General features: G+C 40.3%; 2 protein-coding genes across 7 annotated transcripts; both read left to right on the forward strand.

Annotated features, from left to right (window-relative positions):
• Positions 1-1,314: 1,314 nt before the first annotated feature.
• Positions 1,315-8,530, forward strand: LOC135319204 (putative ankyrin repeat domain-containing protein 19). The gene is made up of 6 exons (XM_064478466.1): positions 1,315-1,611; positions 2,287-2,401; positions 2,564-2,737; positions 6,062-6,168; positions 7,481-7,618; positions 8,134-8,530. Exons 1-6 carry the CDS (start codon positions 1,397-1,399, stop codon positions 8,213-8,215), a joined length of 831 nt encoding a protein of 276 aa, XP_064334536.1. The 5' UTR covers positions 1,315-1,396; the 3' UTR covers positions 8,216-8,530.
• A 525-nt stretch (positions 8,531-9,055) lies between these two features.
• On the forward strand, positions 9,056-54,950 carry LOC135319203 (putative coiled-coil domain-containing protein 144B). Of its 6 annotated transcripts, none has more exons than XM_064478460.1 (26): positions 9,056-9,151; positions 11,236-11,388; positions 12,003-12,054; positions 12,434-12,503; positions 15,173-15,233; positions 15,318-15,505; positions 16,767-16,896; positions 17,300-17,361; positions 19,873-19,966; positions 22,391-22,419; positions 22,609-22,681; positions 24,501-24,755; positions 26,358-26,431; positions 27,661-28,311; positions 30,409-30,560; positions 31,054-31,224; positions 33,595-33,628; positions 33,913-34,054; positions 36,212-36,422; positions 37,610-37,793; positions 38,652-38,789; positions 40,242-40,754; positions 42,197-42,349; positions 48,734-49,096; positions 49,671-49,866; positions 51,459-54,950. In XM_064478460.1, exons 2-24 carry the CDS (start codon positions 11,358-11,360, stop codon positions 48,839-48,841), a joined length of 3,576 nt encoding a protein of 1,191 aa, XP_064334530.1. In that variant the 5' UTR covers positions 9,056-9,151; positions 11,236-11,357; the 3' UTR covers positions 48,842-49,096; positions 49,671-49,866; positions 51,459-54,950. The 6 variants fall into 6 exon arrangements, with proteins under 6 accessions (XP_064334530.1, XP_064334533.1, XP_064334532.1 ...); XM_064478463.1 differs by having other exon boundaries at positions 31,057-31,224; XM_064478462.1 differs by having other exon boundaries at positions 26,361-26,431.
• Positions 54,951-71,563: the final 16,613 nt, after the last annotated feature.

A 71,563-nucleotide genomic window follows, 5' to 3' on the forward strand; every position in this document is an offset into this window, starting at 1 on the left:
TGGGTGGTGGGTGACCCTGTCGTGAGCAGTTGCAGTGAGTGGACACGCTTGCTTGGTTGGAAAATGAGAGAAATCAGAGGAAGCGAATGGGAACAGCTCCTTTGCAGGGGCAGGAGGCGTGTGTGCCTGAGAGCAGAGAGATGGGGCCGCAGCTGGAGGGTGAACGCATCATTGTTTCTGAAGATGAGGGAAATAACAGTGTATGCTAATAGAAAAGATAGGTTAAAAGGGTAAATTAGTAACACCACATTCACTTAGGTCAGGGGAGTTGCAGGTGAGGGCAGGTGTGGGCACAGAAATGCCCCTGAGAGAGTCAGCTTCAAAACACTTGCCAGGTCCAGTCCACTCAAAACCAGCTCCCAGGAGTGTCAGCCACTTAGGAACTCTACCGCCCCCTGCAGTTTTGATCCTGGCAGGGCCAGAAGCCATAATTAGCCAGCTGAGGGAGGAAGGATGGAGTTAGGCAGGAAGAGGAGGCCTGCCCTGCCTTCCACCCCTCCTGCAAGTGGTCAGCCAGCAGCATGGCCTCACTGAGTAACTGACGTGGTGTTTCCATAGTTACTTGATTAAAAAGTTCTCAAATGTTATACCATGCTCCCAAATAAACCTTGGATTGATTCAAGATTTAATTGGTGGAAATAAAAGCAAAAAATAAAATAAAGTGAAGAAAGCGTGTAAACATAAGGCTGAGCCACAGAGCAGGGTCAGCAGGCATGCGGAAACACGTTTTCATTTCGTCTGGAGAGGTGTATTGGTTTCTGAAGTTTGTACTTAATGATACATATTGCCACAGTGTCTGAAACCATGAAAACAGCTTTCTGCTGTTTGCATCTGCTAAATTCCCTGGAGACTGGCTGGGGCCCAGAGGGATGGGGAAAGGAATAAACTGAGGGATAAGGAGATTTAGAGATTTTTGGTGGGGAGCTCTCTGGGGGACTAGGCCTTCAGCATCCTGTGGTTCCACCCCACTCTAACCACAGTTGCATACAAACATGCCTTTCTCAGGGGCAAACCTCACTTCTGGAAATGTCCCAAAACACTCAGCCACCTAGCACCAACATTTGAAGGGAATCCAAAGTGGCCCACAGGCAATTGCAGAGATTTGAAATGCGTTAGGCTCCCACATGCACACTGGGCACACTGGGCACACTGGGCCTCCGGGCCTCTGTGCGCACTCACGGGGACACTGGCTCTGGAGGGACAGTTGAGGGACAGTTGAGGGTCAGTGCTGTTGCTAGGCTACGACTGTTCCGGACTAAACATTCCAAGCCGTTGAGCTTTGCAGCCAAGGTGTGGCAGCGAGACCTCTGTGGCTTTTCTGTAGCGCCAGCGCTGAGATCGGGAGGCGGCAAGAGGCCAGGAGGGAAGTGAGCGGTGTTGGAAGGCGATAAGCCAGATGAAGAAGAGACTCGCTAACTTAGTGAGCTGGGTGGGCTTCAGCACCCATCAGAGAGCACGCAGGGATCGTGAGAAGCCCGTGCCTGGGTATCATGTCGATGTGAGAGAGCTGAAGAAGTTCCACAGAGCCGCATATTTAGGTGACAGGTGTACAGTGGAGGAGCTGCTGACATATAAGAGAAATGTCGTAGACAGCAGAGACAGGAAGAACAGGTAACAGCGGTGAGGCGGGGCGGGGCGGGCCTGGGAGGAGCTGCCAACTATGGTTGTAAGACATGAATTTTAAATTGCCTTCCCATGTCAGAGATGTTGAAGTGTGAGACAATGAGCATGTTAGAATCATAGAAGTACAGTGTTCTTTCTCATCCTTGCAGCAGTAAAGTAGATATACGATCATTTTACTTAATTGAAATGTTGTCTTTGTAAAATAGTAACGGTAACAGTTATAATATTACCTAACAATTATTGAGCTATTATTTTGTGCAAGGAACTGCCAGACATTTTGTATAGCTTTTCATTTAAGCATCACAGTGGGGTCCTGTAAGATAGCTACTACTTCATGCCCATTTTGTTGATGAGGAAATTGAGGCACAGACAGGCTAAGTGAGAGCTAATAAGTGACAGTGTTAAAGTAGAAGTGAGACCCAAGTTGAGCTGAATCTCAACGGCATGCCCTTTCTATTCAAACAGGTAGTTCTTCCATTAATGTGGTGAGTAGTAAGAGCTAATAAATATTGTTCTTTCCCCATAGAAAGAACTAAGATAAGACTAAATGTTAGTTTTAAAGGGGTATGAATAGCATGCTGTTGAATGTTTACAATTACATGAGTAACTGTATCTTCGAAGTAGTACGCTCTAATTTCCTAAAAAGTCCTCTCATGTTCGCAGGACTGCCCTACACTTAGCCTGCGCCAGCGGCCAGTCACCAGTGGTGGATCTCCTTACACAGTGGTGGTGTGATCTGAATGCTCGTGACAAGGAAGGCAAGACAGCTCTCATCAAGGTGTGTAGCAGCCAACCGTGTCCATGTGAGATGGATTTGATTTAATTACTTAGAATAAAAATGAATTTATCTGTTTTAAATATAACGAATTGCTGGGACTTGAGGAATGTTAACTTGGAATGCCTAGCACTTACAGTCTGTTTCTTGGTGTGATACCAACAGGCTGTACAATGCCGGAAAGAAGTGTGTGTCACTATCCTGCTGAAACGGGGTGCTGACCCAAATCTTGCGGACGACTGTCAGAACACTGCTCTGCATTACGCCGTCTTGGCTGGAAATACATCAATTGCAGCAGAGCTGCTCCGCTATGATGCAAATATTGAGGCGATAAACAAGGTATAGCTCAACTGACTTTATTTACAAGATATTTGAAATACAGGGTCTTTTCTAGCTACAGGTGTTTTATTTATAGTAATATGTATACTGAATACAATACATCAGGCCCTGTTATCATGGAGCCAACTCCAAAGCCAAGGCCAGAGGCTAGAGGTAGTGCCCGCAGAAAGGGCAGAGCTCTGTCTCCCAGCCACACTTGTACCCCAGAAGGAACAGCTTCCCATTAGGAAGTGCCTGGGAGTGGGTGGTAGGCTCAGAGCCTACAGAAGATGAAGGCTTGCGGGGAGTGAAGTGATGGCAAGGGCGGGCTGCCTGCCTGGGGATGGGTGGGAGGAGGAAGGAACCCAGTACCCAGCAGGGGGAGCTGGGTGACTGCACCTGGGCAGGGGAGGCAGCAAGCCACAGGCCCTGAGCACCCCAGGATCCCAGGTTCTAGAACCTGGGCAAGTGAGGTCAGGTCATGTTTGACAGCCAGCAGGGGCATTCATTTGTGCTGGTGGCCACATGGCCCTCCGTGTACACCTTCACCTTGGGGTCTTCCATGCTCAGCCTGGTGTAGCTCCCCTGTGGGGCTGTGGCTGTAGGTGGGGAGCAAGTGATGGCGAGACTGGTCCTCCTGCTTTTTCTCCTGGCTCTCCCCTGAAGATTTTGATTGAATAAATGTACTCAGGTCTAGACGCAGGTATTTCAAAATACTTCCCCGAGATTCTGATACAACCCTTGGTTAAGAACTATTGAATGGATACGTGTAATGCATGTAAATTCACAGATCTCAAAAATAAGACATCTCTGGAAGAGCGGGGGTTTGATAGATGCTGCTTCTTTCAGTGCTCTCCTTTGCAGCCATGTTAGCCTGACTTTTACCCGTCTCTTCCTTTGTGACTGAGGAGTTTATTGGCAATATTACTGGCAGTATCTATTGCCTTGAAGAATAGCTCCTTTTCCTTTCTAACCACTGATCATTCAGTGGCACTCAGACAGTCTTAGAAACTTGCTTGTGGTGAGTGATTCAATAAGTAGAGTCGGATCCTTTAAAGATTTTGCACCTTTTGTTCCCATCCAGGTCATTAGGTCAGCAGGGTTTTTCTGATTGCAGTAATAGGAAATCATGAGCCTTCTTTTGGTTAAAGCTGTGTGACGGACTCTTGCAACCTATCTGTTAGATTCACTGAGCCCTAGCATAATCAAGATGACAGTTTTTTTTAAATTAAAGTCTAATTGATTTACAGTGTTGTGATAGTTGCTGGTGTACAGCAAAGTGATTCAGTTATACATATATATATATTCTTATTCAGTTATATATATATATTCTTATTCAGTTATATATATTCTTATTCAGTTATATATACATTCTTAGATAGATATGTATGTACACACACACACACACATTCTTTTCCATTATGGTTTATTACAGGATATTGAGTATAGTTCCCTGTGGTATATACAGTAGGACCTTGTTGTTGATTTATTTTATATGTAGTAATTTGTATCTGCTAGTCCAAAACTGCTAATTTATTCCTCTCCCACCCCCTTTCCCCTTTGGTAACCATCAGTTTGTTTTCTATGTCTGTGAGTCTATTTCTGTTTTGTAAATAAGTTCATTTGTATCGTATTTTAGAATCCACATATTAAGTGATATCCTATGGGATTTCTCTTTCACTTTCTGACTTACCTCACTCAGTATGATAATGTCTAGGTCCTTCCATGTTGCTGCAAATGGCATTCTTTCATTCTTTTTTATGGCTGAGTTGTATTGCATTATATATAAGTATACCGTGCAAGATGGCAGTTTTAAACATCAAGACCCATGACATTAGTAACAAATTGGAATTGTTCTAATAATTTAGTTTCAGCCATCTCATGAATTAATTATCCATTTGATTAACAATTGGGGAGAATTAGATACAGGTAGGTTGTAGTTGTAGTAGGCATTGGAAAAATTCTTGAAGCAGGTGTTATGAGCCTTTCTAAAAATGTATTTATCTTACAATATTTTTTTTAATTGAGGTATAGTTGATGTACTATATTATATGTTACAGGTATATAGCTGAGTGTTTCACAAATTTTTAAGGGCTATGCTCCACTTATGGTTATTATAAACTATTGGCTCTTCTCCCCAGGTTGTGCAATACATCCTTGTACCTTATTTTATGCCTGATTGTTTATACCTCTTAATCCTTAATCCTAATTATCCATTTGATTAACAATCAGGAAGAATTCGATACAGATAGATTGTAGTTTTAGTAGGCATTGGAAAAATTCTTGAAGTGGGTATTATGAGTCTTAATCACAATTTTTATTACATGTTAGGGCCCAGTGTTTTTGTGTGTAAGACATATGATTCTAAAGAAAGGCAAGGTTTTATATACAAATACTTGATTTATACCCAACTGTTTGGAAACACAGCAAACATAAAAACACAAGTGGGCTATAGACTAAACATGCCTGGGTATGTTCAGTTTGTCTCCACACATTGAGTCAACATTTAAAATTTAGGAGACTTGTGCAGAAATCTACACTTCAGAACTTCTCCTAAAGAATCAAATCTGGTCCCCCTTGAGCCCAGGCCTATGTGGTCTGCTGTGCAGAGGTGGTCCCTTCTCGGTGGGGCGTGTGTTCTCCAGTTTGCTGTCCTCACTTGTGACCTTCCCTTACTCAGGCCACCTGTGTTGCCTCTGTAAGCATTTGAATTTCCAATTCCTGTTGTATATTTTGATAAATATTTCAAGATTTTAAAGACAGTCTATATTAATTTATAGTCTACTTCATATTTTATAATAATCCCTTAAGAGTGGGATGGAATTTTTCTAATTAGAATTTTTAAGTTGGTTTCAGAAAAACTTTTTCTTTACATGCAAATAATCATATTCCCACTGGAATGTCTGCAAGCTTTATGAGATTAGTCATAGTTGTAATTGGATAGGTTATGCATGTTGCAGACAGTATGGTATCTTTCTCCTCAGCGTGGCTCCTTAGAAATGTAGTTGATTCAGTAGCTAAATGGTTCTCTCTGGAGCAGTGTTTAGAGTGTCGGGAGTAGTAGTTGAGCAGTAAGGTAACTAGAGAATGCCTGACACACGCTGCAATAGAAGCGAAGGTTCTTGGAACCAGCAAATGTCTGAAGTGAGTTTCAGAGAATGAAACTTTGGAAGAGGTCCAGGAGGAACCTTTTAAAGAGAAGGAGCACAGAGGGGTGAGGAGGAAGGGGCTACTTTTTATTTACTTTATAGTGTATGTTTAAGTTCAGAGACTTAAGTTTTTAAATTCAGTTTTGAAATTTATATGTAATTTTGTACATTGTCAACTGTTTTTACTATTTTACAGTATAACTTGACACCATTTTTACTCGCCGTCAGGAAGAACAAAGAAGAAATGGTCAAATTTTTGATAGCGAACGGGGCAAATGTACATGCAGTCGACAAGCTGCAAAGGTACAATAGTTTGTTCTCTCTCTCTCTCTCTTTTTCTAATCTTAATGTTGTTCTAGAGTAGTAACAGCCAATCAGAAAGGTTAACCTAATAAGAAGAGGATTAACTTAGAATCAACACATCATCAGTTAGGTAGAAAAGCAATTATTCTGCCTGGTGTGACAAAGAACAGTATGCAGCAGGATTCATCTTCCTTTATGATAGCGACTGATGTCATTTGCATCCTGATTGTTTTGGTCATACGATCTTACAATAGTTCAGGGGTTTCATTTTAGTTTTATTAGTATGGACTCTAATTTTAATTTACCTTATGAGACAGTGTTGAGTTTCTTCATTCTTTTATAATTTGTTTTAACCTCTTCTTGGTACATATTTTTTTCTTAAAAGACGCATATTAAACAAAGAGGAGTTTGTTTTGTCTTTTGGATGACTCTGCTTTAAATTACTTTCTTTGAAGGATACTGATGTTATTAGGTTATCACTGAGTGAGTATCACTACGAGAGTAACTATTACCAGATACTGTGGGCTCATCAGTTTTTATCCTTTTTCATTTCTAGTACATTTTGATGTTTTTATTTTTAATTGATGATGGTAGGAGGAAGAGAAATAGCTTTAATTATTGAATAAACATTCCCTTTAAAGAAGACAAGTCATTGGTGGATGATAAAGAGGAAAGAGCTGGGCTTTAGAGTCAGACGAGGTTGAATTCCCAGCTCTCCTGCTGGTCAGGTGTGTCATGTCCCTGGGGGACATGACTTATTACCAACCAATATGTTTCCTGACACGTAAAGGAGGGTCGTAGTACATCCTTCAAGGGTGGTTGTGCCTAAGAAAGACCATACGTAGACTATTCAGGTTAGTGCTGGGCACATGCTTCTCAGCGTGATTAACTGCAGCCATGACTCTTTTTATTGACATTTTTATTCATATTACTGTTTTCAGCCTGCAAAGAGCTTCTCCTTACCTGACCTCTAGCTGATTTTAAAGTATTGTATTTCAGACGGGGGAAGAAATGGGGAATCCTTTATTTAAATCTTTACCTACTTCAGATAATGACCTCAGCATCCTTTCTTGTCCTTCAGAGGACTTTAAATTAGCAACTTCTACTATGTGCTACCCAAGTAGGACAGGAGGCTTCTTTTTTGTCCCTCCGTTTTGGCCTTGGAGGTAATTTGCAAAGATGAGCACTCGAGCATGTACATGGTCAGTTCTCCAGGGGTGGGCAGGATATTAACTTGGTAAAATAGATCAAACTAACTGTTTAAGTTAAGCTAACTAAGTTCCTAAGAGTGAAGTTGTCTCTTTTATTTTAGATCAGCACTGATGCTTGCTGTACGTCATGACTCACCGGACGTAGTCAAGCTGCTTCTTCAGAGACGTGTTAATGCCGATCTGCTAGATGTACACGGACAGTCTGCTGAACGATATGCGTGTTCTAATGGTTTTAAACAGTAAGTGTTTACATTAAAGTACCAGTTATCTCTAAACTGAGGTTGGAAATGATCTAACTGTGACTTGTTATGTGACAGGTGAGAATTCCTAGTTGGGAGCAGGCACTTTGGGGATGGCAGTGAGACCCTCCACATCATCAGCTGGAAACCAGCAAAAAGCCAGACTAGTGAGATGGAGCAGTGGGCACAGGGTTCTTTATCTCAGAGTTTGTAAGATGTTTATCCTTAGGGTCCTGCTGTTCTCCATTTCATTCCAGTGTAGCCCCAATGCATGGGGTACAAATAATGTCACATATCTGATTTTTCTAACTAGTTGTTTGGGTCTTGAAATGTTTAGTAGAGCAGAAAATCCTGCATTTTCCTTTGGGGACTTTCTTGTATAATCTTCCTCTTGAATTTTCCAAGAACCTGAGGAATTCCCTAAGGCCACAGTGACAATCCTCTCCCACAAGGCATCGGGGCAGGGCGAGGGCATTCTAATCGTTCTCTTGTTTCCCTTGATTCTGTTGCTGCAGCGTTGGTACTAAAACTGGTTTTAACAGGATCTCCTCGGCAGCTGGGTCTGGGGTCTGGATGTTGCTCTCTAAAGACCTTTAACAAAATTTTAAAAGAAGAAAAGGAAAAAGAAACTGGTCCTGCAGTCGGGTCATGATTGACCTCTGCTCCCGGGATGCCTGTGCTGATCCAGTTTCCGCGGTCTTCGTGGCGATGGACACGTAAACTTCAGAGTGACAGCTTGTTTAGTTCTCATACATATGCTTGTATGAGGTCATATATTTATAAATAAGTTTAACTACAAGTTAGATAGTAGCTGAGGTGCCCTGAAGTATAAACCACGAAGAACAGCTAATCACCGTAATTTGTAACATTTTCTGAAAACTGCCACATTTAAATGTTACACCTATGAAAAAAACACACCTTGGGTTTTATTTGGGATTCTCCAATAGTTCCAGCATTAAAGTTCAAGAACAAATTATTCCATTCTTCCAGTATTTCTCTGAGCATCTGGGGGATACATTATCTCATTAAATCTTCATAATACTCTTATGAGTATTAATAACTAACTGCCTTACAGTAAGATCCCAGTTTTATAAAGGAAGACTTTGAGCTGAAGAGAAGCACCTTGTCCAGGAACAAATAGCTGTTGGTTATAGAGCTGGGACTTCTGAGTTCGAGATACTTTCCGTATGTCAGGCTCGCTCTAGTTAACTTGCTGAGCTGTAGTGCCCTCAGTTCATGACTACTTCACCTTACTTTTTTTTCTTTTTTAATTATACATCTTAAATTTAAAAGTGTAGATTGTACAAATTTGAATATATGGGACAATTGAAGTTTTGATACTGCCTGTGATATTGTCTGAAATAACCTAAGAATTTAATATACTTGGTAATTGTTTTTCATATTACTATTCAAGTAGTAATACTTATTTATCACATTTTTTTATACATAGCCTTTCCCAGCTGATTGTCGACTACAGAGACGGAAAGATTCCAGATACTCCCCCTCAAAATAGCGACCCAGGACAGAGTTCTGGTAATAAGTTACTCTTGTTGGGCCCACCGTAGATAAAGAAAGTAAGGTTGAGGAAGTTTTGATAATGAAAGAGCAGTGAAAAAGGCCATTGTGTAAATTTTGTGTATGTTTTCATTTTTTTAATTAATTTTTTCTTAATGGTCTAGTATTCAGAATTATGTAAGAAGTTAATTGTAGGTAATTTAAAATCTGAGACAATATTGTCTGAAAAGAAATTCATTTATTTAATCATGGCCCCTGAAGTCCCATATTATATCTTTGTGTAAGTAAGAAAAATAGGTTTTTAACTTTGTTGGACATTTCCTGTAACAGTATAACAAGTCGGCCTTGTTACAGAGCTGGCTCTTTAATTCTTACAGCAAATGGATTACATTGGGTAAATGAATGCTAGTTATTGCATAGTGATTAGTCTCACTAAAAAGTGATTGTCTTTGAAACTGGGAGCTCAGCAATACCTTCCTGGTGCTGTAAACAAATGGCCAACAATTAGAACTGCACAGCTGGGCCAGTGTGCAGCATACTAGTAAGAGGTTGTTTTTTAAAGGTACCTAGTGATAGGGCAGAAGTCAGGAAAGCAGTGCCTTGTTGAGAAGCACTGGTTACTTTTCACATCATTACACCAACAAGGGCTCTCTCTCACCAATTTCATTCCTCAGAAGTGCAAACAGAATGAGATATATTGCCTTCATGAGAGTCAGATGTTTTCTTCTTTTTGGGGGATACTTGTCATGAAACTATATTTTGTTAGAACAAGATTTTCTATTGCCATTAGTTAAAGGATTGTCATAATAAATACTCAGCACAACTCAGGACTCAACAAATTGTAAAAAAAAAAAAAAGCACAGAAGTGCTTCACTTAAAAAAAAAAAAAAAAAAAGACTGTGTTGCCTAGATGTGACCCCTAGCGTGCTGTTCAGTCTGAACTGTATGAGGGCACCTTTAACTTAGTACACCTTGATCAAGCAAAGAAATTCTGTTGTAGGAAATACAAAGATGGAAAAGACAGAGTTTTGGTCTTCAAGGTGCTCATAACACAATAGAGTTGTCCCTGGTTAATGTCTGTATATTTTTTAAACAGGATTTTCAAAGAAAACATTCCTATCTGTGAATTCATCCACTTAACAGATGACTATCAAGTGTCTTTTAGGTACTAAGCAGCACTGTGACGTTACAGAATGCAAACAGGTCAAAAGCACAGTTCCTGGCCTCCAGGAGCTTGTTGCTGTCATCCTCATTTTTATGATTGGCTTTACTTTATTCTGTGCTTACTGTGTCCCAGAGCCTACTAGGACTTTGTAACTGTCTTTATGTATGTTTTATTGGTACTTAATAGGTACCAAATACTTTTAAGTCCATGGTAAGGCAAGAAGTTTTTTAAAAATGGGTAGGATGTTAGGTAAGCCACGCAGAGCGAGTAGAAGTTTGCCAGGGAAGGAGGCAGAAGGGCAGTGTTTGGTGGGTGGAACATCTTTGAAGATTACATTTGGCAGAAAGGACAGCGGTGCAAAGGCTAAGATGTGCCAGTGAACTTTGCAGGATCTGTGAGTTTCATTTTGTTGGTGCAGAAAGGATGCTGTAGGAATGGTTGGGAACGAGGTGACTACCTAGCTCAGGCATGCTTCTGAAAGCTTTTCTAGTACTATAGAAAGGAGTAGGTCTGCTGTAGACCTTGGGAAATTTGTCAGAATGCTTTTAGCTGCCAATAATAATAGGAGCCCTAAGTAACAGTGGCTACAGCAACAGGAGTCAGGATTGTTTAGAAGGTTCGGTGATGTCATCAGGATCCCAGATGCTGTCCCTCCTTCAGCTGTGAGGCTGCTGGTGTTTGATGTTGCCCTTCCTGGTCTGCTGATTAGCAGCAGCTCCAAGCATCATCTTCTCACATGACAATATCCGCAGGCGAGGAGGGCTGCTTCTCTCTGCATGTTTTCTGTTAACTAGGAAGAAAACAGAGGCGCTTCCGGTAGACTTCCCCTAGCATCTTATGGGCTGGGCTACATCACATGCTCATTCCTAAAGCAGCCACTGGGGAAAGAAATGCAGTTACTGTGATGACCTTAAAACAATCATTTCTCTTTTTGCAGCTAAGGAGAGTTTACCTTCTTCGCATGCTGGGGCAGAAAATATCCAAGAAAAGTTGCAATTGCCCAGCAAGGACAATGAAGAAGAAGTGGCTGTCGATTTGGGAACCAGCAATGGCAGCTGCATGGATTCAGTGAAGAATGTTGAGCAGAAGAGTAAGAAGATTCGATTTGAGTCTTAGGGTTTCCTGTTATGACATAAAGCGGGGATGCACAAGCTTTTTCTATAAAGGGCCAGAGAGTCAATATTTTAGGCCATGTGATGTCTGTCACGTCCACTCATGTCTGCCATTGCAGTGTGAAAGCAGCCCCAGACCGTATGTGAGCGAATAGGGATGACCGTGCCCAGATAACACGAGGTTGACAAAGCCAAATGGCAGGGTGGGTTTGTCCCATGGGTATCATCCAGAAATACCATGCTATGTAAGCTTGACATTGTCAGTTTATGATACTGATTCTACTAATGGTTATCATTCTTTTGTGAGTCTCTTAAAGTTTGGTTGGTATTTTGGTCCTTGTAAACAGCAGTTCACTTTAAAATATCAAATTTGGATAAACACCCTTTTTTTTTTTTGATAAATATAAAGGAGGGGAAGTGGTTTTTATGCATTAATTACCTACCAGGAGTATAATCAGTATTCACTCAAGTGTGTAGTCTCCAGGTGTGGTCCCAAAGGAATGCTTTTTAACAAAACATTGGTTTTATACTTTTAATATTCTGTATTTTTCTGTTGCTCATATAAACTGTATTTTACTTTCTTCTTTAATAGAGAGTTTAGTGATTAAGGTTGCACCGAGGTTTGAAGACATCTCTGTAAGCCGGTAGGATTTTATGGATTTTTAAAAATTACATGTTGACTAAGGGAACACAGAGAAAAGAAACAAGGCTTGTTGAGTGTCCTACTCTGCGTTTGACACTGTTTTATGTACTTGGCATTTGTTACCTCATACAGTCACCACAACAGCTTTGCAGAGTAGCTGTGCTGTTATAGCTTACTTCTAGTTAATTAGGCAACTGTAATTTAAGGAGGTTGACTAGTTGACCCATGATTCCATGGTTAACAAGTAGTTGACCTGTGACTTAACCATCAGGCAGCCTGGCTCCCAAATCTGCTTTCTTATCCCTCAGCATAGACTTTTGTGACTTGTTTGTTTAAAGAAATGAACTCACTCATTTTTGATGTGTATTTTTGCTCCAAAGTATTTCACCGAAACATGATGTTGATGATTCACGGCCTCCATCAGATGATGACTTAGATCTTGCTCCCAAGGTAAAGTGTTCTCTTGTGAAATTAATTTTTCTGCTCTGAATTTAGTTTTGTGTAGTATTTACTCTTAAAACTTAGCAGTGTTCTGCCTATCATTGTTTTATGTTTGTATGAGAAAGTTGGTCAGAGTAAACCATTTTATAAAAATGTGGCAGGGTTTTTTTCTTTCTTTCTTTCTTTCTTTTTTTTTTTTTTTACTTTGGTAAATACTGAAGATGAGGCTGAAGCAAAATGGACTAGAAAATAGATCACGACCGGAAAATTGTACTGTGAAAAGGCTTCCCACAACAGAGGAAGTGTGAAGCTTGGCCAAGGATAAGGATTCTTTGACTTAAACCACACTGACGGCACTTGTATAATACTCGTGCCTCAGGGACATCTTCAGTGCACACAGCCACTTACTGTGATAATCATGGCCTCTTCCTGAGGCCTTTCAGTTCCAAAACTACGTAGCATGTATCTTTTTCCCCCCCTTGGACACTTTTTATTTTGATATCAGAGAGTTGTGTGGAAAGAGAGTTTTTTTTTTTTTTTTAACTTTATTTCTATCTCTGGTTCTGCATTAAGACTAAAATAATAGTTGACATTCTAGAAATTTAGAAATTAAAATTCTGTTCCTCAAAATCCATATTATAAAGAAATTCCTCTGTGTTTTCTAAATTATCCCATTATGAGTATATTCAAAACTCTGCATCTAACTGAAGAATACATGTTTTCCCTAAAATAACAGCCAGCTTTAAAAGTAGACTCTTAATATCAACCATATGATGGAACCTATTTCAGAATTCTTTTGTATTACAGTTTTAAAAAGTATGTCCAGTCCTCATGTCCCATTCTAAAATTTCAAGTTTCAGACATTTTGTAGTATAGTTATTTACATATTTATCTTATAGCCCCTGCATCAGTATACACCGCTAGAGATTAGGGAACGTAATTGTGCATTTCCTGGAGCACCTAGAGTAAGGTCTTAAATGTAAGAAGCATTTTAGTATTTTTTGAATGTGAATGCATGAAGAGACATGGAATTCTGCATCATGCTGCAGGTAATATAACATGCACACTCTATCATAATGAAATCTATTTGATGATACAGGTAATATAATATGCGTACTATGTCATAGTGAAATCTATTTGAATTCTAAAAATATGACAAATTTCTATTCCCTTTGTTTAGGTTGTAAAAGTTCAGTTGTTATGAGAGGAAATATGTCATAAATGCCGAGGAAATAGATAAGAAGTATATGATAATTAGGAAAAGGTTACAGTCTGTTTTTCAGTATCCATCAACTGTGAGCTTAGAATTTGAGATGAAAACTTTTTAACCTTCTTTTAGCCCCCTCTGATGTTCCATTAAAGATATCTTTTCAAGCTATATATTATCCTTAGAATCCTGATTACCAGTTCTTTGTCTAGGTGGAAAGCTGATGTGTTAGGAACTTTCTAAAATCTATTTTTCTCTCTCTCTAGTAATAATTGGCAGAGTTCAGGTAGTGAGAGATGACCATGTTCAATTGAGTGACTTACAGTGACAAGATTTAACTCTTACTTATAGTAGTATTTACAAACAAACGGTTGTAGAGTAATACAGGTCAGTGTTATTGGGGATATACTATGAACAAAGGCCTTTGTTTTATATATATGGTTTGTACATCATATATTTTGATATTTTATAAAGTTTGCTGAAGAATAATATATATACTTGCATATATAACTTACATATTTTTATATATATAATAAAAAGGTAAAACAGAGGCTTTCACTCATCGTATATCCCTAACAATACTGATACATCCCTGATCTATTATATATAAATGCTGAAATATATATATTTCTCCACATGCCTTGTTATACTTACATTTTCCTTTTTTTCTTGCCCTAAGTTTGTACTGGACTAGTCATGTCTCATTTTTTCTTTTCTTCCTCCTCCCCACTTTTTTTTTTTTTTAATGGTTTGCCCCAAACCTAATATTTCTTTGCAGAAAACACTTCTTCAGTGTCTGTTCTTTCAGTCCATCTCACTCTGCCTCTGTGAGCATATTTAGTGACAGCTTTCTGTTTACTCTGTGTGTGGCTTTCACTCATGAGTCATTGCCCCTCAGAATTACTTTTGTTTTTATTCCTCTTTCTTAGAAGTAGCTGAATTTGAACAATCATTTGTCTTCAGCTTTTTGGCGAATGGAATAGAAGTAGCTTATCCTGTTTGCTGTTCTAACTCATCCAAATAAGATACTGCTAAAAAGTAAACTCTCATATTTCCCCCATGAGAGATCATTCACACATATATAAGTCATGCAAGCACATTTCAAAATATAACAATTATTTTAAATTTCTTAATGTTAGTTTTTTCAATAGGACTCTAAACTATCAGGGATAAGTTTTTGTTCTAGATCATTTTGGTCAAGAATGTCATTTAATGGATACCATAGTGTTTGTATAATAATCAATGAGGGGTAAAGAAAGTAACATTTTGGGACCCCTGAGGTCATCTCTCATAATCCTCACCCCATGAGAAGATGTAGGTTGGTAAATGACAGGCCCAGGACTTGAATCCATATCTGAATGACTCCGAAGCCAGTGCTCTTTGTGTTAGATCATCTAGGAATGCGGAATGTTATAATTACTTTATTCAATTTTGTATTTCTTGTTCTTAAAGCTGTTATTTTCTTCTCTAGAAAGTCCGGCATCCAAGATTCGCAAAGCTAATTCAGGCCTGGGGAGAACCCGTGATAAACAGTAAGTTATTTGAAGACTGTCTTTTTGTGTTTTCACTGGTGAGAAATTATAGATAATTTCATCTACCATACCTTGTCGCTACAGCAGAGGCAAAAGATGGTGTTTTGAAACCAGGAACTAGCACCTTCTTTGAGGACAATAATTCTAATAATGAAAATGAAGATGCAGTTAGAACCTTTTCCCAACCATCAAGTGAAGTTTCAGGCTTTTCTCATCCTGCCTCCCCAGCACCGGAACCTCTCACGTCTTCAGCAGTCCTTGGTGTTACAGAGGTAAGTCGTTTTGTTTTTAACTTTTCCTTCCTGTGCTTTTTCACTTACCGTCCCCCTGATTCTCATGGGGATGAAAAGGATCCTACAGAGGAATGGAAGTGCTCAAGATCACAATAGAAATCAGTGTGATAACAAGAGAGGTACACGTGCAGGACTGAGATTTGTAAAGGTTGGTGGCATAAACAGTTCTCAAATATGCCATTAAGAAAAGAAAGAATAAGAAAGCAACTGGAAAGAACAGCTGGATGAATATGAAGATGGGCAGGGGTACAAAGGGGAAGGATTCATCTAATAAGGACAAGATGAATGAGTGTCAAAATGAGAGAGATTATTATACAAACACAGCAGAAATAGTGGGGTTAAGTGAGAGCAGGAACTCTATAGTACAAATTATGATAGAAATTACCTCAAATTCAAATTAAGAGAGGGAAAAGTCAGGTCATGGAAAAAAGTGCTCAGACTCTTCTGAAGGACATATAGCTGATTTTATGAACAACAGAAAGAAAATTTGATCCTCACCTTTTTTCTTTTTGGTTATAGAAGTTTGTTTTTTAATTCAAATATAGTTGATGTACAGTATTGTATGAGTTACAAGTGTGCAGTAAAGTGATTTGGTTAGACATATATATGCATATACCTAATTCTTTTTCTTTCTTTTCCATTGTAGTTGTTTGTGAGATATTGAATATAGTTCCCTATGGAAGTTAGTTTTAACTTGAAGTTATTTCTTTTTTTAGAAGTCCTCACATTTAAATTGATGAAGTGATGTCTTATATTTAATCTAGCAAATTTTGTCTCTCCATTCCATCCCCAGTAACTGTTCTAGTTTTCCATGTGACTTATCATGCTGTTTCACACCTCGACCTTTGGCTCAGGCTGCCCTTTTTAGAACCATCTTCACGTCTGCTCTCTGCACTGGGTCTGTCTTTTAAGACACAGTCTGGTCTTCCCAGCATTCCCTGAGCTATTGACATGCAGCAAGTCTCTTCTCTCCTTTGTGCCCTTACTGTATCTGTTCACTGCAGGTGTAGAGCTGCTGAATGATACTTGTCTGTGTTGATTCATTTTCATGTGTCTCTATCTCCCCTAGAATATAGAGCAGAATCTGTCTTTTATGTATATTGCCAGCTTCTCCCAAGATAATGCCTATGATCTGATGGATACAGTAAATATATGTTCTCTCCCTGACTGAATGACCAAGTGTAGGAATATGATGTTTTCTGAAGTTGGGTTTTTGTTACATTTTGTTTTGTTTTTATAGGAAGAAGCAACAAAGCCGAAAACTGGGGGAAAAGAGAATGGCACTCGGACTATTAACAGTGTTCTAAAGGAGCAAGCAGATCATAGCAAATTGATTCCTGTTGATGGAGCACACAAAAGGGACAGAGGTGGTAAGTCAGTGAGCATCTATGGATTTTCTTCTCTGCTTAAAAGCTAATGTGGTTGGAGGGGGGAGGGTATAGCTCAGTGGGAGAGCGCATGCCCAGCATGCACGAGGTCCTGGGTTCAATTCCCAGTACCGCCATTTAAAAAAAAAGCTAGTGTAAAAAATGTAAAGTGTGTAGATCCAAATATGATGTCCATTTCTTCTCAAGTGTTTTTCTTTTGCCGTCTTCTTTCATAAATATCCCAACTATGACCAAGTTTTCTTCCAGAAAATGCTTCAACCCTCTGAAATTCTTTTCTGCCACTTTAATTTATTGACATATTCATGAATCGAGATAGACATATATATATATTTAACTTACTAGCAGTATGTGTTCTCATTAATGTATCTGTGACTGCATTTTGTAGACGCAACTTCAGCATTGGGATTAGAAGAAAAGGAAGATGTCGAATCACCCTTGGATTCTGAGGTGCTGCCTTCTAGTATTATTTTCAAATATAAGCATTGCGTGATGTTAAAACATAAATGGAGGGATGTTTTGACTTCACTTTCTCACTTTTGCATTTTCCCAGCCAAATTTTTTCCTCATTTTAACCCACACTTAGTAAATTCATTCCATGCTACATGTCATGCCACTGCAGAGTGCACTTCTGTTAATTTTCCAGACTCACCTAATGAAACCGGTGTATGTAGTGCAAAAGCCAAGGCTTGGAAGTCACAGGGAATCGGTTTGTGTTCTGAAGTTACCTTTTCTAAAAACTAAAGAAAATAAATCTTGGTCAGCCTGTGACCAGATGTTTGTTTCTTCGTGATAAGTGAATGTGTAAAACTCTTAGTGAGATTCAGAGAGAAAGAGGTTGTACAAAAAAAAGAAAACAAAAAAAACCCCACAAAAAAACGGTGTTTTTGTTTGTTTAACCACTTTGTTCTTGAAAAGACAGTGCCTGTGAGTTGAAAGTACCATTATATTTGGATTGTCAAGTAGATCTGCAATGAACATTTCAGGATAAGCAAAAGCATGGAGAATAGTAATAAATACGTGGGGTTAAAATACCAGCAGTTTGGTTTAGTGATGTTTTAATGAGGACAGCCCATTTTGGGTAGGGAAAATAGTGTGCACTGAGTACCTTTATGGCGACTGAACGTGAAGGAAGCTAAGTGCAGGGTACTGATGACCTATTCCAAGGTGATAGCCGTGGAAGGAGGTAAGAAGAGCCTGAACTCTTGGATCTCAGCAGCTCCTGCCTAGTGGCACAGCACTGTATCTGAAGTCAGCAGACGTAGCATCCTGGTTCTGACCCACTGTGGGATCTTGGAAAAACTTGTCTGACTTATTTGAATGTCAGTGACCTCATTCAGAAACATGGTACTGATACCTACCTCTCAGGTTATGTGTCATGAACAAAAATGTGGTAACAAGTGTGAAAACACATTGTCAACTGTAAAGGGTGCTATAGAAATGTAAGACAGAATGATCACAGTGGCCACTAGTGACCTAGTGAAATGCTGAGGACACTTTTTTAAAATCTGAAGGACAGTAAAATGGGAAAGTTAGAGCAGGCATGGGGATTTCTCATTTGGGGTATGTTGAGTGTTGGTAGAGTATTATCGGACATCTCCGATAGGTATATAGTGCTTTGGTACTTGAAGGCCTCTGGGGTTTTAGATGTTTTGACCTTAAATAAATTCCTGTTCCTGAACACCAGCTATGCACCAGGCAGTTAGACACTGAATGTCGCAGTTGAGGGGTTAGGCTGTAGTGGCAGGAACAGAAGAACAAGTAAACAGGAACCCTTTATCAGGGACAGTAAGTCCTTCATATAAGGAACGTGGAGAGCGTTAGTTTAGACAACAGTGGGGGAGTTTGTAGTTAGGACGAGGGTGGAGTAAGGGTGGAACTTAGGTAGTCAGAAAAGAGCTGAGTGTGACCAGAGCTGCCAGGTGATGGACAGGAAGGAGCCAGTCACACGAAGGTCCCGGGGAGGGATGTTCTGGACAGAGAGATCAGCGGGTCACATCTGCTCATCACCATACTCCAGCATCTTGGAGTGACCAGGAAGCAGCAAGTGGGTAACCGTCCTTAGAATCACTTTTATTATTGTTGTGTGTAGAAAAGAGAATGTGCATCATAAGGGCCTGGCACATGCGGGTGGTCACTAAGCAGTGTTCTTATTCTTCCCTAAGTAAAGTAAAGCTTATGGTACTTTTTTGAAGAGCTGCATAGCTACATTTAAAATTTTTCTGCTGTTAATTTAAACAAATGTTTTTCTTTCTACTTTGGTACTTTATTCAACTATTTTCCCTATCAATAAAAGTTTTATCAAATAATAGATTCTGCTAAGCCTTTGTTTACTGAAATGTAGCAGTTTCCACAGTGTTCTGTTAATACTCAACATGACAGACTCTAAGGCTTCTTTTCATGCCATGTATGTTATTTCAATACTATTAACAGTATCTGTACTAAGAAACATTTTAAACTTATAGCACACTTACTAAAGAATATATTTAAATATGTATATTTTTAATTTTATTTTTTATTGAAGTGTAGTCAGTTTATAATGTTACTTTCAAGTGTACTGCAAAGCAATTCAGTTATACATATAAAAATACATATTTTTTTAAAACATCCTCTTCTTTTGTCGAGGAATGCAAAATGGAATTAGGTGTTTTGAAGTTAATTCTTTGTTGAAATCTGCATGTCAGTATTTTGTCTGTGAAAATATTTGCTCTAGCTTTCCATGCTCAGTTTACAGAGTCAAAAGCCAACTGAAGATAAAAGATAGACTTGATCTAAAGAGTGTGTATGAAATTTTCTATTTAAGTGTTTGGGTTTCCAGGATATGCTTATTTTGTTTTTAAGTGTAATTGCTTTTAAAGTAGGAAATTAAAATAATAATAATAAGGTAGGAAATGCAGGTATTTTCTTAGAAAGGGATCAGGAAATCTTTATGCAACTCATTATTAATATTAATTTTAACAGAGTATCTCCGAGATTGAACTACCGAACTGTGTCGATCATTTATCTGGAGCTGCAGGTCTAGGAGGAAAAAATTCATTAAATGGACAAATAGAAAGTAAGTACTGTATTTTATTAAAAAAAAAAGTCATTTTACAGAATGTTGATTTAAAACATGGATTTGGATCTATTCTCTCAGCCAAAGAAAATCACCTGTTGAACATATAGTGAGAAAAAAGAGGAGAAGAGGAAGTAAATTGTATATCTTACCAGGTGTCAGCAACAGGTTAAACTAGAATGCTGTTTAAGGAGCTCAGTTGTTAGCTTTCTTTCAAGATGCTCTGTGACCTGAGGACAGGCAGGAAACCAGGAGGAGGGAAGGAGGGAGTGAAGAATGAGAGGTAGAGAGGAGGGGAGTGAATGAAGGAAAAGGAGGGGGCGGTCCCTGGCAGGAGGTGGTAATGTAGAATAGTTCTTTAGGAGAAAGAAGACAAGAGTGTTTGAAATGAGACGGGTATGAAGTGAGCTGCTTCCAGCACCAAAGCTTGTCCGGGAGGCACAGCAGAACGTTCCACTCCCCCGTCCCCCTGACATTTAGGAAGGCAGCGAGGACTGTGGTACCTGATCACGCAGAGCCGGGTGTGGCTGCCGGTGAGCACAGGCATGTGGGGTCAGCTGTCAATGTCTGGACCTTCGTGTCATGCAGCATGTTACTGCTTTATAGGATGGTGTCTCATAGGCCAACAGAAGAGTGGGAAAGAGGAAGAGAGCAGGGTGCGTTCTGGGGAGGTCAGGGGAGCTGGAGCCTGGTAAAGAGTCCACTGAAAAGTCTGCAGCTCCTGATGCAGCTTTTGGGGAAGTGTTACAGTGAGACGTGTGCAGCTGGATTTCAGAGAGATCGGTTAAGTCCGAGTGCTATAGAAGCAGACTTGGTATAGACCGGAGCTTCTCAAATTTTAGTCACCTGGGGACCCAGTGAAAAGTGCACATTCTGAGCAGTGGGTCTGCATTTCTAACAAGCTCTCAGGTGATGCCCTCGTTGCTGGTCTTCAGATCATGCTCAAAGGGTAGACTTGTGTTTAGGGGAATCTGGAAGAAGAGCCACTGGGGAGTTAAAGACAACAGCAACAAGGAAAAGCATGATTTTGTTTTTCTTTCTGAGCACGTTCATAGCCAGAGGGAGGCAAAGAGTTGAAGTAGAAACTAGAGATGTAAGCTACTGCTGCTAAGCAGAGAGGAAAAAGAAGTGGTGGGGATCGTCTGTCAGAAGAATAGAAAAGGGGAAGATTTAAGACCACAGATGTAGAGGTACCTTTGAAGAAGAAAGTGAAAGGAAGGAAGGAGGAAAAAAAGGCAGCAGGTAGGTAATTTTGGAATTGAGGAGGAAACTTGAGAGAACTCCTTTTCGATGGCGTCACTGTATTTGCACTGAAGGTAGGTTAGATCATTGCCACTCCAGAGAATACTGGAAACAGGAGGGGGCCTAGAATTGGGGTAAACCACAGCCTCTCCTCCTATCAGGCTTCAAAGGTAAATGTTGTATTGGTATTTGTTATTCCAATGAGATTAACTTGAATATGAAGCATTGACTGTGCTTTTTGTTTGTTTAAGGATAGCTAATTTTTTGATAAGATAGTTGTTTCACAAAAATCCTTGTAAACATTAGCCTGATTTACCAAACCAAACTACTTTTGGAAACAAAAGAAATTAACAGGGTTCATTCCATAAATGCTGAAGTTGTTGTTTTCAGTGAATACTGCACAGGTTTTGAAATATAAAAGACTTTTAATATTTAATAGTCCTTTGGCAATTAAAATTTTTTTTGATCGCCAGATTTCAATATTGAAAACTCAGTATACATTCTTTCTTGCATGAGTGGATCAAGAAACTTTGATGGCTAGAGGATCCAAGAAATGTAGGCATACCAATAGCCCATGTGGGTATGGGAAAAATATTTTTATGAACTATTATTCTACAAGTGTGTATCCAAGCCGATCAATTCATAACATTTTCTCTGATGAGAAGTGAATTGCACATTCAAATGAACTGCCATCACAACTGTGGACTTCCTAAATTACAGGGCGAATTGAAGAGCATGATAAGTACTTGTAGTCTAATGGTGTCAGTCGCATTAAAGATGTGCTGTGGCATTTTACGGTCAGCTTTCACATTTGTCTTCTTGGAGCCGTGATTTGTTCCTCTGATTAGAGATCGCTTTTCTCCTCCTCAGGCAGCAAGTTCACACTGGTATACGTACACGTTTCTATTTTATAAATAAGTCACTTGAAACATAATCGTACTTTTGAAATCTTAACTGCATGTTTTGTTAAACCTATATTCCCGTTCTTTATTGAGTATCTATAATGGATTCATGTTTCTGTCTTGTTGCTGTCCTAACTGCCCCTGAAAAACAAAACACCGAAACCTAACATGTTCATTTCCAAAGCAAGCATGAGGATTGCACTCAGTACTAACTCTGCGTGAATGGGTAGTTGGCTTTCATATTTACTATAATTGATTATGTGTCCCTTTTTTCTTTTAGATTCTACTGAAAAATATCCTCACTTGAAGGTAAGAACTTTTATACTTTTATCTTGATTTTTTTTTTTAATTTAGTAAGGGTACTGGGAATTTAGCTTAGGACCTCATGCACTGCTAAGCAGGCACTCTACCACTGAGCTAGACCCTCCCCCCTTGAATGATTACTACAGATTGTATCAAATGTACATTATTAATCGGTGTATTTCAAAAACCATTCAGCCTGCAGTTGGAGTGAAAGATTCTGTTCCTAAGAAAACAGGAGAAATGAAGAATTTACAAACATTCAAATCAGGTAAATTCTGCAATACAAATTTAACTCTGAAAAGAAGTACAGTCTTCTTATTGGTAATTCCTTTTATTTCTTCAAATTTAATTGAAAGATGACATAAATAAGGCAGATGTTATTATTGGTATCCATGTTTGAAAAATATATATAAGCATAAGAAATAGATTTTTAAAATGTCAGCTTTGACTTGGATGTTTCTGTTGAGGTTGGGAGACACTAAAGTGCTCAGCTTGGAGTCCCTATACTTTTCAGGGATTCTGAGAGATTGATTATTAGGTTCTAAGATTTTTCCAGAGTTTTAAAATGCTTAATTGAATTTTGACCTTTACGTAGAGTAAAGCTTCCCTTGCTAACATGTCAGTCATATTTCACTTTAATTATTTTATTTAGTGCTATCACATTGATGATATTTATTTATTTCTGTATTTATTAATGAAGGTCCTAGGGATTGAACCCAGAACCTTGTGCATGCTAAGCATGTGCTCTACCACTGAGCTATTTCCCTAGCCCAAAGGTCTTAAGCCAACTGGATGTTTTGATTAGCGCTCTCTCTCTCTCTCTCTCTCTCTCTCTCTCTCTCTCTCTCTCTCTCTCTCTCTCTCTGTGTGTGTGTGTGTGTGTGTGTGTGTGGTGTCTTTGATTATTAAAAATGATGGAAGTAATTAGTCCTACCTTAATGTTTGGTAGATATGATATTTTAAAACAATAATCCTAAAAGCTTTTGGGTTTAGGGTATTTTTTATACTATTAAAAATTATTGAGAATTCTGAAGAACTTTTAAGTGGGTTGTATCTATTGATGTTTAGTATATTAGAAAATAAAACTGAAAGATTTAAAAAACAAGCACACACAAACATTCCGTTAGCCATTAGAGCTATGATGTTATCACATGTCATGTATCTGGAAACCTCCACTGCACACTTAACAGAGAATGAGAATGAAAATGGCATTCAGTACTATTGTGAAAATAGTTTTGACCTCCTGGACTCCCTAGATGGAGGGAACATGGGGCTTCAGGGCTTCTCAGATGACACTTGAGAAGTGCTGTTTTAAACAGGGTTCATGGATGTGAAATAATAAAGGGGCCCTTGTGATGATGTGGGCTTTAAAGTTCACTTCTACATTTCTTGCCTTTTTTTCTTTAACTTGTCTTAAAAAGTTTGAATCTGACAACTTAATTCTTTTTAAAAAAGGAAAACATTTTTGTTAGATATTTCCTGTCTCATGGCACTCTGTACTCTTTGGATCTAGCTTGTACGTAGATTTACCCTATTTTTATATGGAAAAAATTAGTCACTCAAGGCTATCCTTTCTTACATAAATTTATGATGTTTATCCAAGGCTTAAGGTAAGAATTCTGAAGATATTGGTACATTGAGGAAAGACTGTCTCATTGTAATTTATGTAGTACCATTCAGTAAAAGTTTTCTTAAAGCCCACGTCTCTAGGCCTCAATACTGTCATGCATATTTAAACATCCAGTATATGGCTCATTAGACATACATTTTGTTAATGAAAAAATTCATATGTTGAAGAATCATAATTCATAAAGCTCTTACAGAATATAGACTGTTTTATAGAGAGTGATGAGTGAATCCAAATTAGCAGTACTAGAAAATTAAAGGTAGAAAAAAGAGAGACAGTGGTTCCCTATATGAACGGCAATGACATGTAAAGTACAACCAGCTGGGAAGGAGCAGTGTGTTTGGGGGAGAGGAGGGCGTGGGGCTGCGGACGTGGGGCTGCTGCTCTGGGAAGAGAATTCATAAAAGTTAGTCATTTGTATTGTTGTTCACATTCTAATAAGTGGAAACTTTGTTTTCAGGTTCTTCAGACTGGGTTTCTACTAGTTTGAGCCTCAATAATGAGGCTGGTCAAAGAGCCGAGCATTTGAAAGTTGATAAACGTCCGTTGGTATCACGATCAGTGACCGCAAACCAGTCAGCACCCACAGAACTGAGGCAGACGGCCCTGGTAGATAAAGACCGGATGAATATTGGAGCTGTGTCTGTGTCAGAACATGCAGCGCTCCGTGGCCTGTGTGAGTCACAGCTGCCAGAGAACAGAAGCCGCAAAGAAGGTAATAAAGCAGCATAGAGAACTAGCCATAGTCTACCTGTGCGTGGCTTCACCATACTCTGACTTTGCAGAAATCATTTTGTGGCAGGATCTCCTTTGTGTTTACTCCTTTTATGCAACCTACAACCAGACAATACCTTTTGGCATGACATTTATGTTCATTCTCTGACCATAGCAACATATTAAATAGCAAAGAGAATTAGGTGAAAGTAAGTTCGTTCAGAATAGTATTTAGCATGCTCCTGAGAGCAGGTAGGAGGGTGATGTCTAGAGCTTTGTGACTAGTTGGGAAACCTAGGTGGCCATCCAAAGATTCCCTTCTCAAAGTATGGTTTCTTAGCTTTATTTTTATCTAGCTCTGAATTTATAAATATTTGTTATAGCTATATTCAGTGTAACTGAAAAAGCACCTCTGCAACTAAATATCAAAGTATTTCTAGTATATTCTCTGCCTTTTTGTATTTTAGAAGTGGCTTTCCCAGCGGTAGTGGCAGTCATTGGGAATTTGCTACACAGGACCTCCTTCTTAACTGTGTCCACACAGTATATCATCTTGTTTTATTATTTTTAATGGATTGATGGGTCGAAAAGGATATTGGATTTTAAGGAGTGCTTTGTCACTTAAAAATAATATATGGAATATCAATTCTGATTCTTCTAGGATACCCAGTCTGTTGATTAACCACATCTAATATGTATTCTACTTTATATACCAATGAATTTATTGCCTTAATCAGTGATATAATCAGAGCTGTAGTAATAAGTCATACAATATTTTTTCTGCTCCTATAGTTTTATCTTTTCTTTCCTTACCTGCAGAATTAATGTTGTATTTACAAAAGATTCTCAGTTATCTCCTATAGTAGTGACTACAAGCTCTAAACTCAAAGTTTTTCTAATAAATACTGTTTATACACAGATACTTTTAAGAGTTTGTCCTCTACAGCATGGGAGCAAAGAGGATAGACATGTAAAGAAATAGTTTACAGTTCAGCTGGTGAAGACACACTAGAAAAATCTGTGAAGTACCAAGGTAGCTCCAAGGGAAGAGATCCCTGTGTCTGCGTGGAAAGACAGCTGCAATCCAGGAGGACTTCACAGAGCAGGCTGAGTCTTCAAAGAGGAAAAGGAATCTGTCAGAACAATAGAGGGAAACATTTCAGATTAAGGAAAGATAAAGGCATAAAAAGTAACAGTAATTTTGGAAACCATGAATAACATTGCTCTTGAAGCCTGGTATGTTGTTAAAAAGGTACTGTTAGGAGGTAGAGAATAGAGTCTATCGTGACTTTGTATATTCCTACTGTATTTTTAAATTTTGTTTTATTTCTCTTTGTCTTGTTCATGTCTGGTGAATCAATTTGTGAGTGAAACTTTGAGATGTTTGTATGCCTTTAATCTGGTAACATCTAGTATTTCCCAAATAGTTTGTTGAAGTTTTAGATAATTAGAAGTATTTCTTAAAGAAGTAAATATCCAGCTAAAGATTAAGCTTAATTTCAACTGTCAATTGATGAAATGTTTTTTCTGTTTTTATAAAGATGGTGCCTTTTATCTAGCTGTTCTAAGTAGTGAATTTTAACTAAGTATATTCATTTTTCAGCAGACCTAGACTTACAAAGGGCATCTGAGGAAGAGCAAGAAAGACTTGATGCGAGTGAAAATAACCACTCACAGGTATGTAAAAATGTAAATTTAAATTTCTTGTTTAATACTGTTTTCTGTGGTTTAATAACGCAGTTCAAAAGAAATTGCCTTTCAAACTAGACTTTTAGAGTCAATAAATAATTACTTAATATTTAGTTTTTAATAGCATTTTATCTAATTACAAATGTTAAAGTATTGTTAGGATCTATAATAATTTATAGTTAAACTTTATCCTTGGAATTGAGGCAAAAAACCTTCCTGAATATGGTTTACTTCTTCCATCTTTATAACTTCCTCACATGATGAAGGTGATATCAAATATTAAATCATGTGATATAAGCAGTTGAAATTGTAAATAATATAGCAGTGATGGCCACCGAGTTAGTTTCATGTAAGGAACAGTCATTCCCAGTGGTCCAAAATTTGCAGTTTCAAATTGCAAGTCATTAATGCCAGGATGAAAGATTCTTCTGTCTTGTGATCTCTATGTAATCGATTTCAGAATCTACAATCAGGGAGAGAACAGGGGTCATAGAGTCAACCCAGCTGCCTAGTAAGAGAATCAAACCTTCCACGATTGGACCTTTGCTGTTAGGGAAGAAACAAAACCTTTCTAATTTATTTCATTTCAGGGTAGGAAATCAGTAAATATTATTAAAAATTCTTTTATTCACTCTCACTAGTGAATGTTAGAGTATAATATAACTCAGTGGATGCAGAGAATACGTATTGAGATAGATCACTATCATAGTATATCATTTGCATTAAAATTCAGGAATTTGTTCCTCTTTCTGATGTTAATTGATTTTGGCACCTAATAATTTACAGTTTGCTTATTGTCCAGTTACTAGTCCTTTAAAAAAAATCTTTACGTGCACTGCAGGGGCTCACTATTTAAGGTATGAGAGGTGAAATATTTTTTAGTGAGGAAATCTTTGTAATGTTAAAAATCTAATCTCTGATTCTTGGTAGATTTAACATGTGTGAATTGTTTAGTTCAAACAAACAGTGACAAAGTTAGGTTTCTGAGTTCCTATTTTTCTCCTGTTTCAAGGCTAAGGCAAGTTATGTTTCACTTCTCAGTTTGTGACTAGCCAAACATAGATTAAGAAGTTTGTTAAATTTTAATTGTTTTCTAATTTTTCTTTATCCGTACTTGACTACTTAAGGATAAATGTGTTTTACAAGCATGTAGTGTGAAAGAAAAGAAATCTGAAGATCAAATCACGCAGATTAATCTTTCACTTGTGCATCTGCAGAAAATGCCTAGAGAACCAGAAATGAATAAGGAACATGACAGAAAGGACATACCTGTGTCTTCAAAACGTTCTTGTGTGGAGAAGCATGAGGACATGTGGGTCAAACAAGGCAAATTCGACTGGAAAAATAATTCAGAATTTATCACAAAGAAGTCAAATCAGAAAATCAGTAAAATCCATGAAAAAGGCAAAATTACTTTTCATCGTAAGGTAGTGTCACTACATGACAACTGTGAACTACGTGGTGACTTAAAGGAACTACCTTCCAACGTGATAGATAATATATTTGATTTTGAGGAAGTAGATGCACCTGGAGCCTCTGTCTCTATAGGATTCCAGGCAGTCTCTGAACACAAAGAGCCCAGTCTTGAAAATGTTTTTCCATTTTATTCCAAGTCTGAGTCAAGAAAGTATGGTTGCCAGTCATCTTCAAAACTTTATTTAAATGAAAATAAGTTGGATGAAAATGGTAAGCCAGACACTGAACACGTTTTTAACAAAACTGAGGAGAGTTTTTGTAATGATAGAGAAAATGAAGTACGGAACCGAGTTCCATTTAAAGTGAAAGAAGACCAAGAATTTGCTACGAAAAGAAAACCGAAAAGGAACCAAAATACTCACTGGAAATCAGACATTGGACATGCACCTCAGGTAAGTGATCCAAAAAGCCTTTTTGGTTTGTGGCTTGCCCGCTCCAGTGAGAAGAAACACATGATTCAAATAAAAAGTCATGATATGCCTGCTGTTTCAATTACTTGTAAGAAAACCAAACCAATACAAGACCAGCTCCAGAAGCCATCGCTTGCAGATAACTGTGGTGCTGATAAGTCTAAAAACATGGACCCTGAATTAGGAAATGTGAGTTCTTCTCCATCAAATGGTAACAGAACATCCAAAGTATATCTAAAAGAGTTACACACCAAGGTATGCAAAGGTTTAAGAATGAGGTAGGCATGTTACAAGTAGAATTCCTGGGTTTGGAAAAAGAAAATTCAGCTTCAGAAAGAGGTAGAGGTTCCTTTGCTGCTACTCTGTTTTTTCTCTTTATCAATAATCTCCTCCATTCTGATCCATATTTGATCTTATTTTCCACTCTATGAAAATAGCCTATGTATAAAACGGGGTCATCTAAATATGTAATTGTGTAGAAACAGACTATTTCTGCCATCTAAATAACAGGAACTCAGGAAAGTATTTTCCTGGGTTTTGTTCCTTAACCAACCTAAGTCTCTGTGCCAGTCTTTCATATGAAGTGGGAAAGTAATTCAGCTGTGTGCCACGTGACCTGAGCCGGAATAAACGCAAGTGAAATGGCTTAGGAAATATAATAAGCTCAAGGTTGTGGTTTTTTTTTTTTTTTGTATGTTTTTTTGTTTTAATCTGTTGGCTTAAATGTAAGTTGCACTTCCATAGAATGGGAAGGAAGCAGTGACTGAGAGAAGGGATATAAGCACAAGGTCTCACTAAACTGATCCGTGTATTGTGCGTTAGTGAGTGCGGGCTTATCTGTCTTACTGATCACTGGACACTTAGAATTCCATCATGGCCACTTTGAGATATTCTTAAGAAGAAATACATGTGCTCCCACATGTTCTTGAATCACCACTTTCGGGTGTTTCTGTTGAGTCACTTACAGTATATTATTTAATAAAATGTAGTAAGTTTTGACATGTATGATTTTATTATATAGGTAGTATGAACCCTCAGCAAAAAAAAATTCAGTATTTCTCTCCAAAAGAGAAAACTTGAGTTGTGAGATGCACTGAATGATTTTTTTTAGTTCTAGTAATAGATTTTTAAAATGTGTGTGTTCTTTTGTGTGAGGTGCAAAGAATGTTAAGGATAGAGCTCTGAAGGTGTTCTCCTGTAATAGAAAAAGGAGATGAGCCCTGCCCCCAGCTTTGCCAAAGTCACACTTTTAACTTATCTGATCAATTTGATGAATTTATTTGGTAGCTTATTAGATTCAGTGTTAGAGAATTGTATCATCTCTCTTGACACTGTAAAATGCTCAGGAATACTGCTTTAGGGAATTTGGACAAATCAGTTAACCTTTCTTGGTTGTGTTCCCATTATCAGTAAACAGTGGGGCTAAAGTAGATCACTCATTACTCCTATGCCGTCTAGCTATAAAATGGTCATGGTTATTAAATGTGAAATTGGGAAGCATTATTCCTTTTGCAGAATTCCACACTAACTGGCAATTCATCAGTTTCACTCTGCTCCTTTCAGTAAACTTGGGTTTATATATTTTATTAAACACCACTTTTTTGATACCCCAGGATCCAAATGAAAGAAGAATTTTAAAAAGTAGTGGGGAAAGGATAGCTTTAGCACAGAAAGAAGAATGTTTCCTTTCTGTTACTGAAGCACCAAGGTGTGACATCTTCTAAATCTGGCTGGTTAATGTAAAATCTAGGTGGTAAAGACAGAAGAGGACAAATTTTATGCCTTTGTCTTTCTATTTCTCTGTCTCTGCCATTCACATGGGGAAGAGTGGATGTAAGAGCACAACATTCAGAAAGTCCTTTTTGAAATTTTAGAAATTGTTTCTTTTCCTCAAACAGAAAGAAGCAGAATTTACAAACACTTCAATGACTTGAAATGATAAAAATTAAAATAAGCACAAAAATATTTTAATCAATTGAAATCAGGGCAAAGTCTGAGTCAAATGATAAAATGAATGAAAACAAAGTGTTTCTAATGAATAAAGTAATAATTACGCTTTGTATCATACTTTCACTAAAGGTTGAAGTAGAAGAGAACAGGAACAAAAGTGAACTGAAAGGGTCAGAAACCATGTGTGGTGGCAGTTACCATGAAGGATTAACTCGGCAGAGGAAGAGGGGAAAAAGTGATGACCGGCAGTTTCCTGCTCTGCAGAAAGGAGATTCTGATAGGTAAGCCTAGATCAGTATTCAGCAGTAGGTAATTATTATTTTCCTAGATATTGTTCAGCATTTCTTCCCAGGCTCATCTCTCCACTTGCTTCCATGTATTTTGTACTCTTCCTTCCAGGTTCCCAGGACACACCTAAATGCCTTGTGCCTAATCTTTGTGCTCACATTCTAATCTCTTAAGTAGAATAATTTCCTCCTGTCTCTTTTGCTCATGACCTCCTGTTTATTTCCCTGTTCTGTAAAGCCTTCCTTATGCTCACTTTACTTTCATATGTCAGCTCTTGCATATCACATTGTATCATAATTGTTTATCTGTCTTTGAAGCAAGAATTTGTGTTTCCTTGCATACGGTTGGCACTTGTTAACCATTTTGTGAATTAATAAATGACTGAAGATGGGTAAGAGTTGGAGTTTTACAAAAATTGGGGTTTTTTTTAAATTTATCAGTAGAACTATTTTTTAAAAATTGGCTTTTTTATGGATTGTTTTAAAGTAGCTGTCCTGGCTTGCATATGAAGGAAGTAAAGAAGAATGAAAGTGGAAAACGGACATTAAAAGCATCTGTGACTTCACATGTATTGGAGAAGACTGCCTCACTGGCTGGTGGTCTCCTACGCATGAATGAGAACAGCAGCTTAAGTGAAGGAGGTCAAGGTTGTGGCAGGTAAAATCTACAAATTCTTTATTTGTAGGTGAAGACGTATTAGCAGTGATTACCTTCTCTGGAAATAGAACAGCAGCATATAGTGCAAAGGCCAAGGCAAGAGAATTCTCAACTGTGTGGGAGGAACAGTGCCGAAAGGCTAACATGAGGACAAGTGCCTTTGACCGGAAGTAGTTTCAGTACTACGTCCCCAAGGAAGCCGGGCTGTAGTGAGTCGGTGTGAACAGCCCCTCAGAGGACATTCCCTGGGAAGGCAGGAGAGGACTGGGTGATAAGTGAAGGGGAACGTGGGGCTCGTGGGGGTTCCCTTTCTTTTTTTAATGATGAGACGGTAGATTGTAGAGCATGTCTCTTTGCTGTTGGATGCGATTCCATAGAAGACGTGTTTTTCAATTTAACTTTGCATTTCTGATATTAGAAAGTGTATTGATTGTACTATGTTATCTTTAAGATATTGTAGTAAACTATTCATGTATGGTTTTGTTGTAAGGGCTTATTCGTTAGTTTTGAAGCGTAATATTCTTACGCAATTGAATATGCAGATAATGACTTTAAAGTTACACCATTGTCCATAGATTTTTTAAAAACTGTATACTCATAATGAGTATACAGACACTTAGGCCATACTGAATAGGGTTTAATCATTCCTTGATGATTCTAGATTTTATAGTGTCCTTGACAGTATCACCATGAGTGGCTATGGTTTTGTATGCTATTGTAAAATATCAGATTATATTAACTTAATATTTGTTTAGGTTCCAGGAAGAAGGGGAAGATTTTGTTTATATACAATAGAATAATAAACTATTAACAATCTATCAGAGATGATTACTTTTGGATTACTAAGTTCTAAATTTAAAAAGCCATCATGGTCCATAAGGACCTGTCAAATGCATGAACAAACAGCTGAATGGATAATGAATGCCCGCTGATTAATGTCTTTAGCGAAAGCAAATCTTTATTAAAAGTAGATTTCCAGTATTGCCTAGGTCTAAAGTCTTTGTATTTTTAAAAAATAGGTGTTAAGATTCAGAAATTATTATTATTATTATTTTCACTTTTTTTATTGAGTCATAGTCGTTTTGCAGTGTTGTGTCAAATTCCAGTGTAGAGCACAATTTTTCAGTTATACATGAACATACATATATTCATTGTCACATTTTTTTTGCTGTGAGCTTCCATAAGATCTTATATATATTTTGCTGTGCGATACAGTATAATCTTGTTTATCTATTCCACATTTTGAAATCCCAGTCTGTCCCTTCCCACCCTCCACCCCCTTGGCAACCACAAGTTTGCATTCTATGTCTATAAGTCTGTTCCTGTTTTGTATTTATGTTTTGTTTTTGTTTTTAGATTCGACATATGAGTGATCTCATATGGTTTTTTTCTTTCTCTTTCTGGCTTACTTCACTTAGAATGACATTCTCCAGGAGCATCCATGTTGCTGCAAATGGCGTTATGTTGTCGGGTTTTATGGCTGAATAGTATTATTCCATTGTATAAATATACCACCTCTTCTTTATCCAGTCATCTGTTGATGGACATTTAGGCTGTTTCCATGTCTTGGCTATTGTAAATAGTGCTGCTGTGAACATTGGGGTGCAGGTGTCATTTTGAAGTAGGGTTCCTTCTGGACATATGCCCCAGAAATTATTTATAATTATGCCTAGACATAGAATAATAATAGAGATTCATTTACTACATTAGTTAAAAATACTTAAAAATAAATATTACTTTCTTAGCATATTGTGAAATGCAAGTATTGAAGCCAGATTGCCTGGGTTGGAATTCTGGGCAGACATAGGGGCTTCGACAAATGACTTAGCCTTTCTGTGCCTCATTTTCTTCCTGGGTAAAGTACCTAATGTATTACCTACCTCCCAGGATTGTTGTGAGGATTAAAATGTCTTTAAGACATGTAAAGTGCTAATAATAATGCATAGCGGTTACATAGTAAGTCCTCAAAAAAGCTAATACCATGGTTATTAGAAAAGGGTTTCTTTCATATAAGGACTTCAGTAATACTTTCCAAACAGGTTTTATTGCCATAAAAGCCAGTTTTTATTGAAAAAGACAACAAGAAGAAAATCCTGGTGTATTTTTTCCTACCAAATAATACAAGTAATGTTATGTTTTTCCTTTTCCTCTGCTTGTCCCCTTGATTTAAATTTAATACTTTGTCAATAATATAATTGACATACTTTCTTTGTCCTTTAATGTTACTGTTTCCACTGTTTGTTTAATCCCTTTTATTGAAAATTAATTATCAAGGCAAAGATTTTATATAAAAAATAATAGATTTACATATTTCTTGTATTTTCAATATTTAGTATTTGGCTTAAATGAATTGCTTTTTTCTTTTTTCAGGTCTTCAAAGAAAATGTCTACTAAAAAGGACAAGGTATAGTAAAATACTACTTATAAAAATATTTCCCTATGGTAAAAATAATTCATAAATGATAAAAGAGTGGAAAAACAGAAAATCCTCCTTTGTTGTAGAGACATTTACTTAAAAATAATTTAGAAACACTATTGATAAAGTTAGCCTTTTGACAAAAGTCAGTTCTTTCGAGAAGTGTCTGTGTTTTTGCTCTCATAAAAAGATGGATATTTATCACCTCTGTACACTAAGCATATTTTATAACTATGTTGGAGACACTGTGAAATAGCATTATTTATTTGTAGGTCAAAGAGCAGATTAATTCTGTGGACGACCTCGATGACTTAACTCTGTCACCGGAAACAGCTTCTGAGGATCGCAAGTCGCTTTACCCTAATTGTAAGAATACCCTGAGGCTAATCGAAGAACTTGGCCCGGACAGTAAAGGTAGGACCCCTGTATGACTACACAGCCTTTTTAAGTATCTCGTGGTAAAGTGTGCACACCTAGTACTGCCCCAGGGAGCACGGCTACGTTACAGTCCGCTGCGTCTCAGAAACCTGCTTTGTGTCAAAGCAGAATCAGACGTGTTGTGCGCTGCCAGCCAGGGGCTGTGACCGTTCCCACTCCCTGTGCTTTCTGTTGACTCTGCTGCTCCTACACCTTCACCCAAGGTCAGGTTATCACTGCTTCCCTCCTAGAATGCTGAAATCACCTCAGGACTTTCTTCTATGCTGTCCGCCTCCTGGAACGTTGGTCTACACCGCAACCATGATTACTAGATAGTTTTTAAAATTCAGATCTTTGTTACCCCCTTGCTTAAAATCCAGCTACTGCTTCTCACAGCTCCATAGTTAAAGGCCACAGTCCTCTGGCTTCATCTTGTTTCATTTTATTACCCTTCTTTCCACATGAGTTTTAGAATCAGCTTGTCAATGTAAAAAAAAAAAAAAAAAAAGGCTGCTAGTGTCCTGGAAATTAGACGTAGATTATGTTGAATCTGTAGATTAATTTGGGGAGAACTGACTTCTTAACCATACGGAATTTTTAACCCCGAACAAAGTTTATTTCTCCGTTTAGGTCTTCCTTGATTTTCTCAGTAATATTTTAGAGTTTTTAGTGTCTGGGTCTTTCCATCTTTTATGAGCTTACCTGTATTTCTTATTTTTCAGTGCGGTTATAAGTAGTGTATTTTTATTTATTTGTTTGTTTTAAAATAATGTATTTTAAATTTTAGTTTCTAATGAGAGAAATACTGTTGATTTCTGTATACTGACTCTGTGCCCTCCAACCTGACTGAACCCATTTATTAGTTCTAGTAGCCTTTTTATGGATTCTCTCAGATTTTCTACGTAACCAAAGATGGTCAAGCTTTTTCTTCTTTAAACTACTGTCTTACTAAAGACAGTTCACGTTTAAGACTTGCAGCCAATAAATACATTCTCTGTCACAGCTAATCAGCTCTGTCACTGTTGCAACAAGAGTAGCCATAGACAATACACAAGTTAATGGACATGGCTGTATTTCAGTAAAACTTTATTTACCAAAGCAAGCAACCCGGCCCACAGGTTGGAGTTAGCTGACTCGCACCATGTAATCATATTCCCCGCTGATTAGCACAGTCTTACCTCTTCATTTCCCATCTAGATGTCTTTTGGTTTTTCATTTTGCCTGATTGCACTGGCTTCAGTATAGTGCTGAATCGAAGGAGTAAGAGAAGCCATTCCTGTCCGGTTCCTCACCTTCTGGGAAAAGCATTCCGTTTCTCACCATTGCATATGGTGTCAGCTGTAGGGTTAGCACAGATCTTTGTCATAGTGAAGACGTTCCCTTGGTTCCTAGTTTGCTGGAAGTTTTTATCAGGAATCGATATGGAGGTTTGGCAGGTGCCTCTTTTTATCCACTGACATGATCATATGGTTTCTTTTTTAGTTTGTTAATATGATGAATAACATTGATTTTTACGTGTTAAAACAGCCCTGCATTCTTGGGATACAGCCCACTTGGTCGTGATGAATTTTCCTGTATTGTTGGATTTAATTTGCTAATGTTCTGTTTAGAATTTTTACCTCCATTTTCATGACATTGGTTTTCTTTCTTGTAATATCTTTGTCTGGTTTTGGATTCAGGGTAATGTTAGTTTTATAGAATGAGGACATATTTCTTCCTCTTCGTTTTTTGAGGAGAATTTGTGTAGAGTTGGTATTAAATTTTCCTAAAATACTTGGTAGAATTCACCAGTGTAACCATTGGGACTGGGATTTTCTTTGTCATAAGGTCTTTAAATAGGACTTCTGCTTTGGTTTTTAAGATATAGGGCTTTTTAGCTTATTTGTTCTTTCTTAATTGAGCTTTTGTAAATTCTCTCTCTGAAGGAATTTTACCCACTTCATCTGAATTGTCAGATTTACTTGCATAATGTTCATAATGTTACTTTGTCATTCTTTTAATATCTGCAGAGCTTAGAAGAATGTCTTCCATGTTATAGATGCTCAATATCCATTTGTTCAATATATGGATGAATGAATGTGAAAATGCACAGTCCCTTGTACACAAAAATTATTCATATATTTTGTTTCTATTTTTGTTTTCTTCCTAATGCAGATTCTGATAGGTTATTGAAGATTCAGGATCCAGTTCATTCATTCAGATCAATAGAACTGAAAGAATCTGACTCTGCACTACTTAGAGGAAAAATTAAAGAAATGGAAAATAAGGTGAACTGGCTACAAACAGAGCTGTTGAAAACAAGAGAAGAAACATCACAGTTAAAGCTTCAAAATGTGGAGTGGGAACGAGAGCTCTGCAGTATGAGGTACTGAATTTCTTGGTCTTAAAAAATATTTGAACTCTTTATATTTACTTTAATACTGTAGGTATGTAGGAGAAGTCTTAAAATTGCTAACTTACCTTTTGGGATTTTACAGGGGAGAAAATTTCATTAATATTGTGGAATATGAGACTCTTGGAAATAACACAGCCATACACACACACACACACACACACACACACACATACACACACTACATTCTATATTTCTTTAAAAAAAATCTTTGATCCTTATCTCTCAATTGTCCTCCAGAAAGTTTATATTACTTTACATTCCCACTTGCAGAATTATGAAATGACCATTTTTCTCAAGGCAGAAACTGTAAAAAAAATTTATGCAGTTTGATTCTTAACATATGAATGGTTGGACTAAAAAGTAAAGTGGAGAGTTATTACTGGTTAGTTTTTTCAGCATCTCTCTCATACAGAGATAAGATTAGTTCAAAGGTCTATGCTGAAAGCACGGATTACTCTTAATTTCTTAATTACTTAATAGGGATCCTGCCTTGTACCAAAAGGGATTTAAAAATGATTTACTAAATAAATAATATTCAACAAGGTAAGTTCAAAGTGCTGCAAAAGAAGAAACATAAAGTGTAGGGCATCAGGGAGTAGACTCCCCAGCCTCGCCTTGGATTATGCTAATTACCGGGTCTGTGTTCTGGAAAAGTCGTCTGCGGATGTTACCTTCCCCTGGAGATCATGTAGGAGTCCCTGTAATATCTCATGAAGTTGAAATTTTATTTCTCATGAACTTATAAACCTGTTTCTAAATAGCAACTTCTCTTTTAATTAATAACTAAATTCTCTGTCCTAATGAAGGAGTAATTTATGACTATGTGGGGAAAAAAGGGTAATTTTCAATTCAAACCTTACTGAATAATTGCAAAATTTCTTCCCTACACTATTGACCAGAGTTACTCTTGACTGAAACTCAGTAGCATTATGTGTTTTCATTGCTACTTTTCAAATATATATATATACACATAAGTCTATCATTCTGAAGAGATTGAAGTGAGGAATTTAAAATGTGAGACTTAGAAATGAAAAAAAAAAATTGAGAACATAGAAATTCCATTAGGGTAATAAATCAGCATGTGAAGAACCAGATCATAAAACCAACTTTTTATTTTCTAACAAAATAAATTTTAAGGTAAGCATATTTCACTGCAGATTCACATTAGAACAAGAAACAAAGAAGAAGAGAAATGCTTATATATTATATGAAAAAACAAAGGATGACTTGAAAAGAAAAGAGAAACAATACAATGAGCAAGTTTACCTGAAACAACAACTTGAAATCACTGCCCGAGCACTAGAATGCAAAGTGAAGAGCATATGGAATAAAGCAAATCAGGTAAATTTGTCTTTCATGAAAATTTCATATCTCTAACACTGTTTCATCAATATTCTTTATAATATTCTTTTGAATTAATCTGTATTTTCATTTAAAACAAGTAAGAGTTATCTCATCCTAAATATGAACTATGACATTTAGAGCTTAACTTACTAATTTCTTGGTGTTCTTGGCATCTAATAGATGCTCTGTGTCTTTTCTGAATGAAGGAGTGGAAGTCAAATTGAGCTTAATTATTAACATAAGGATTGACGGTTTTGGTCCATTCAACAAAGTAACAAGTCTAATTCAAATCCATGAGTTAATTTTGGCTTTTTGAAGTTAAAATCCAGGCTGAATTGCCTTGAGATTGTGATGGAATTGGTTAAATGCCTTATAAAGAAATTTTCTTTCACTGGGATTTCAAAATTTGTAGATACTGACAGGCATATGCAGAATAGATAAACAAGATTATACTGTATATAGCACAGGGAAATGTACACAAGATCTTGTGGTAGCTCACAACAAAAAAAGTCACAATGAATATATATATGTTCATGTACAACTGAAAAATTGTGCTCTACACTGGAATTTGACACAACATTGTAAAATGACTACAACTCAATTTAAAAAGTGTTAAAAAAAAAAAAACCTTTTTCTTTCATGATACTACATCCCTTGAGTTTTTGCTCTGTGATAAATTTAGCTGTCATATATATTAGAATTTGAGTTACTTATGTGCATTAAAGATCCCTGTGTTTAAAAAGGCTACTTCTTTTTAACAGTTTAAAAAAAATTTTTTTAAAGATTCCCCTCCTAAGCTTTTTTTGACTTTTTTTCATGGTATAAAACCCAAAACCTAATGAAATATGTCTCCAGGTTTTAGAAGAGCAAAATGACGCTCAGAGACAACTTTCTCGAGAGCAGAATGCCAGAGTAATACAAGATGAAATCCTGGCCCATCATCTTTCCCAACAAAAGGAGGCAGAAAAGGCTAATAAGAAAATGAATGCTGAGGTATTTCCTTTAGTCATCTTCAAACGTGTGTGTGTATGAATTTGTATACTTAGATAGTTTAAAAACCAATACTATAGGTACAGAAAGTATAGAGGGTTTTAAAAGCCTATATATGTAAATATATTTTCTGGGGGTTTCATTTCTGGTCCATTGGATAAAGCAATATTGTGAATTCAAATCCATTTGCCTGCAACAGTGACATAGTGACATTCACAATGGCCTCATTCAAGGAGAGGCTGTTCATATTTCCCGTAGGAATTGATGAACTTTCCATTATCTCAAAACTGTTGCTACTAACAGTAGGCATTCTAGTTTCTGGCAGTGATCTGACTCCTTTGATAGACAAATGGAGAGGTTACTTTATCATTTCCACTGATGGTAAGGAGGAAAATGTATAGCCAGTTCAGAAACCGTAGTTTGGCGTAGTTTGGGTGTCATTCTCCTACGTGAGATAAAAAGTAACACTCTGCTCCATGTGGTATCTGATTTCAGTACAAGGAGCTTTTGAATATAGTGACAGACATGCCATAATCTATAGTGATAATTTATTGATCAGTATTTTATTTTTAATAAAACAGCTCACTGTATTTCCCTACTATTTCACATCCATCACTGTTATAAACACCATGAGGAAGAAATAAAAATTATTGCAGAAGCAAATAGTCTCCTGATTTTCTAAGAAGAGCTCTGTAAATTTGACCTTCTTTACCTTTAGTGTATTCACCATTAGGGACATAGAAGGTTCTCTTGTGTTTATATATTTATCCTACAGAAGTGGCTTTGGTTTGGTGTAAGAGTCAGAGAGTCAGAAGCCCTGGGGGAAACCCTGCAGCTTGCTTGTGTTTTTAACCCTTTATTCCAGAATTGTCACAGCTAACTGAGTTAACTCATGTTTGTAGACGTACTTAGTACAGTGCTTAGATTTATCACTTATCTGTAGATGTAATTCTTATAATTCGGTCTAAAAATGTTAGAAAGGGAGAATATTCATGGAATATTTTCAGGAAAAAATTTTTTAGGAAATTTAAGCTGTCCAAATATATACAGAGCTAAGGCTCTTACTTTGGGGGTAGCTGTAAAGGTTAGATGTCAGATATAATTTTTAAGTGTTTTCAGATTTATTCATTTCTTATTTTAAGCCTTTTGGGTTTGTTGTATTTCAGAGAAAGAAAGGCCTTCCCAGTTCTGAGCTTCTTAAACATCCTTTTGTGGTTTCTTTTTTACTTTCATGGATTCAGTATCTTTAATTAAATTTTTGAACTTTTGGGGATTTCTGCTTGTTTAAAGTTTGAGATTTGTATCCACCTTAAGTTCTTCCAGTTGGATACCCAGTTATTGCAAACTTTTTGTTGTATAAACTTAGAGATTAGTCTTTCACTTCAAAGGAAATTATGATATGTCAGTTTATTGAGTACAGTTCAAAGAGTAAGAGATGAGGGGTTTCACTTACAGGACACAATGGATTTTGAGCTGTCTGACCCAGAAGATAACAGCGAGGTGCTTCCTCAGCAACTTCCTGAAGCTGGAAGTCAATTCCGTGGCCAAGAAATTGAGCTCCATCCCAGGACATATGCTTTTAGACCAACGACGTTGGTATTAGAATGTGTGCATAGAGACCGAGGCCAAGCCCAGTGTTCAAAGAAGGAAACTGAATCGTTGTCTCAGAGAAAACAAGGGAAAGTCAACAAATACATTGTAAAGCAGGCATTCTTGGAGGAGAGAGTATGTGAACTAGAAAGTGAAAACATGTTGCTTCGACAGCAACTGGAAGTTGCTCAAAATAAGGCCAAAAGCAAAAAGACAATACTTAATATCCCAGAGCCGTTTCTGGATCACATGGGAAAACTTGAAGCCATGAGCAAACGAGTTCTGATGCTGGAGGAAGGAAACAGGGAATTAGTCAATGAATACAAATGTTTAAAGGACAGACTGTATCAGCATGTAACTGACAGAGCAGAAATGAAAGTAAGTACCCAGAAAGGGAAGTAATTTTCAGAGTTCCTCAAAGAAAATTCAAAGAGGTATCTGATGGAAGCTGAATGTTGAAACTAGTTGAATATAAGAAATGTGTGCGCTATAAATATATACACTGTAAAGCAGCCTGAAAGCATATCTTGTATCCAGCAAACAAAAATTAGACCTGAGAGGTGCTTTACTTTGAGTAAAGATGCCGTGTCACCTGAACTTCTAAGAGATTAAGCTGTAAGTTGTTGATAGGTACAGACAGGTCTTAGTAATTTACTCTTATAGTGCCCAAGTCATTTTAATCGTTCTGTCACCACATTTTAGTATCGTGATGAAGCAGATAAATGAAATGCTCAGACCTAAAATGAGTATTTTTGAAATTAAGATTCAATTGTGTGAACAAATAAAAAAAAGAGAGAGAAAAGATTCAATTGTGTGGATTACCTTGACAGTCAAATCCAGATTTCCCAGATGAACTGATGTGTAAATGCTGTATCTTGCAGTACTTTTCATTCAGTTGCTTTTCATATATTTTTAGTTGATATTTTATTTTTATTCATGTCAATTGGAATTAAATTTAGAGATATTTGCATCTCAAATCATGCATTGTCATGACCTCCACTCCTTAAAGGCATCTACTTTTCATTCAGTCATAATTTGGGACAAATGTAAATTTTAGCCAAACTGTGTTTGACTTAGTCTCCCCTGTTCTATTTATAATTTACTTTGAATATTTTTTCAAATAATGTGCTCACAATTCTCATTTCAAGGCTCAGTTAGTCATTTGGATCTAAGTTTGTCCAGTCCAGAGGGACTGGAGCACTCTGTGATGTACGAGTTTGGCATTGGGGTCCCCTTTTCAGACTGAGGAGGAGCAGCCAGAGTCTTGAGTGGCAGGAAGGGAATGAGTGGGAGGGGTGGGGGAGCTGTAGGACCTGCAGTCCAGGAGGCAAGGGATGCCAGGTTGTCTCAGGTCCCCAAAGGCCATTGGAATAACCTCATTTTTATTGTGAGATAGGAGTCTATTGGAAGAATTTAAACACCAGATTGAATATGTGAAGAACTCTGAACTTAAGCCTCTAATGAGAAAGAGGGAGAATGTTCCACAGTGTGGAATTTACCACCACTCATCCCACCCACACACCTGTTTCTGTTTGAGACTTCAGTGGGGGTAAAGCTTGGCCATTTCCTGGGAGGGGCAGGGAATGGCTGGTGGGGCTGCATCCATTGTCTAAGTTAACTTACTGTCAATAAGGCAGGAGGGTCATGCCTTCTGTGTCTTTAATGAAATTGGGTAAACAGGAATGTGTACCTATGAGGAAAAGAAGGTGAATTGATGTCTGTGGGGATAGTTCTCAAAGTCCATATGTTGGAGTTACATATTATTAATGTAACTTAATGATAAGGTGACTTAAAAATCAGTAACAGAGTTATCTCTTTAGGCCTGTATGAGACAGCTTCAACAAGAGCTGACTGACACCCAAAAGAAAGTGTCCATGTTGGAAGCTTCCCTGGAGGTGACAGCACATCATCAGACTAATTCAGAAAATGAGAGACAGGATTCAGAGAGGAAATCACATCAAGCTGCGAGCCCAGTATGTATGAAATTCAGCACGTCGGTCGTGAATGTGCAGCGCAGAGTGTTGCAGGACGCTAGCTTTTCAGGGACAGCTTTCTTTTGTATCTTCATTATAATTACACTTTTATTATCTTTATGATGTACTTTTTTCTTAAACTTTGACTTTCATTCTGCCATTTCTTTATATGTTGTTTTCTTATAATATTTACCCTTAGAGAATTTGAGAGTTACACATCTTTCCTCACGGAAGTTAACTTTTTTTCCTATTAAACAGTATTTTTTAGTGATCTCTCACCACAATAAGGCAAGCTAGATAAAATCAGAGGATAATGTTTCATGGCATGTTCCAGAAAATTGTCATGTCGCATCTTCACTTTTGTGAATGGATATAGAATCTGTGTGTATTTATTTCATGGATTTCAGAGTAACTTGTGCAGAAAGGTCATTATACAAACCAGTTGGAGTTAGGTATCGCCTTCATTTTCTCTTCATTTTACGTATGTTGTCAAAGCATGGAGAAGTTCAGATCATGAATGTACACCCAAAATAGAGAATTAAGAAAATTGTCTAGATCCTGCTTTTAGATTTTTTTTTAACTTTATTGAGATATAATTCACATATGATAGGGGGGATTGCATAACTCAAGTGGTAGAGTGCATGCTTAGCGTACACAAGGTCCTGGGTTCGATCCCCTGTACGTCCTCTAAAAATAAATAAGGAAAACCTAATTGCTTCCCTCCACCAAAAAAAATAAATAAATAAAAATAAAATTCACGTATCGTGTAATTCACCCATTTAGGATGCATAGTTAGTATCTCCTAGTATATTCAGAGATGTGCAGCTGTCACCACAATCAATTTTAGAACATTCCCATCACCCCAAAAAGAAAGCCTGCATCCCTTGGCCATCACCCCCAGCCCCCCGTCCCCATCAGCCCCCGGCAGCCACCAGGCTGACTTGTGTCTCTATAGATGTGCCTGTTCTGGGTGTTTCACATGAGTGGAATCACATGCTGTGTGGTCCTTCATGATTAGCTTTTTTCATTTGACAAAACGTCTTCAAGGTTCATCCACGTTACAGCGTTTGTCAGTATTTCCATTTCTGTTTATTGTCGAACAGTACTCGGTTGTGGGGCTAAACCGTTTATCCATCCACCAGTTGATGGACCTTTGGGTTGCCTCTGCTTTTTGGCTCTTGTTAATGATGCTGCTGTGAACATTTCTGTGCAAGTTTTGGTGTAAACATGTTTTCATTTCTTTGGGGAACAGACTTAAGAATGGAAATGCTGTCATATGGGTCATATGGTAACTGTGTTTTACCTTTTGAGGAGCTGCCATACTGTTTTCCAGAGTGGGTGCACCATTTAACATTTTTATCCAAAGTGTGTAATTCTCCCAATTTCTATGCATTTCTGTCAGCACTGGTCATTAGCTCTCCTGGTAGGTGTGAACTGGCATCTCATTGTGGTTTTGGTTTGCATTTTTCTGATGACTGAGAATGTTGGGGATCTTTTCATGTGCTTATCCATTTGTGTATCTTCTTTGAAGACCTGTCTGTTCAGGTTTTTGCCCATTTTAGAATTGGATTGTCTTTTTATGATTGAATTGTAAGAGTTCTTTTTGTATCCTGGGTGCAAGTCTTTGATCAGATGTAGGATTTTCAGGTGTTTTCTCCTGCTCAGCAGCTTGCCTTCTTACCTTCTTGATGTTGTCTTTTGAAGAGTAGAAGCTTTTAACATTGATGAAGTTCAGTTAGTCTACTTCTGTCTTTTACTGTCCTACCTAAGAAACAAGTGCCAGGTCCAGTCATGAAGACACACACCTGTGTTCTCTTCTAAGAATTTTGTAGTTTCAGCTCTTTCATTTTGAGTTAGTTTTATATATATTGTATGAGGTAGAGGTCGAATTTTGTTCTTTTGCATGTGGATATCCAGTTGTCCCAGTACCATTTGTTGAAAAGACTATTATTGTCTCATTCAGTTATTTGACACTAGTATTGAAAATCAATTGACCGTAAATGTGAGGGTTTGTTTTAGATTCTCAGTGGTGATGCATTCATCTATGTCTGTCCTATGCCAGTACCAATTCATACGTTATGAGAACTGTTTCCGAGTCATCTTGCGTATTACCAGTTGTTTCACATAGTAATAAAAAGTCAGTGTCGTGGGATGTCTGTAACTACTTCTGTGGAGATTTGCTGCTTCCTGAAGGGGCCTGTGGCCAGCTTATGCCTTGCTGACTCTGTGACATGACAGAAAGTAGGCTTTCAAAGATGAAGTCCATTCCTCCCCCCCATTCAGACCTTTAGTTTCTCACCCAGTGCCTCCCACTTCACTCCAGTTTCCATCAAATCATGGTCACGGGATCTGCTGACTTAGCCTGCAATATACTTCATTATGTTGCACTCATTATAATTCATAGACTCGTCCATAGATTTCACTATCTAGAGGCAATAGATTAAGCGTGGAGAAGATTAATTCAACCTTCCTCTTTGGAAGCCTCTGTAATCCATCATCTCACGGTTCATGATGAAGTCCTCTTTTGGCTTGGTTCGTGTGTGTAACACTGGTGCCGATCTTGTTCTTGGTGTAGATCCTGCATTCTCAGCTCCCTGTGTCTACCTCCTTTTACTTAAAAAGAGAGATGCCTAGCTGTGTTCTATAGCTTAATGCGTAATTAATGAAATAAATATTTCATCCCATCCAAGGAAAATTTTTAAGAGTACAGCTGTTAAATACTAGATAATATTCAATCAGTTTGTCAGAAACAGATAACAGATCAGTAATTTGAATTTCAAAAGTTCAAAGCCAGTCTGTGTGATATGGAGAAGCATTGTGCTACAACATAAAGCTGAGACAGTCTTACCTTCCCTTACCAACAAGCTTTTAAGTAAGGTAAAGGAAAAATTGTATTTAATTTAAATACTGCCAAAGGACACTACATTTATGGTTCCATAATATTTTATTTTCTCTCTGAGGAAAGGAAAGTGAAGAGTGAGTGCTAGATTAATAAGTTCTCAAAGCTGCCTGTCTCTTAGAAGATCAGTTAATTGAAATGAGGTAAAAAGGCTGATTTTGGTAAACTATTTCTGGTTGTTCTTCAGTTATTAGACTTCAAATCCTATGTCTCCTTGCTTACCCGTCTTCCTTATCCTCAAAGTTGAGGGGAAATTGTGAAATACATGCCTATGTGTAAGAAGCTGTAATTGGAGGGAACTCTGAAGTACCTTCCTTCTCACTAGTTCTTAGGTCTTTCTTTCAGCTATCTGCTACTTCTCATCAGCACTTTGTCATTAATAAGTTAATCTCAACATTTGTTACTTTCCACTTTATAGGAGACCAATTTCTCCTATATTCAAGTTACATTTCTTATTATCTTTTTTCACCCACTTTTCTGTTTATCTGTTTTTGCTTAACAAACTCCCCAAAGTTCAGTGGCTTAAATAGGCATTTATTTTGTTCACAACCTGCGCTTAGGAAAAGTGTGGCCAAGACAGCCGGCCCCTGTTCCTCTCAGCTTCAGGTGGGGCAGCTGGAAGGCGGGGGCTGGAATCGCTTGAAGGTTCATCCATTGATGTCTGGTGGTTGATGTTGGTGGTGGGCTGTGGCTTTGGTGGGGCAGGCAGGCGGGCCACCTCCCCTGGAACACCTAAGCTGTCTTTGTGGCCTGAGCTTGCCCTCATGAGCCTGGGTTCCAGGGTTAAGAGCGAGGCAGAAGCTGAACTGCCTTTTCAAACCTGCCCTGCAGTTCCCTCGGTGCCCCTTTCACCGTTTGCTGTTCTTTAGGAGCAGGGCACTTAAGGTTGGCCCATAGTCTACCTTTTTTATGGAATTAATTTTGAAAATTTATGGAGACATTCAAAAACCAGCATAATTACTCATTAGCCACAATGTTTTCTTACTGCTTCCATGTGAGAAATACACTTATCCCCACTCAGTCCCCCAGCAGGTCTCGGTCGCTGTGGTGTTAGGCTCAGGCTCCAGTCCAGGGTCTGACTTTACCATCTTCACCAGATTCAGGTGGGGTGAGGTTCCTGGGCGTGGTTTCTGGAGTACAGCCTCTTGGGTACACTCCTCTCAGTGCTGAGGCTTGAGGATAAGGAGACACGGGTTATTTACCGCCACACACCCGACATTCTGCTGAACTGCTAAGGACTCCCTCACTCACAGATGGAAGATGGGAGGCACACTGGCCCGTAACAGTTCTGAAACGCAGCCTGATGCTCGCCCTTTGATTAGGACTTAGTCCCAACCCTGGGAGGGGTTCTCCTTCGCTGCCCTCTCTGAGCTCTTTGTTCTGTCCCTTTCATGAGCAGTGACCTGTGTTTGCAGCTGAGTAGTTCTCTCAAGCCAGCTTCCTCCTTGTAGACCTTCTAAGAAAAACCCAAAGGCCTCTTCCCGTTTTGCACTGTCTGTCTCTTTCAGTCCAAGCTAGCAAGCAGTGTTTTTGCTACCACAGTTCTCCTTAAAACTGAGTTTCCTGTGAATTTTACTGGGGTTCATGCCATTGGAAAAGCTACTCTCACGTCTTTTTGAGATAAAGTCTTCACCTTGGGCTTTCTGTGAAGCTGTTGTGGGACCATGCCTTTAAAATTCTTATGCTTTTAAGATCTTTAAAGGAATTTGAGGCAGCACCTTAAATCTTTCCAAGGTCTTAACAAAGTCTTGGCTTCATCTTTAGACTGTTTTCCTGGCAGCACCCTAGATTGGATCTTAGCCCGGAAGCCATTTCTCTGCTTACCCATTATGTGACAGTTGGGCACATGGAGATGCTTTAAATAGGATACAGATACTTGAACCCAGTGAGTCCTAGTTCCTTTATATTTAATAATCTTTTTGTTTGTTTTAGCTTATTTCTCTGGTCAATTTTACTTTCAGCTGTTAGGTGGCAAGAGTCCCGTTTCCTCCGGCTTCAGTGTCATTTTCTTCCCTGGCCTAGAAGCCTTCACTCTCAGCCCTTCAAGGGCCCTCAGGCTTCCACTCACAGTCTCGTGGACACTTTGGATTTTCACTCCTACTCTTCTCTACATCTGTTCAGGTTTCACCTACCTCCAGGTTCAAAGGCATCCCCACATTTTGGGTTCTTTTTTAATGGCTGTGCCCCATTTTTAATATCAATATCTGTGCCAGTTATTTATTGCTAATAATTTATATAATAAACTGCCTCAAAGCCTGGTGACTCAAAACAGCATTTGCTTGGTTCACAAACCCGTGTTTAGACAAGGCTCAGTGGAGCCAGCTCATTTCTTCTCCACTTGGCATCAAGCGGGCACTAGAATAATCTAAAGGCTTGTTCCTGCTCACATCTGGAAGTTGGAGCTGGCTTTGGTTAAGGACACTCCCTGGGGTCATCAGCTGGGACAGCTGCATGTACAAAGACTCAGTAGGTGGCCTGGGCTTCACAACGTGGTGGCTGGGTTCTAAGGGTGAGCATTCCTACGGAGTGAAAGTCGGAAGCTATTTAGCCTTAGAAATCACACAGCAGTGCCCCACATTCTGTCCCCTAGAAACCAGTTGACTGAGGCCAGTACATACTTCAGGGGAGAGAATTTCATAGGGGAAGTGTCAAGGAATTTGTAGAGATGTTTTACAACCACCACCTCCGCCTGCCTTGTCTTAGCAAATAATCCTTCTATCTGAAGGAAAGTGGTTCTTCCCAAGTCCGTGTCACTGAAATTCCAGCAAGTTGTTTTGTTTGTTTTTGTTGAGTATGTTCCCTTGTTTTGCGGAGAGCCACAAAGGATTACAAGAATTAAGGCTTTTTTGTTTGTTTGTTTGTTTGTTTGTTTGTTTGTTTAGAAAAATGTATGGATCACCTTACTAAACCACTACAGTTGGAGATGGATTTCTCCTTAACCCTGCGAATCATTCATTGCTCCTTGGAATGCAATTCAAACTAGCATAAAATATTTGTAGTTCAGAGAAAGGCTTATGGCATTAGAACCCATATTTGTGAGATGTATTAATTGCATTTTTTTCACAGTCTTGTTTTGGGAGACATTTATTAATCCAGCCCTAAGTAACTCAATATGATCTCCCTAAAATTAAAAACCATGGAGAGTTAAGACTTGGGGGAGGAAGGGGTAAGAGACTTTCTACTAAGAGGTGCCTTATAGTCACCTTTTTATGTAGGAAAGACATGAAACAATTACAGAAAAATAAGAGTGTAAAATCAAGCACAAATGTATAACAAAGATGACAACAGTGAACAGTATATTTTCGTGACTCATGGTGGTTTGAACTTCTTTCTTGATTTTCTGGGTAATTTGAGTTTCTCCATTCCACAAGGCAGATACCATTTTATTGTAACTGAATTTATTTCAACCTTTGATGCTGGGTTAGAGTTAGGCTGTTCTTGGTCTGCTAACCTCATTACCAAACAGTGTTATCTTCTTCATGCAGAATGCTGATCCTCCAACAAAAGTGGAATCTACATCTTCAGTACTTCTCCATCTGAGTGCAGAAACTCAACTTTTTCTAAAGGAGTTATTATCTATGAAAGAATTGTAAAAGAAATGTGACACACTAGAGGAGAAGAAGAAGTTGGAAGAAGAAGTAGTAAACCTCAGACGTCACCTAGAAATGAACACAGTGGAACGCAGTCCAGTAGAGCAGTACAAACGGGAGACTGAAGAGCGAGCAAGACGGGATGTAGCAGAAAAATGGAAAGAACTCAGTCAAGTCGTGCAGTACAACCGGGAGACTGAAGCGAGAGCAAGACAGGATGTAGCAGAAAAATTGAAAGAAATCAGCCAGTTTGTACAGGTGAAGCGTTGATCTGTAACGTGCTCTAACTCACTTTGCTGAGAATTAGATTTCGGATGTGTACATTTTATGTGTTTCCTCTGCTTCCCATATAGCAGTTTGTTTTGTAGATTTCTGGAAGGAAGGCCGCATTTGTTACTCCCTTTAAATCAGTTTCCATCATTACTATCATTAGATTGATCTTCCAGAACAATTGTCACTAGAGAATCATTTTAAGGCCGATTGGTGTAAATCAAGGCTACTAGGAGGAAAAGAATATATTGTGATGGAAATACTGTGCCACACTCTTGGATTACTCTTAGGTTGTATTGTTCAAGTTTTAAAATTTTAAATTGATCCTATTATTCTTTAAACTATCACATTACACGAGTACTAATATAAGAGTGATTCAACTTTAATTTCGTAATTCAGATTTAATTCACTTGACATTGATGATAAGTATTTTAAAGTTCAGCTTTTCTTCACACTTAAAATTGCTCTCTGAATCACTGACTCAAAAATAAAAGGAACAAATATAGTGTAATTACTCAGGTTATAAGTATTTTTAAAATTGTATCCTTTTAATTTGCTCTAGGCACAAGCAGCATCTCAAGAAAACTCATTAAGAGAGTATAAACGTGCTTCACTAAGTCAAATGGAATACAAAGTTAAAGATCTGGAAACTGAACTGAAAAGTTTTACTTTTCTAATGAAAAAGAATTGGAAAAATACAGACAACTGTACCTGGAAGAGCTAGAAAATAGAATGTCATTGGCAAGTCAACTAAACTCGTAAGTGAAAACGTAGCATTATAGAAAATAATCTAGGTCATTAATTTGCCTCTTAGGCATAATTTTTATTGAGCCAAGTGCATGAGGTGAGTAGCAAGTGAGAGCTAACTAGATAGTGTAATTTTGGGAAATGGTGTTAGTAAATGAACTCTCCTTTAAAATGTCAGTCCAGGGCAGTTTGCATCTCACTGCATTTTGTTGCTTTTACATGACTTTATTTTTTGTATTTGCATATATTTAACCTGATCTAGTCTTTAAGCTAGGGGTTTTGCAAACTTTGTAATTTAGACAGCCATATTATCACAAAATTTCTAGCTGGAATTCCCAGAAATAGAAATGTTAATGAGTTTAAAATTAACTGTGTTTTGGAAGAGTACAACTTAAAGCCAAGGGGCCCCATTCTGGTGTTTGGTGAATTTACTTTCTTGATTGTGATATTTGGTGTCACCACTAGTGGGCACCGTGAGACGAAGTACTGTATCCTTCTAAGTTTGTCTCCGCTACGTAAAGGCATGCTTGGGAAAGGGGGAAATTAACATGGGGTGAAGGGCAGTACAGTGGTTCACAAAGTGGCTAAAAAGAATATGGTGGCCTGCCCGAGGGGGTGTGTGGAAGACAGAAAGGGCAGGGCCCACCTCCGGTGCCTGAATAACAGTGTTATAAGCTACAGGTCTCTCCGCTATCCAAAAGTAGAGTGTTCCTATGAAAGTTGTCGGTGTAAAGCAAAGAGGCAGTTACCTTAGGACACAACTTGCTGGTGGGTGCATAAAAGAAATATGCATAAAGCACAGGTGCTCACAGACACAGTCCAAAGCTGTGGCGGCGTGATGCCGGGATACTGAGTGTGGTTCTGGGGAAGGAGCTCGGTGGGGCCCCTCTCGCTACTCGGGGTGCTCGTTGCCCCTCTGATGGCTTGGGCTAAGACAAGCACCCAGTGCTATTCTGGCTTTTTGCTTTCTTTTCATAAAAGTGAAAATGCGCTTGAGATTTTTTTAGTTATGGAAAACAGGTGTTGATGTAGGCCTCTGGTAAAAGCAAAGTAACAAAGTGAGCTTTGGGAAATTGGGGGACACTTGAAATTGCCCCTGGCGCTGTCGTAGTTCTTTCCCACCGTGGGCTGTGCCACCTGGTGCCCCCCTAGAGGTGGTGGCTCTAAACTGTTCCTCAGTGCTACATGCTTAATTTCTCCCAGGTAATGAGTGAAATGTGTATATAAGGGGGGTGAAAGCAAATGCTTGAAAGTGGCTTTGAGGGATGGTTTATTTTTTATTTCTAAACTGGTTTACTGAGGGTGAGTATGTCTAGATGCAGCCAGTGCAGAAGGCAGCGGGGATCCTCTGTGGGGGCGTCTCCATCTCTGACTCTCCCCACTTTGAAGTACTTGTTAGTTAACGGCCCCCCCAGGCCCGAACATCCTTCTTTAGGACAGTTTTAAACTGTAATTGTTTACAGTAGGTCTGCGCTGATGTATTTTTTGGTGTCAAAACACAGTTTAATGGGACAATCTGTTTACTATTACAGCAACTTTAAAAATACACATCACTTAGGGAGAAAATGAAATGAATGAAATGTGTGTTTTGCAATCCCCGCAGGGCTAATGAGAGGCTGGCAGAGATGAACACTAAACTGCAGCTGGAGAAACAGCACAAGAGTTCTTTCCTCGGCTTTGTTCCTGCAAGGCCTGTTGACGGACCGCCTTCTGCTGAAAGTTCTACTACTAGCGTAGAGCCCAAAAGGAATGTTACTCGAAGAAGGAACTTCAGGAATTTTTCAGACCCTTCAACTAGCACGGGCGGTCACTTGTTCACGATTAGTTATATTATCTTTTTTCCCTTGGGTTTCAGATTTCTGATATAATTCTTGTTTTTAATTTGATGAAATTCTGAGTTGTTTATTTGACTTCTGCACACTAAGTAAAAGCCATAATTAATTGTGCTAATAAAGAAAGGAGACAGAAACTTTATAGTTTTTTAAAGTCCCTGGACTTGTAATTTTCAAGATACCTGTCATTAACTTTATTCAATCAATGCAACTAAACTGACAAATTTTAAATTTCTTCAAAAGCTCCATTTTAAATTCTATTTTAGAAATTAAGTATTATTGCCTAATAACTAGAGATACACTTTCCAATGTTTGGCTTAGTTTCTGATTGATTTTGGCTTGGCATTGGTTCACAGTAATTTTCAAGTTTGCCTGCACCCCAGTTTTTCTGCCCCTAAGCATAAGTAAATGATTGGCATCGAGATACTTAACCACATACAGGTGTTTTTTATTTAAAGGGATCCAAGATAAATTCTTTTTATGAATTCAATAAACTTGTAACACTAAAAACATTAAGTTCTGTTTTTAAGTTTAAAATTTTTATCATTTTCTTCTGTAAGAGTACATCCTTAATTGCTATTTTACTTATAGCATTGTTATTTTAATTGTTATAAAATGTCTTACTGAGCAGTTGTAGAACATTTCTAAATATGTAGTCAAGTATAGCAAGTATTTAAAATTTTAAAATGAAGTTCGCTTATGTCTCTGCCTTGCCCTCACCTGTAGGAATACCGAGGTGGCAACAATAGGGAGTCTTTAAATTACAACCAGTTTTCATTGTGTATCGTTGTTAAAATAGCCATTTAAAGCGGTGCGCGTTGGCTTATGGTTTGATGGTGTTTTCATGATCTTCTTGATGTAGAGAAAGGTAGCACAGGCCCTTGTTAAGTGAGGTCCCAACCTGTTTTTTCTCACTTGGCTTCATGTCATAATAAATCGAAGAAGAAAAAAGCTCAGGTTTCGTAGACAGTGCTGTGGGTAAATCGAGTCTAATTGCTTCAGAGTTATGAAACCAGACTGCGTGGTGTTAAAAAAAAACGCATGGCTAACACTTCTGTCAGCGGCTAAGCATGATGCAAACTCGAAATGTTTTCATTAGTTGTCACCAAAAAATCGCCAGTGTGTCATTTACAGGATGATGGTGAGTGTGAGTGCAAAAGCAATGCGAGAGAAAGCTCCTGAGGACAGTTCCTTCCTTTAATGTTTTTGGAGGAAAGAGGTGTCTATTTTTTAGTACTTGTAAGTACACTGGAAAATAACTTATTTTAAACTCAGTGTTGTACTTCCAAGGCACACGTAGTTCTTCTGTGGGGCCGTGGGGCCAAATCACGCTAGATTTAGCAGGGAGATTAACAAGCCCCGCTCTGTCCGGGTGCAGAGACCCGGCTTCCTCAGCACTACAGGGTGCTTCACAGGAGCTATTGTACAGTTACTGTTTACAGATTTCTTAGTCAGACTTAGAGAAAGAAGGTGCCTTCTGGAATTGCTAGGGATGTAATTATTTCTGCTGGGAAAACATAAAGTAATGCTATGAGAGGTGTGAACATACTGTCATTTTAATGACAGGAAGGGATGGGTTTTGCATGGGGCTTAACAAAACAACAGACTTGCACAGCTTTTCAGCTATGGTTCTAGAAAGCAAAATGTTCAAAACGACATTGGGATTGACTTTAACATTCTCCTTTATTTGCAAGGTTTTAACATTTTGGACTGTTCCTACTGTGAAGTTCCAGCTTGCTCCGCATTTTTTTCTAGCTTGACAGAAGTGTTGTTCTAAGTCTGTGATTTCAGTCGCGCTGGTTGTCGAAGCAAGCTTTTTCCAGTTCGTAACACTTGGGTTTATTGCCTCTCTTACTGCTGCATGAAGTATAGCCTTGTCCCTTGACATCGTTGTAGTGGTAACAGATGGACCCCTTATCTGTTTTGCTAATTTTTACCCTCAGATTTCACATTCTAGTTTATTTCTGGGATGTTTTGTCCTACATGTCAGAAGCAATTTTACAGTTTTACTCAATTGTGTTACTTAACTTTATTACTATAAAATACAAAAAGTTAAAATTAGCCTGAGCAGATACATCGCTGTTAGATTTTCTTGCACATAGAATTTTTTCTGAGAACTGAAAACTTAAAAATTGATTCCAGACAATATTATAACAGGCAAAATCTCTCTGTTTTAAAGACTTTTTTATGTTCAAGAGTTTTTAAGTACTGGTGTGCCTAACATGAAGCATGGCCAAAATAGTTAATAAATGTCCTTCAAATCTATTTGAAATAGGAAGACTAAATTTTACACTGATTGATTTTGGACTTTTGGTGTATTACTGACACTTTGAAACGTTTTCTAATGATTTATTTAAATAATTTTTAAATTTCTCAAATGTCCATTCAGTGTAGCAGCCCTTTTTCTAAATGGGATTATACCAATGCACCAGAGCTAAAACGATTAATATTCCTAAGACTTTAACTTTTTACATGACACAGCACTGCGTCTCAGCAGTATCTTGGTCACGTTTCTTTTAAAAGTAGGCTTCCAAGGCAGGGCACATCCACTCAGAATTTTAATTCTAATCAAACTATCACAGTAGTTAAGCTCACTTCTCATAAGGTGGAGGCAGAGTTTAGTAACCTTGTTTCTGGTATCAGTTCTCTACTCTGAGGACTCCCTCCTGCCCTCATTTCATTTTGTCTGAATGGACAAATGAGGAAGCACGTTATCTTTTGAAAGACGATCACTCAACTTCTTCCAGTTCTTTTTCTTTCATTCACTTTTTTCTCTGGACTTAATTTTTTAGCTCCTTGATCAACAAATTCTTTCTCATTTCTTTTCTCTGCAGCAAAATACATGTATTTAATAGTTACAAACTGACAAGTGTCATTTCCTTCATACGTTAACCTATTTACAACAGGATAATGAATGAGAGTGGTTAAATGCCTTGGTTTTATTACATTTCTGGAATTGTACTTATTTTTATAACATTTAAAGTAAGAATGATACCAAGTTTGAACTTAAAAGTATCAATAATCTGAAAATATATTCACTTCGGAAATGAACGTGTGTGTATACGTGTTGGCAAGTGTGTTTTTATCAAATTGATCTCAGAAAGAGAGGGCAGCATTATCTTCCAGCCTGTGACCTCAGTTTTGACCTCAATCCTGCAGTGTCCCCAGTGGGACCTTCCATTTCTATGGGACATAGTCTGCGAACTGCCAGTTATGAGAGAATCCTCCTAATTAAAAATCATTAGAATTAAATCTTGCTGATACATTGTCTTCCTGTGTATGATTTTCTCACCTTTCTGTGTTTTTGTTAAATGGAAAAGTTTAAGTAAAACTGCAGGTGCCTTCTCCTTATTAATGTTGGACTTCAGACCACTTCCACCATCTGGACATGGGGGTCCTCACCTAGAAATAAACATAAAGGTCCCAGAAGTACCTATTTAGGAAAATAGCTTTGCAGAGGAAAAGATAGTAATCTCACATTCAACTCATGTAAAAGTGTGATCTACATTTTGCATAGTGTTTATTAATGGTTATATGAATTTATTTCAGTAAAGGCTTTTCCCTTCATCTGCTAGGCGTTTTTCACTTCACTGGCACTGTTGTCACGTTGTTGATGGCATAAGGCCTCTCTAGAATGCTCTTGTCAGACAATGTTATGGAAAACAGGCTCTGAAAATATTGGCAAACGGTAGCCAAAAATCTTGTCTTTGCACCTAACATTTACAAAGTCCTGGGCTCTCGTGTCGCTGTTATCACCACAGTGTTTATTATGTTCATGTACTATTTTAGACCCTGTTTAGTGAGCGGGTGACTTTTATAAGAAAGATTTTTAAAAGAACACTCTAGATGGGGACACTTGAAGTCTGAAGTGTCCCCACACATTTCATAATTAAATACGTAGCTAATTAAGTCAAGTTTCAAAAAGTTGGCCCTAGTTTCTAGAATGGAAACAAAGTTACAGTTAAAGAATTAGGTATTGTTTTCCTTGTTTCTAACTCTAGGAAGTTGTGAATCAGAAACCAACTTTGAAAACTGGCACTAGCCTCTCCTTTTCTTTTCTTCAAGCAGGTTTTCTGACAAATATTTTAGTCATCTACAGAGAGCAAAATACATTTAACTTGTTTGCAGTAGAATTTTCGCTTGACATTATAACAGAACCCCTTTCTTCATTTTGTGTATCTACGATTCTGTACTAAAAACATTAGCATAGAACAGACCTTAAAATCTTAGTTTTCTAAAAGTGCAGGAATGGAAAGCTCATTTTAAGGAAAAATCCATTAACGTTAAAAAAAACTAAACTTTTATAAAGGGTAATTTTTCTAAGAACGACAACGTAATGCATTCAGTGTGAAACATGAATTGTTGAAACTCTTTGTGCTCATAAGATCGGGCATCGCCCTGTAAAATTATGTGTACGCGACAGGGCAGTATTTATTGTGCTTTTCATCAAGTGAATCTAAATAGCCTTACATATGTATGTTCTCTATTATCTAAAATCAAAGTAAGTAGCAATTTATTTCATTCATGTGATTATTTTTCTGTTTAAGCAATCCCCAAGTTAGGTCAAGTCTCTAAAAGTAGTATTTAAAGGCCACATCTCATAAGCTAGCTGTCATTCCTATAATAGTGTTTCTTGTTTAACTTAAACATTAAAAATAATATTTGACTCATTTCAGATGCAGAAGAAGTCGATGATTTATATAGCTACAGAATTAAAAGAAGGTATGTTGCCAACATTTCTGAATTAACGTTAGACATTGATTTCCGAACTACACTGTAAACAGTAAATGGCACCTCTTTCTATTGTTTGAATAACAGATACTATGTTAAATGTTTTTCTTACACATATCGAATGAAAAATGTGAAAGCTTAATTTCATTCATAATGATAAATATACTTATTCCTCATGATCCATAGCTTTAAAAAAAATCTCAAGAAGTCTGTTTTCTCTATTTCTGGCTGTGCCCTTCCTCTCCTGCTGTCCCCGTGGGCCTGTCACACGCTCACGGACCTGTTCTCATAAAGCATGGAGGTCATCAGCTCGAGTTTCTGGTAGTGACTGAGGCCAAAAACCGAGACTAAAGCAAACACAGTTCATGTAGCTGTCACCTGGTGGATGACAATTAAATTTCCTGTCATTCTCTTTGTCACTGGTTAACCTTTTGCCCTCAGGAAAAATTCCAACTTCCTTAGCTTGAAAGAAAAACACCCACATCGATCTGGCTCTTGCCAAAGTCTTCAGCTGTATCTCTTTACTCCCCTGCTCTGCCCCTGTGCTCCAGCGGCTGGTCCGACTGCGTCCAGCTCCGCGGGTGCCCTCCTGCCTCCGCTCTTTGTGTTTGCTTCTTGCCTCTCCCTCCCAGACTTTCTTCTCCTCCTTCAGGTATCTGCTTACATATCACAGCCATCAAAGAGCGGACAGTGTTGACACAAAGCTGGACGTCCCTTCTGAGTGTTCCAACTGTGCCCTCTTTTATACCTGACATGGCATTTATGTCTCTGTACCGAAATTGCCTGTTCATCTAGTTTTCCAGTTTACGGTACAAGATCTTTCAGGGTGGACTCTGTCATCTTCATCTTGTGAGTCCAGTGCTTGTCACAGTGCGTTAGCACATGGTTGCTGAGTAAATGAATGAAGAATGAGAAAACCAGGCGCTCTGATCCTTAGCCACAAGAGCAGTTAATTCAACATGCAACCATGGGCAAAGTCTAGAGTAGTAATCTTGTATTTTGTGTTGTATTCGTATATAGGTATTTTTCATTCGTCTTAAAACTTAGAAAAGTCTCAGCTTTTCTTAAAAAGTAAACTGACATTTAGTTACCTATGAAGTATTTTAAGTAAAGAATCTAATTCTTTCATTTTCTTTCCAGCTACTACTGAACTTCAACCAGTCCTACAGACTCTTCGTAGGCTCGATGGACGAGTGAAGTATAAGTCAAGGTCTGGTTTCAAAAGCATGTCAAGAATATGTGGAGATTTTGAAGAAAGAGTGTATGATCTACAAGATAAATAGTAAACATTTACCTGCTGGGCTGTTTGCCTAACATTTTAGTTATTTCCCGTTAAGATATTGACAATGTTTATTAAAGGAAAATACGTCTGTATTATATGTACATGATTAAAATTTATGCAGTATTTTAAATCACGTTTCTCTGCATCTCATTAACTTTTCAGCAAATTTTGGGAATAAAACCCAGCACTTTGGAGTATTACATACTCAAACCGAGCCCGGATGCCAGCTGTTTAAACAACAGCCAACCACCCAGCAAATTGTCATTGATATTGAGCAGTGTTGATTGATAGCTTTTTTGAATTTTCCAGTGTTAATCACTGTCTATAGACCTAAAGATTTAGACGGACAGCGTTTGGATCTGCTGTGGCTGTTTCAATGTTCTGATGGATCACAACAATCGTTACAGTGCCATCAGACTTTCTGTATGTTACCTTAAACACTGATTCACAGATATTTACTCATGGAGAAACGAAATCTGCCTCAGGCTTTTCATTTTCTCTATTTACTTACTTTTTGGAAACAGTCTTAAAATTAGAGACATGTTCCATGCACCAGACGCAAACGGACATTGTCACAAACCTGCCATCTCCCCCATACATTCTCCTAAGGTGTTATCTATCTTTCCTAAATATCACTTGTTCTTCCATAAGTGCCTTTTTCTCCCCTCTCACCAAGAAGTCATTTGTTTTTCAGAAAATGCCTTTCTCCTTTTCCTGTCACTTATTAAATTGTATATAAGCCCCCAATTCTAGCCACCCCTCAAATCACACTTCTTTGTGAACTCTTGCATGTATTCATGCGTAATTTTCTTCTCACAGTAATCTGCTTTAGTCAATTTAATTTGCAGGTTCCCAATCACTGAACATAAGCCAGTGAAGGAAATATTCTCCTTCTCAACAATTTCCAGGAGCTAAAGTTTTAATAACTCCTACTTACATCCTTTATTCCCTTTTCCGTCCTTTCAGTGTGCTTACTTGGCAAAACTCCCGACTACACAACAGACTGATTCTCATTCTTCCCCCTTACGTCCCCCCAGGCATCTAAGTGCTGCTGAAGAAAGTCACGCGCTGCCCTGCGGTCCTGCTAATTTTATTTAGTTAATTTTCATCTTCTTCCTTCTCAGTGATGATTTCCAATTCCCCTCTGTAAACATCTCCCTGTTTCTTCCCTCTCACGTGAGCCAGACAGTCTTACTTCTGACGACAAACTTCCTGAAGGATCTGCCTGCTTCCTCACCAGCAGTCTGTCCCCACCCACTCTGGTGTGTCTTCCCCTTCCTCCATCCCCACGCAGCGAGTCACTGATGACCCCCACGTCTAAATCAAAGTGACACCTTTCCGGCCCTTGTCTAACTGAACTCGTTTCTCCGGGCATTCCATGTAACCGACCTCTAACTGACCACTGCCTACACCATCCTCTTTAGTCTTTAGCTGAAGGTGATGTTGAAGGTGAGGGCTTCAGCCTTCTTGGTGAGTTCACTCCGTTTACCCTGGCTGTCTCCCATGGGTATACACAGGAAGTATACGTGTTATTCAACTTTTGTTTATTTTCCTCCTGTTAGTCTGCCTCATGTCAGGTTAATTCTTAGACCAGCCAGATGAGCCTAGAAAGATGGAGGAACGCTCCCCGCCCCCACCCCAGCTCAAGCCTGAGCACAGGTAGCTGCGCTCATTTACAGCTGGCGTGGGCGCTGCCTCGCCTGCAGGGAAGAGATCGATGGCAAACTGCGCTATTCCTACAGCACTAGCCAGTGAGCTGAAGCTCACCTGAATGTCCTCCAGGCTGAGGTGGGGTCACTGCTCCCGGCAGCAGAAGACTGCCTTTGTGAAAGGAAAATAAAAATGGAGTCTGCATTGCTCGAGAGGGCTCACTAAGGAGGTGTGACTTATGCACATCTCAGCCCACACAGAATCTGGCCCTGTGAGCATTTGTTGCCTAATGAAGTCATCCGGAACACCTGCCAGAAACTTGAGATACTTACTAAGCCCCTACCCTAAAATAACCTGTGATTCCTTAAGGACACGTGTCTCCTGACTGGTTCACGTCAGTGTCAGTCACAATACTCATCAGGCAACTTTTGACAACCTCTTGGCTTTTTGTGTTTATAAGCCCCTGACTCCCATCCTTGAAACACTCAGTTTTACCCAAATCTGTGTCTCCCAAGTTGCAATTTATTTCTTCCAGTTTTATTGAGGTATAATTGACCTACAGCACTGTATTATAAGTTGAAGGCATACAGCATAATGATTTAATTTATATATATCATGAGATGATGACTGCAATGTACTTTGCTGTAACTATTAACATAACTATACCCCTGTCGCTGGGATACAGTAAGATGATTACTTAGGGTTCTCCAAGGGAGAAATGAAAATAATAGAGTACCTATATCTCTGTCTGTCTGTCTGTCTTTCTAGCTTTCTATCATGGCTGAAATCCGTAGGGTGGGCCTGCAGCCTGGAAATTCAGGTAAGAGTTAACATTGCAGTCTTGAGTCTGAATCCCAAGGAACGATAGTCTGGCGACTCAGATTGGGTTTCCATGCTTCAGCCACGAAAAGAATTCCCTCCAGTTTGGGGAACCTCAGTCTTTGCTCTGAAGGCCTTCAGCTGATTGGATGAGGCCCGTCAACATTATGGAGGGTAATCAGCTTTATTCAAAGTCAGTGATTTAAATGCTAATCTCACCTGAAATATACGTTCACAGAAACATCTAAACTGGTGTTTGACCAAGCAACTGGGCATCATAATCTACCCAAGAGATATTTATCAGGAGTTGGAGAGGTTTGTTCTAAAGGGACATAAAGCTTCATTCCAGAAGGAAGTAATTTGCTCAGCACAGTTCTAGGTCACCCCTGGGCTCCTGATAATCATGAAGTCAGATCTGATTTCCCAGCCTGTGACTCTTTGTGTCCAGCAGGTGGCACCAAATGACCAGTCATAGCTCAGATGCACAGGCTCGTCTTTGGGAACAGGTGCAATGTATTTATGTATGGCCAGCATCTTAAACAAAGCACTCATGTTGTCTGCGACTCTTCTTCACCATTTTACTGAGACGTGTGGATCAAAATGAGAAGTTCACAGGCAAATGGTTGTCTCTCCTGGAATGTGGTGATATTGTGGAATAATGAAAATGTTAAGTCAAACACAGAGACAGCCCAGTAAAATGGCACCTAAACACAGGTGTGGGGAACTCGTGTGTGTGTGTGTGTGTGTGTGTGTGTGAACTTGTGCTTCTGAGAAAGATTAAACAGGAGTGGAAATGATGAAAAATACTTCAAAAAATGGTAAAGAAAATAGTGTAGAAAAACCTGTAAAGGGAATAAAGTTGGAGAAGACGAAACAGAGAGAGAAAAGCCAACTCGAGTGTGCATGAGACTGGGCTATGTGGATAAAGTGTTAACATGGGAACCCCTGGAGAAAGGATCCATGCGTCCTGATAACAGAAGACCTGAGTTCCAAATGAAGATCATGTAAGTGGAGGATTAGGAAAAAAGACACCAAACCATCTGCAACCAATTCAAAGGAATCCTTTATTTTAAGGGACTCTTAACTTCATGCTCACAAAGACCAGGAACTTTACACATTACACACAGCATGTGTTCCAGGAGGCAGGGTTGAAGCTGTAGGCACTGAAAAAGGAACCTCCCTACTATGGAGAAGGAGACAGAAAACCACAGGCTGGGGTGGAATAGTAGACCTATTGGGTTCACTTCTTTGTTAAGCTGTTAAAATCTCCCTAGTTAGAGGGAGGGTGTAGCTCAAGTGGTAGAGTGCATGCTTAGCATGCGTGAGGTCCTGGGTTCAATCCCCAGTACCTGCTCTAAAAAGAAATAAATAAATAAACATAATTACCACCCGTACCACCCAAAATAAAAAAAAAAATCCCTAATTAAAAGCAAAAGTCTTTTTTTCTTTTAATCTGCTAATCTTCTTTTTTTCCATCCGCTAAGGTGGAGGCTGTGAGGAGGGGGTTTATTGCTTGCTGCTGCATTGAGAGACCTGTCACTCAGTTTAGAAGCTGCTTCCAGAGCAGGACAATCCCCATCGTAACTGAAGGAATGGAAGGTAGCTTGAGCTTAATTATTAACATAATGATTGATGGTTTTGGTCCATTCAACAAAGTAATAGTCTTAATTCAAATCCATGTGTTAATTTTGGCTTTTTTAGCTTAAAGTACAGGCTAAATTGCCTTGAGACTGTGATGGAACTGGTTAAAAGCTTCATAACGAAGTTTTCTTTCACGAAAATCCGTCCCCCTGTGTTTTTCTTCTGTGATAACTTTAGCTGTCATTTAAATTAGAATTTGAGTTATTTATGTGCGATAAAGATCCTTGTGCTTAAAAAGGCTGAGTCTTTTTTTTTTAACAGTTTTTTTTTTTTTTTTTTTTTTTACTTTTTCATCATATAAAACCCAAAACCTAATGAAATATGTCTCCCGGTTTTAGAGGAGCAAAAAGACGCTCAGAGACAACTTTCTCAAGAGCAGAATGCCAGAGTAATACAAGATGAAATCCTGGCCCATCATCTTTCCCAACAAAAGGAGGCAGAAAAGGCTAATAAGAAAATGAATGCTGAGGTATTTTCTTTAGTCATTTTCAATCGTGTGTGTATGAATTTGCATACTTATATAGTTTTAAAACCAATACTATAGGTACAGAAAGTATAGAGAGTTTTAAAAGCCTATATATGTAACTATATTTTCTGGGGGTTTCATTTCTGGTCCATTGGATAAAGAAATATTTTGACTTCAAATCCATTTGCCTGCAACAGTGATGTAGTGACATTCACAATGTCCTCATCGAAGGAGAGGCTGTTCATATTTTCCATAGGAATTGATGAACTTTCCATTATCTGAAAACTGTTGCTAATAACGGCAGGCATTCTAGTTTCTGGCAGTGATCTGACTCCTTTGATAGATGAATGGACAGGTTACTATATCATTTCCACTGATGGTAAGGAGGAAAACGTATAGCCAGTTCAGAAACCATAGTTTGGGTGTCATTCTCCACCATGAGATAAAAAGTAATGCTCTGCTCCATGTGGTATCCGATTTCAGTACAAGGAGCTTTTGAATATAGTCACAGACATGCCATAATCTATACTTAGTGATAATTTATTGATCAGTATTTTATTTTTAAGAAAACAGTTCACAGTGTTTCCCTGCTACTTCACATCACGCATCATGTCTCCAAGCCCACATCTCCTGAAGCCCGCGTCATCTCCCCACGCCCGAATCATCTCCCCAAGCCCAATCATCTCCCAAAGCCCGCATCATCTTCCTAAGCCCAATCATCTCCCTGAGCACCCATCATTTCCATGAGCACACGTCATATCCCCGAGCCAGTGTCATGTCCTCGAACCCGTGTCATGTCCCAGAGCCGACGCCATATCAGGGAGCCCACATATCTCCACGAGCCCAGGACATCTCTCTGAGCCCGCGTCATCTCCACAAGCCAAAAACTCCCCAAGCGAACATAATCTCTCCAAGTCTGAATCATCTCTCCAAGCCCACATCATTTCAAACCCAGCTCTTCCCAAGCCCACATCAGCTCTCCAAGTCCACGTCATCTCCCTGAACCTGTGTTGTGTCCCCGAACCGGTGTCATGTACCAGAGCACGTGTCATGTCAGTGAGGCCACATCATGTCCACAAGCCCCAAAAATATCGGTGAGCCCGCATCATCTCCCCGAGCCTGTGTCATGTCCCCAAACCGGCATCAAGACCCTAAGCTGACATATCCCCAAGACCACATTATCTCCGCAAGCCCTCATCGTGTTTCCAGGCCCACATTTCCCCAAGCTGACCTCACCACCCTAAGCCTGCTTCATGTCCCCAAGCCAGCATCATCTCACCAAGCCCGCATCATCTTGCCAAGCCGGCATCACCTCCCCAAGCCCACATCATCTCCCTATGCCCAATCATCTCCCAAACCCCGCATCATCTCCCAAAGCCCACATCTCCCCGAACCCGCATCATGTCCCCAAGCCCACATCATCTCCCCAAGCCCACATCTCCCAAAAGGCACATCAATTCCCCAAGCCTGAATCATTCCCCAAGCCCGCATCTTCTAGCTGAGCCTGCATCATGATCCCAAGTCGGCGTAGTATCTGCAAGTCTGCATCATTTACAGACGCCCGTGTCATCTCCCGGAGCTGCATCATCTCCCCAAGCCCACATTATCTCCCCAAGTAAACATCTCCCCAAGCCCACATAGTCTCCCCAAGCCCACATAATCTCCCCAAGCCCACATTATCTCACCAAGCCAACATCTCCCAAAAGGCACATCATCTCCCCAAGCCCGCATCATTTCCCTAAGGCCAATCATCTCCCAAGCCCAAATCTCCCAAAAGGCACATTATCTCCCCAAGCCTGCATCATTTCCCAAGGATGTATCATCTAGCCGAGCCTGTGTCATGTCTCCAAGCCGGCGTATTATCTGCACACCCGCATCATTTACAGAGGCCTGCATCATCTCCCCAAGCCCACATCATCTCCCCAAGCCCACGTCATCTCCCTGAACCAGTGTCATGTCCTCGATCCCACGTTATGTCAGCTAGCCCAACTCATGTCTGCGAGCCTGTAAAATGTCTGCAAGCCCGCGTCATCTCCTCGAGCCCCCATCATCTCCATGAGCCCGTGTCATGTCCCCGAGCCGATGCCATATCAGGGAGCCCACATCATCTCCACAAGCCGGGGTCATCTCCCTGAGCCCGCGTCATCTCCCCGAGCCAACATCTCCCCAAGCGAACATCATCTCCCCAAATCTGAATCATCTCTCCAAACCCACATCTTCCCAAGCCCACATCAGCTCTCCAAGTCCACGTCATCTCCCTGAACCTGTGTTGTGTCCCCAAACCGGTGTCATGTACCAGAGCACGTGTCATGTCAGTGAGGCCACATCATGTCCACAAGCCCCAAAAATATCGGTGAGCCCGCATCATCTCCCCGAGCCTGTGTCATGTCCCCAAACCGGCATCAAGTCCCTAAGCTGACATATCCCCAAGACCACATTATCTCCGCAAGCCCTCATCGTGTTTCCAGGCCCACATTTCCCCAAGCTGACCTCACCACCCTAAGCCCGCTTCATGTCCCCAAGCCAGCATCATCTCACCAAGCCCGCATCATCTTGCCAAGCCGGCATCACCTCCCCAAGCCCACATCATCTCCCTATGCCCAATCATCTCCCCAAGCCCAATCATCTCCCCAAGACTGCATCATCTCCCCAAGCCCGCATCATCTCCCCCAGCCCAATCATCTCCCCAAGCCCAATCATCTCCACAAGCCCGCATCATCTCCCCAAGACCGCATCATCTCCCCAAGCCCACATCATCTCCCCAAGACCGCATCATCTCCCCAAGCCCAATCATCTCCCCAAGCCCAATCATCTCCCAAAGCCCGAATCATCTCCCCAAGCCCAATCATCTCCCCAAGCCCGCATCATCTCCCCAAGCCCGCATCATCTCCCCAAGACCGCATCATCTCCCCAAGCCCACATCATCTCCCGAAGCCCGCATCATCTCCCTAAGCCCAATCATCTCCCCAAGCCCAAATTTCCCAAAAGGCACCTTATCTCCCCAATCCCGCATCATTTCCCAAGCCCGCATCATCTAGCCGAGCCTGTGTCATGTCCCCAAGCCGGCGTAATATCTGAAAGCCCACATCATTTACACAGGCCTGCATCATCTCACCAAGCCAACATGATCTCCCGAAGCTCACATTATCTCCCTGAGCCCAGTCTCCCCAAGCTGGCATCATCTCCCCAAGCCCGCATCACCTCCCCAAGCCGGCATCATGTTTCCAGGCCCACATGTCCCCAACCTGACCTCACCACCCTAACTCCGCTTCATTTCCCCAAGCCCACATCTCCCCAAGCCCGCATCATGTCCCCAAGCCCACATCATCTCCCCAAGTCCACATCTCCCAAAAGGCACATCAATTCCCCAAGCCTGCATCATTTCCAAAACCCGCATCTTCTAGCCGAGCCCGCATCATGATCCCAAGTCAGCGTAGTGTCTGCGAGTCTGCATCATTTATGCATGCCCGTGTCATCTCCCAGAGCCGCATCATCTCCCCAAGCCCGCATTATCTCCCCAAGCAAACATCTCCCCAAGCCCACATCATGTTTGTAGGCCCACAGGTCCCCAAGCCAACCTCACCACCCCAAGCCTGCTTCATCTCAAGCCCACATCCTCTCTGCAAGCACAAATCATCTCCCAAGCCCGCTTTATGTCCCCAAGCCCCTTTCATCTCCCAAAGCCCGTGTCATCTCCCTAAGCGCACATCATGTCTCCAACCCACATCTCCCCAGCCCACATCTCCCCAGCCCATGTCTCCACAAGCCCACGTTCTCTCTGAACCCGATAAAAACATTTATACAAAGCACATACTCCGACTGAGAGTTTCTCAAACCATGTCCCACTGTGACAAATGGCACAATTTATGAGCTCCCTTAATGATGGTTTAAACTTGTAAGTAAATAGCATAACTAAAACCAGATCAACGCAGGAGGCAAAGCCCCCATAATCCCCCCATACATCCTCACCTACTCCTTCGAGAAGTCTCCGCATCGTGTGATTTGACCTCCCCTGCAAACCTGTGGAGTAAGCTGAAGCTATGTTATTTCCACATCTCAGAAGAAGAGCAGGAACACATTATTTGAGCCGAGGGACCCACCACCAGGGCACTGCAGGCGAGTAGGACCTGGTTTATAAGTTCCTGGCCCCGCCTACTGGGGTTTCTAAAAACTGAAGTTGAGTCATATGGCGTTGAAGGAAGGAATCTCCCCCACTAAAATTATGAGGTCAATATGAGATGTCTTCTGGAAACACCTTTTTACTTTTAAAATAAAAAAAATTCCTACACTGGCTTTTTTCTTGCATTCTTTATTTCTCACAAACAATTCAAGTCAATGAAGGAACATGAGTGTTAACATTTTCTACTCGGTATATGTGAAAAACATCCTTTTCAAGAGAAAAGAATTAATCCTTTGTGTTCATAGCCAGCAATCAAGTTAAGTCTAGGAATCTGAGAATCAATTACATTAAAGTAGTGCCTTTTTCTTCCCCCAAACAATGATTAGGAGGAAAATCTGTAAGCAGGGTTGTTTGAGCAGGTCAAGCAGCGGAGACTCACTGTGATGACCGCACCCACGGAAGCTTCGGAAACCCCTTCCTCGGGGAGTGTAGGAGCTGAATCATTGTGCTGGTTCCTGAGAACCTGCCAAGGCGGTGAGCTCCAAATCCAAAGGTGATCTCGCGGGGATCTGCGGCCCCTGCTGAGGGGCAGAGTCATGTCCTTCGACTCGGTGTGGGGCTCCTGTGCTCTGCTCCTGCTGAGTGCGGCCTGTCCTCGCTGGGGCTGCCACGGGCCCCAGTTCTCACCGCTGAGTTCACCCCAACGCACAGCCCCTGAAGTGAGCCTCCTAGAGGTCCCTGCGACAAACGTGAATGTGCAGGGGAGGGGAGGGAGAAGGAAAAGTGGGCAAAAGAGGAGGGTAGAAGTATGTTGATGATAGGAAAAAAAATATGGAGTTAAGAGTGGAACAAAATTTTCCAACACCAACATGGGAAAGTGTCAGAGCAGAGGACGTATCTCTGAAGCTGAAGCTTTTCATTCACTGGATTTAATTGCACAGCCTCTCAAAGAGATTTTAGGAAACCCGACTTCATAGAGAAACTAGCGTTCTTGTGACTTATTCCATTGTTTATAAGGAGGAAGAGTAATGAACAGCGTCGAATAGTAATACGACAGTGACGGGTGACGGTGATACTGAGCTCTTGCTACGTGCTGGGTGTGATGCCAGACACTTTCCCCGCATCCCCTGTCCCATGTAATCCCTACAGCGATCACAAACTGGGCATGATTACCCCCACTTTAGAGACAGAATAAATAGCATCCCCGGGAGTCAGGCCCTGGCTGGCCGGACCCCAAAGGGCACTGTTTGCTCTCCGCATTTACACTTCTCAAGCTGCTGTGCAGGCGGCCGGGAGCAGGTGTGCAGGGGCTGTGCTGTAACGTAGGGCACCTTCCTGAAGTGGCAGTTTTCCCTGAGGGTTTGGTGAAAAGATTTTGGATTTTTTTCTGATGAGTATTAAACATTTCATTCAAAGATTTTAAAGTTAAAAAAAGGTACACAAATACAGATTACATTATACCAAGACAGTATTCTACGTGACAAAAATCAAAATAAAAAAATTAAAAAGTAAATACACAGGTACTAAACACGCATAACACCCGATACCCACTTCAGGCTGCATACACGCAAAGTGCCCTGACCACATACACGCTCATGCGAGAGAAAGTTTTTCTTTGAACACAATTCCAACCATTCTGACTGTCAACTGTCTTAGTCCCCGGTGAGTAATTTGAGAAAACTTCTATGTAATATAAAAAGAATTTGCAACGGCACATAAAGACTACCAAAAACAATACAATTAAAAACATATTTGTAACGCAATTCTGTTTAAAACACTGACATAAATTAAAATACATAGTAAATGTTATTAGTTTAAAAAAAGATTGAAAAACAAAAGGCCACTGTGAATACTGGTTAAAACCTCATCACAGATAAATGCCCATCATTTGTAACATTATGGACAGAAAATTGATGGGTTTTTTTTTTTTTTTGAGAACATATCTAACTTGAAAATGTCATTCATTCAAAATTTATTTAAAATTGTAGATGAGATAGTAACTCACTGTCTACCCCTTTGCAAAATGTCTTATCCCGAACACTCTAGTTTCTCAAAATGAGGCCCAGGTTGGTCAGGTCCCGGTGCCCCTGTAAAACCTCCAACAAAGCAAAGGTTATTTTCTATTCTGCAACTTGTTATCTTTATAGGAGTGCAGAATGTCAATATCCTTAAAGGTCAGAGCCCTGAGACTAGGCTCTCTGGTACATTTCAGGCTAAAGGCAACATTGTTTTACACAAAGTGCAGAGCTGGCAAGACTAAGCCCAGAAAACAGGGCACAGGATTAAAGGAAAAGAAACAGATCTCATGGAGTTAGATTTGTTCTTCTCTGCTACAGTGACTTTTGGTGAGAGGTAAAGGGATGTTTCTGGGCAGGTCCTCCTCTGCCCCAGGCTGGGGTTCAGGCAGGAGCCCTGCCAGGTTCACCATGACTGTGGACCTGAGCTCCCGCAGAGAAAGTACTAATTACTGGTGATTAAAATTACCTGTCAAATCCGTTTAATTGCCTGTAAACTATACCAACGTTGGGGGGGTACGAAACGTCTCATTGGCTGGCCAATGGTCAGTCTCCCCATATGCAAAGGACCAGTGTCATGGCAGGCTCCAAGGTGGCCTGGCCAGCACAGCTGCCTGCTTTGCTCTCCAGACTTGGCTTCCTAATGTGGACACTTTCAAAGCTCCAGTCCCTCTTCCTCTGCCCTGGCGTTAATGGACAGGGTCCCCGTACCCACCTGGGCAGAGTCCAGGCCATGCGCACAGCCTACCCGCCTGCTTGTCCATACCCCAAGCTCAGCTGCACCCCCGCCACCGGTCCACAAGCCCAGCGCCTCCACCCTAGGGGTCCCGATCACCATCAGGGATATCAACAACGGATGGCCCACAGGCCAGTGGCCGGCAGCCCTGAACGACCCTGACCCGCTGGCTCAGATGAGGCACAGAGCAGAGTGCAGGAATTGGAACCGCCTCCAGCCCCACCCGCCGCACCCTGTAGCCTTGGACACTAGCTGTGTGGCCAGACACTAGACCAGGCCAGATCCCCAGCTCCTGGCAGTCGCCATGGAGACCGGAGCACAGACTTCCCCGCCCCACCCAGGGCGTGATGGGTGAGGGGGTCAGCTGGGGGTAGTGGTGCACTTGGAGTGAGGGGGGATCACGCGGTGAGGGGCCGCTCCCAGTGGAACAGACCCGGCTGAGGGGTGAGGGGGACCATTTCGGGATGTTGCGGTGGGGGTCCTGCGGTGAGGCATGAGGGGTGAGCGGTGTGAGGGCGGGAACCTCGGTGTGAGGAGGAGCCCCATTTTGGAGGTCCTGTCAGAGACTGGGCCTGGCTGGGGCTAGAGGGACAGCAACGGGGTGGGAAGGGGAGGCGAGCTGGGGGAGCGGGGCTAGAGGATGTTGCCTGGCCCAGGGCCGGCGGTGGTGCTGGTTGGGTGCCAGGACCAGTCAGTGGCGGGATGCAGACTTTGCGGTGCGTGGGGTGAGCCCGCCCCGCCCCCCACCCCGCAGCCCCGCGCCGCTCCGCCCCGCCCCGCCGCCCCGCCGCCCCGCCGGGCATCAGTCGCCGGGCCACACACAGCAGGAGCCCCAGCCCGAGCGTCCGCGCTGCGGGCGGGAGGAGGAGAGGCGCGGACGCCGGAACCCGCCCAGAGCGTGTGGAAGCTGGGCCTGAGCCAGGTGCTCCTGGACCAGGTCCCTGAGGAGGAACGCGGCCTGGGGTCTGCGCCGCTGCTTGCCGTCGCCTCTGCTGCTGTCGCCGGGCAGGTAAGGGGGCGCTGGTGGGGCGCGCAGGTCGGGGAGCCGGCGGGTGAGGCCCGGGCCGCGCAGCTCCTTAGGGCCCTGAGGCGGGTGCCGGGCGCCGCCCTGGTTCGCGGTGCCCCTCCCCCACATTGGTAGTCCCTGAACCCCGTGTCTTCGCTGCCGGTTATACCCGGCTTTGAGAAAGCGCGTGCAGCTCCGGGAGGTGGGAGGGCGCTGGACGTCCAGGGAGCAGCTCCGACCGGCCTTCAGGCCATGGACAGCTCTTGGGAGGCAGATGCGTTGCGGTCACGGGGCCGCAGGGGGCGCCGCGGTGGGATGGGGGCTGCCCCGTGCAAGCCCCTGGATTTGTTCCCTATTCACCCGTGGCCTGGACTAGGGCGGCCTCTGCTTCCGCATATTCGCGGGGCGCACGTCTGGCGGTCAGCCTGCCCCTGGGAGGCAGACGCGGTGCTGTCAGGGTGCGGGGCCCGCGGCATCGGAGGCGGCGGTGGGGAGAGGGGTCTGCCTCTGTGATCCTGTGGGTTTGCTCCCATCTCCCCTGCGTCCTGTCCTGGGTGCGGCCTCTGCTTCCCCAGGTTCGCCGGACGCAGGTGACAGGTCAGTCTGCTCCTGTGAGGCGGGCGCGGTGCGGCCAGTGTGCGGGGGCGGGGGCGGCGACAGCGGGAAATGGGAGCAAATCCCCGCGCTCGCTCAGAGCAGCCCCAATCCCGCCAATGCTTCCGCAGCCCCCTGACGGCGCAGCGCCCGCCTTCCAGGAGCAGGATGACCTGTCACCTGAGTCCTGAGAACCTGGGTAGCACAGGACGAGCCCAGGGCAGGCTGCGGAGGAGTTAGAAGCAAATCCACAGGCTCGCATAGGCAGATCCCTAAACCCGCCGCCGCCGCCTCTGACCGCATGGCGCCCGCGTCCTGGGAGCAGGCTGACCTGGGGACGTGCCTGGGGCAGCAGAGGCCGCCCCCAGGCCCTGCCGCGGGGATGACGGGGAGAAATCGACCAGCTCACCAGGGGCAGCTCCCCTCTTCTCGCCGCTGCCCCAGGTTCGCAGGACACTTGTTTCCAGGTCAGTGGGCTCCCGGGAGGCAGGCGCGGTGTGTTCAGGGGGCGGCTGCGGGGAGGGGTGCTGCCCCAGGAGGAGCAGGTGGACTTGCTCCCGTCTTCCCCCAGGCCTATCTTGGGAGCGGCCTCCGCCTCTGCTTCGCAGGACCCACGTCTTCATGGTAGTCTGCTCCTGGGAGGAGGGCGCAGCGCGGTCAGGGGGCAGCGTCAGCGGCAGACAGGGACTTTAGGAGGACTGGGCTCTGGCCTAGGGCAACAGCTCTCCTTTCTAATCTTGCTTCTGTCAGTTGGTGGCTGTAGCCGCTTTTCCTTTAGAGGTTATGACCAGATACTGAACATAGATTTCTATGCTA

Source organism: Camelus dromedarius, chromosome 24 (assembly GCF_036321535.1).
Source record: "Camelus dromedarius isolate mCamDro1 chromosome 24, mCamDro1.pat, whole genome shotgun sequence".
In the NCBI taxonomy this organism is placed as follows: Eukaryota; Metazoa; Chordata; class Mammalia; order Artiodactyla; family Camelidae; genus Camelus; species Camelus dromedarius.

Excerpts from the sequence above, each read along its gene's own strand:
- LOC135319203 (XM_064478460.1), top strand. The coding sequence starts at position 11,358 with ATGGATTCAGTGAAGAATGTTGAGCAGAAGA. Across the intron at positions 11,389-12,002 it reads GAAGAATGTTGAGCAGAAGA|AGAGTTTAGTGATTAAGGTT; the intron begins GTAAGAAGATTC and ends CTTCTTTAATAG. Across the intron at positions 22,682-24,500 it reads TTTACAAACATTCAAATCAG|GTTCTTCAGACTGGGTTTCT; the intron begins GTAAATTCTGCA and ends CTTTGTTTTCAG.
- LOC135319204 (XM_064478466.1), top strand. The coding sequence starts at position 1,397 with ATGAAGAAGAGACTCGCTAACTTAGTGAGCTGGGTGGGCTTCAGCACC. Across the intron at positions 2,402-2,563 it reads GCAAGACAGCTCTCATCAAG|GCTGTACAATGCCGGAAAGA; the intron begins GTGTGTAGCAGC and ends TGATACCAACAG. Across the intron at positions 6,169-7,480 it reads GCAGTCGACAAGCTGCAAAG|ATCAGCACTGATGCTTGCTG; the intron begins GTACAATAGTTT and ends CTTTTATTTTAG.